Source organism: Pithys albifrons, chromosome 3 (assembly GCF_047495875.1).
Source record: "Pithys albifrons albifrons isolate INPA30051 chromosome 3, PitAlb_v1, whole genome shotgun sequence".
NCBI classification, from domain to species: Eukaryota; Metazoa; Chordata; class Aves; order Passeriformes; family Thamnophilidae; genus Pithys; species Pithys albifrons.
Window position 1 is genome coordinate 64,128,323 of NC_092460.1, and position 72,089 is coordinate 64,200,411.

The 72,089-nt window shown below is 39.1% G+C and overlaps 1 long non-coding RNA gene across 1 annotated transcript; it reads right to left on the reverse strand.

The window, feature by feature from the left end:
- Positions 1 to 26,025: 26,025 nt before the first annotated feature.
- Positions 26,026 to 43,844, reverse strand: LOC139669463 (uncharacterized). Its single transcript, XR_011697266.1, has 3 exons — positions 43,738 to 43,844; positions 34,001 to 34,135; positions 26,026 to 26,109 (listed from the first exon to the last, which is right to left on the reverse strand). It is a non-coding gene; the product is annotated as an uncharacterized lncRNA (long non-coding RNA).
- Positions 43,845 to 72,089: the final 28,245 nt, after the last annotated feature.

The window sequence follows — 72,089 nt, forward strand, 5'->3', positions numbered from 1 at the left end:
TGGTTGTGGTTTGTTAATTTTGCTAATTTTTGTAAGAATGCATTTTTTGTGAATATTTTTCCACAATATTCCCCCATCTTGGCTCCAGCCCTTCTACAGTAGTAATATAAATACAAACATCACATTTGAATAATGATCAAAGATGCACAAAGGCAGCTTTCAGCTCCAGTGGAAGGAATTTATTTCATCATTGTGCTACTATTTCAAGGGCTACACAACTGACAATGAAGACAGAGAGCCCTATAATCAGATTTTCATATTAGATTTTTCATCATGGAATAAATACATTGGTTAGAAAGTCACAAATCTGCATTTGTTTCAGTAGACTTGAAATCATTAGAGCTATCAAAATGATAGTTCTTTGTGCATTTCTTTAAGCCTGTTGAAGGTATCCAAGCAGAATACCATGTAATTGCTTATTCTCCTTAATGAAATTTGTAGTCCTTTCACATCTCATGTAAATAATAGTAAAAGTAAATAACTTAATTAATTTGCTATTGATGGTTTGTTCATTTTGTCTGAACAGAGAAGCTAGTCATGAGCACGGGAAAGGGAGCATATGGGTATGGAGAAACCTGGGGATATGTGAATAAAGTGGTGACTGTTATTTATAGAATTCAGGGCCATTCAGTTACAACTGGCTGTTTGCCAGTTACTGTGAAAGGTAGAATTAGCTGAAAAGCAGCACCAATTAGGGAAAGATGAGGAGGAGGATTACAAGGTACTCTGAAGTCTAATGTTGAATATACTGGTTTATCCTTTTCTGTGAATAAAATATGAGACAGATTTTGGTTCCTGCCCTCCAGATCTGTCTGTATACTATAGTAAATATCAGAAACAAAAGTTGAAGTTTCTATTTTGTCTGACTTTGAATGAAGATTTAATTTCAGAATCTCCTACAAGCCATATGATATACCTACAGGTATTCTTATTATATGGGCTAATTCTTTCACTCCTTGGTTCAATAACTAAATGAAATTGCTTTACTTCATGAAATTAACATTATTGTATTTTCATCAATTTGTTAATTGTCCAATAAATAACATCGATAATCCTAGAGAGCTGTTGCCATATCTTAGAACAACTGCATCCTTAGCCATTCCTCTCTATTTTAGCCACACCTTTTGCCCCCTAGAACACAAGAACAGTAAAAGAGACATGAAACTGCAAGAGGTAGTCACCTGGCAGACACTCTCATGCAAAAATGTGTCCTGTGCAAAATGCTAACAGAAATATACACTTTTCTGCTTCTCTGGATTCACATAAGGACTTCTGATTTATTGAAGATATTAAGGTGGTGAGTTAGGAGTTAGTTTTTTATACTTATCAGGATTTTATAAATTAATTACCTTCATAATTTAGCTGATTAGAGTTTTAAAATGAAACTGTTTCATCTCTTGCAGACACTGTACCAAAAATGTAAAAACTGACTTTTTTGAGAGTTAAATTAATTTCAGATTTTTTTTTTATAAGAACTTTCTTTCAGTTGTCTTTCCAAGTGCAAGACTGAAGTCTCTGACATTTTCTCATGCTTCAGAGATTCTCATTAAAACAAGTTATAGCAACTGAATATAAGGTAAAATATTTTGGATTTCGTCTATTTCAGCATGAGCAGTTTTCGCCAAAACTTTCTTTTTTTCTCAACAGCTGGGTCTACTGTGGGAACTATCAGGCATTACATTTGCTTCTATGCATGAAAAAGTGGCTCACTGCTTTTTCTCTGCTTTAATAGGCACCATTAAAATTCTTTAGCCAACACCCTACTACCTGCAATAACTACAACATCCTCCTGTATTTAGAACCTCAAGTGATGCTTTAAATGATGAATGCTGAGATCTTAATATCTCCAACTCTATTAACGTATGAAGAATATTATTCCCTCTGCATCAAGATGCTGTAGGAACTGTACTAATAAGGTGTTGATAAGATAGATTAGTTTTACTTCCCACTACTATGCCAAAATTCTGGCAACTCAGATAAAGTCTGTGAGAAAATATCCTCCTTCCTTCTCCAGTGGTGGTTAAGATCCATCTCTCCAAAAGTGCACCTGTGTTACTTTGGTGCACTTAGAACAGGAAGTAATTGTAGGTTACCCCTGCAGCACCTGTGATAAGGTGCACTAGTGGCATTAGCAGAGCCATGATTTACCATTTCTTCAGATGAAAGTGAAACTCAAGTGTTTGTCCCATAGATGGCAAGCTGTTTCTCCATGGAACCTGCAGTATGCATAAGAACAAAAGCCACACCCTTTCATCTCTTTCTACTGTTTTAAATCCTCCTTTACATGATGGGATTTCACTAGAAATTCTGAGACTGACAAGAAAAGCCTTTTAGTGAGACTATTCACCCCAGTATATGCCAGCAAATTGCTGACAAATGCACTGGGATGAGTCAGGACACTTACAGAGACAGAATTAAGAGAACAATGAAAATGTAGCATCTGGATCAGAAGCCAAATGGAAAAGAGATTCCGCATCTCCTGAGAATAAATGGAATTAAAATTTCCTGAATATGAAGGTGTATATGAATGAAAATTTGTCAGTGAAAGGAAAAGAACCTGAAGTGATGAAGAAAACACCAAGACTGATATTGAGGAAGTATACAACATAAAGAAATAAAGCATGGAATCTCCTTTATTAAGATAAGGAAACTGTTGATTTTTAAATCTAAAAGCCAAGCAGCAAATCAAAAGCCGTATGAACCATACACACTTGTGTATGGTTTTTGATGAAACATAGTCAGAGATCCTGGTGTAATGATCAGAGTGAGTGAATGGAAGGAAATTGGAGAGAAAATAAATTTATTCAGATGAGTTCAAATCCTTCAGTTTACAAGATGCCATCCTTATTGAACTGAAAGGAGTAAAAACTATAGGTTTTGATATGCTTTGAGGACACAAGACAGCTACATTCTAATCTGACAGCATAGCCCAACCTTCATCAGAAACACAGAGGTGGATTGAGAGGCATTAGCAGGATTTGTATGACGAGCAGGCACTAATGGAAGTTTTATACAGAAATTCCTTAACTTGTGAGTATGAAGTGCCTGACCTGAATGCCAAAATAGCATGGGCCTATGTTTAGGGGATGTAAGCCTTCACACCTCAATAATTGCTTTGAATTACACTGAAACTGTGCCTGACCCTCAGTGCTCAAACTGGTTTTAGCCACAAAACAGCTTATTTAAAATCTAAGGCCCTGAGTTCATAAGTTGACAAATCTTGGAATGAAAATAGCATCTTTGTATCAGAGCACAATTTCTCAAGCAAAACTATTGCTGTAAATACAGAGAGTAGGGAAATAGTGTTCTGGGATTCCTAAGCTGCAGTGTGCTCATTTTTCTATTCAGCTTAGACACCTGCATTGTGGCACAGTTGGCTTGATATGTTAATCACTTGTATAACTAAAGAAATAATTAAGCAATTGTAATACACCTCTTCCCCAATTACAAAATAAGATAGACCTTATTCTATACTCTTCATACAGGCAAAGTCTCTGTGGTTATTATCAGAGGTATGTATCACCTATGTAAGGTTGAAATGTTATTAGCCGTGCCAACTCCAAGATTTGTCAGAAGTTTTGGGTTATTTCATGTCTCAGAAAATACTGTGGTCTTCTACAACATGCATCTGTTTTTTCTCACCTTTTCTCCATGATTCTTAACAATGAACTGGAAGCTACACAGCTCTTTCTGTTCAAGATGAGAGCTCTAATAAAGCTCGCATGACATTGTATATTTATTGGCTCTCATTTCGGAGAAAGCAAAGGGGGTTTTACCCTATTATTCCCACAGCAGGAACCTTACTGCTTTGTTGGTTAGGTTTAAGTTCCCAGCCAATTTACAGATTCTTAGCCCTTCTCCTACCTTAATGTTTTCTCCAGTGATGCACTTATAAAAAGATACCATATCTCTTTTCAGCCTTCAGGCTAAAGAAGTCTAAGCCTTTCAGTTGCCCTGTATGGGACAGATTAATTATTCCTTTTTTATCTTATCACAGACCTTCTTGGCTCTTTGTTTTCTCAGAAACATCTTCATGTGATATGAGTGATTAGAAATCCATGCAGCATTTCAGCCATGTTTTCTACAGTGGAACAATTTTTTTCCTACCTTCTGCCCCTAACTGCCTTAGTCTTGACTACCCCCTTCCTCAAACTGAGCTCCTTTTCCTTGACTGACAGCACAAAAATATGGCTGGCTGAGAAAAAAATGCATTGGGCATACTTACATGCCTTGCATCTCCCAGCTTGGCATCCCATACCTATGTTTCACACCTGTGGTGGTGACTGCCAGGAGGAGGGTCTACCTCCACAGCTGTTTGAGGCTAGGGGAGGAGGAGGAGGAAGAGACATCTCACTGGGACTTGGCTGCATCTATGACATGGCCCTCAAAGCTACTGCTCTGCAGGGTGGTTCTTCTGCACTTGCTTGTTGTTTCAAGACATGAAAGAGCTCTTCTGCCAGAAGCCATTCAGTGTGAACCTCTAGCCCTGCTCTCAAGGCATCTCCTGGGAAATGAATATATAATAGCAAAGCTTCATTGTTTCCCACTGCCTCAGTCCAATGGGAGCAGTCGTCTCTGCATTATCTCCCCGCTGTGTGTTTGATGTGATTAACTCTGTCTCCAACTGAGTGCCAGGTACTCATACCGAGACCAGTGAGACAGCTTCTTAGCCTGCCCAGAGGCCTTTGTTCAAGCTGTCCTACTCAGTGCATGAGTGCCAGCTCTTCTCCAAGAGCCCCTGGAAGGAACATTGCATCTGGGGAGACCTCAGCTGTAGAGTGTCACACACTGCCACAGTAGCACAGCAACCAGTGTCCTCCCCCATGTCTTTGAACACCTGCAGGATTACATTTGACCTAAATGGTGAGAAAATATAGGTATCTCCTTGGGGCCAGGTCTTCCACAGGTGACTGCAGAGGAGCTGTGCAGCTGGCATTGGCAACGAATCTGGTCCTGAGACTGCATTTGCAGAGATTTTGATTTGGGCAGAACCCCAAAGGGCAGTCCTGCCACTGGCTTGCAGGATTTCTGCTTTACGGTTATGACACCAAGTCAGAAATCTTAATGTGCCAATTTAACTCAGAGGCCTGAATACATAATTACTTCTAGGAGATGAGCAACATATCAACTGCCAAGTAATAGAGTCCCCAGTGAAAATGTAAAATTTTACTGCTCTATTTCCTTCACAGCATTTTTTCCAATCTTTTAGAAACAAACAAACCTGCAACCAGCAGTCTGTATTTTTCATTTCAAATACCCACCCTCAGCTACTGTTTTGACAGCACAGATTTAATCAAATTTCTGCATTTAGAGTGACAATTTAGCTACAGCACAGAGCACAGAACACTGACATTGATACATAATTCCACTTTCACCACTGAAACCCTGCATTCGGTTCCCAGTTTAGGATGTAAGTGATTTGCTGTCTCATTTGAGTCTCCTCCACTTGCTTATCTGCATCACAGAATCTGCGGCATGTGACACCATCATTTCTGTTTTAAAGGTGCAGTGAACAGCTTTGTTCCCACTAGGTAAATCTCATGAGTCACTTCCCAACATATTTGTCATTTTGAATACTTGAGTTCAGGGGAAACCAAATGCAAAATCAATGTCCTTTCATGACATTCAATGAACTATTCTGATTTATGCAGATTTATGCATAAATCTGCAGATGAGGAGTTATGGACTCCAGGCCTCTCACATGTTAAGATCAAGATCTAGAAATAACAACTAGTTCACTATCCCTGATACTCAGGGCTCATTTACATAAAGTTGTGAGCTTACGTGTGGACACTCAGTGCAAGACAACATTGCATCTTCCAATTTATCACATATATCAGAGGAAATTATAAGTGTATTTAAACAGTTTGGGAGAAAACACACCTGATGAAGGATAAAACTGTATACAGCTACAGTTCATTTTGGATATATTTTGCTTCCAATTCAGACCTTGTTGAATCCCCACATATCTGTCCTGCCTGAGAAGTCTGAGTCCATTCAGAGCCACTGTCAATTTTTCTATGGCTACAAAGGTAGCAAGATTGGACTAGCTCTTCAAAAAATCAAATTTAAACATTCACCTCAGTCATTGTGCAAAAGCATGGACCTTTCCTAGGCTTATCTCAGAACTGAATTCCTGATTGATATAAAATTGATATTAGAGCAGAAGCAGAGTGTATATTTAAGAAGCCACTATGATGTCTTTTATCCATTTAGGAGCTCTAAACAGCTACTAGTAACTGGGATACTGAATTATTAAGTGAAATATTAATGTTATGTCTACATCAAAAAATGTTTTTCATCCAGAGGGTGGCTGAACACTGTGGAACAGGCTCCCCAGGAAAGTGGTCACAGCATCACGCCTGATAGAGTTCAAGAAGTGTTTGGAAGACTTTCTTGGACTCGATGATCCTTGTGGGTCCCTTCCAACCTGGCATATTCTGTGGTTCTGTGACCTGTATCATAGCTTGCATGAGTGGAGCTTACATGGAGTTCTAGGTTTTATGGGGATGAGCTGATACTGAACCACTGTAACAGTTCTTTGCAGGTTAACTACCATGGCTTGATGGAGGGAAGAAGTCTTGTTGTCTTGCTGGAGTTTACTCTGATGCTCACATTAGTAATGGCCTGCTGTCCAGCTCACATTAGAAACGGCCTGCTGTCCAGCTTTGTCTTCAGAAAGACACGTTTTATTATGCCATTGGTATATTAAATGGAAAATACTGCGAATGTTGCAGTAGTCATATATATATCAGTTTATATTTGCACATAAAATTTGGAGACTATCTTATAAAATTCTTCATTGTTTGTTACAGCTGAGTGCTGAGTCTTTTAATCTTTCCTTTTGTAGCAATCCCTCTATCTCTATCTCTATGATTATTATCCATTCCTCTTCTCAGAACTTCATCCAGTTAGTCTACATTTTTTCAAGAAAGAAGATGCCTAAAACTGTCAGTGCAATATTCTACCTTCATTGTCACCATACAGATAGGGTCTATTATCTTCCTGCTCCATGAGAGGCATAAATATCTCCGCTTTATGCAGCTCAAGGTTGAAATGGTCCTTTAGCTGCCATGCTACTTTGCAAATATATCTGATAAATAAGGTTAAAAAAGAGTTTAGGAAGAAAAAAAAGAACAATAAAAAGCACTAGGTGCTGACCCAACTGGCAAGTAATAATTACCACTCTGACATTAAAAGAAGGTTACCAGCCTTATCTCCCACCATAAAAATATTCTGGTATGAGCTTGTTTAACTAAATTACTTTTTCCTTTTGTTAGTGATCTGTGATTGAACTTGTTTCCAAATTATCTAAAAATCTTCATAAACCTTGGAGAACTGAAAATTCTTAAATAAGTTAACAATATATGTTAAAAATTATTAAAAATCCCTGGTTCCAGTAAAATAGTGTATGCGGAATATGTGCACATTCCCAAGAAAACTATACCAAATAGCCTAAATACAAGAACATTTCAGTGTGTGAACAAAATTTTCACAAAGTCTTATATCACAAAATTAAGGGATTAGAAGAATTTACTAAAAAAATTAAATGTATACTCTGAGATTGCTATTAATTGTGACAGGATAAAAACCTCTCATCTGGGACTTGCGACTCCTGTTTTGGCTACTATCCTGAATCTGTGTTCTGGAAAGAAAGTCCTGCTGCAGCCCACCAGTGGGCTCCATGGACCTACAGAGAATGGAAATTGTGATTTTCTTTGTGCAATTTTATGTTCATATTGCAGCCAAATGTTTCATAACTGCATATATTTTTTCCAGTTACTGAATTTAGATATCAAATCTTGGTGCAAATATGTCCAGCTTCATATTCCTCACCCTACAAGGGACAATGCAACCCCCTAAAGGTGGCACTTAATTTGCCCATAGGATCAACATATCAAAGTAAGAGTTACATCATTTACTCTCTCTAGAGGTAGAGCAGCCCATGTAATCTAACACTTTGTTCCTCTCTCATGTGGGTTCCTAAAGAATTCTAGATATTTTCACCCACATGAATTTATTGCTAAGGTCATGCCTCTTGGTTCAAAACCACACTGCATTTCCTTCCATTAGAGGTGTGTGGCAGGGTGAGGTGCTGCCCCCTCACCCACGAAATAGACAAACTGGCTTCTGGACTCACGGCAGCTTCAGGAATCTGCATCCATCTGCCCTTTCTCTGTCCTTATGCCAAAACACTGCCCCTCAAGGCATCCAGGAATGTGAATATGGTGGGGACTTGAAAGGAGCTGCTGGAAGTCAGATCTGGGTTCCAGTTTGGCAAGGGAAATGCATATGGGTATTTTCCATATTACCTCTGTTGGAATGAAAAATAAAAGCACTTCTGGAAAAGGAGGTTAAGATGTAGCAGAATTCTGTATCATTGGATGCATTCTTTATTGGAGAGAATGGAGCTGTTTTGTTCCACTGGAGCTTCAAAAGCAGTAATTACCCATGCTCTCCTCTATCTGCAATGCCTATGTGTAACAAGCAATGAAAACAATGGTGAAGGACCAAAAGGACTTCTTTCATGTTTAGCACAGGTATCCAGGCAGAAGGACACTTATTTCTGTGTTGTATTTCTGTTTTCCATCACATGTAATTTATGGGGAACCATAAAATGGAAACTAGAGTAATTAGGAAAGAAGTGATATAAGATCTGAGAAAGAGTTGTTGCTTCTGCTCCTTAGTATATCTGCATGCATGACTAGAACATATATTCTCAGAATCACATACAGCCAGCATTGTCCCATCCCATGTGCAGAATTCGGCACTTCCCCTTGTTGAATTTCATATGGTTAGGGATTTGCCACTCCTCTAATTTGTTGAGATCTCTCTGCAGGATCTCCTTGTCTTTGAGGGAATCAACAGCTCCTCTCAGGTTTGTGCCATCTGTAAACTTGCTTGGTATCCTGTCCAGTCCTATGTCCAAGTCACTTACGAAGATGTTGAAGAACACAGGGACCAAGAGGGAGCCTGTGGAACCCTACTAGTGACAGGTCACCAGTCTGATGTCACCCCATTCACTATTACCCTCTGTGCTGAACCCATGAGCCAATTGCTCACCCACTCCATGATGTGTTTTATCCAGCTGTGCTGGACACTTTGTCCAGAAGGATCCTGTGAGAGACAGTATCGAAAGCTTTACTGAAATCCAAAAAGATTACATCAGTTGGCTTCCCTTGATCAGCTGGGTGGGTTACCTTGTCATAGAAGAAAATCAGGTTTGATAAGCAGGACTTTCTTCTCATGAAGCCATGTTGCCTGTGACCAATGACTTTCAGATGTTTTTCAATACCACCCATAATAATCTCCATAACTTTACTAGACACTGAAATGAGACTGACAGGCCTGTAGTTTCCAGGGTTCTCCTTCTCCTTTTTAAAAACTGGGACAACGTTCACCAGCTTACAGTGAGGTGGGAGCTCTCCAAGTTGCCAAGACAGTTCAAAAATCATTGAAAGAGGCATTGTGATGACATTACCCAGCTCTTTGAGGATTCTTGGATGAATCCCATCATGCCTCATAGATTTGTAGGGATCCAGCCAGAGCAGCAGACCCTGCATGATTTCAGGATTAACTGGCAGTTGATCATTCTTGCAGACATGGTCCTCCAGCTCAGGGCATTGAGATCTCCTTGGTCTGTCATCCCTACTGAAGGCAGAGGCAAAGAATGTGTTTAACACTCCTGCCTTGTCTTTCTCCCTGTTTGTGAGGTGACCATCCTCATCCGTAGTGGGCCAATGGTATTTCTATACTGCCTATTGCCTTTTGTGACCAGACTTGCCAATCCCACATCAGCCTTTTGAGCCACTAGCATGCTTGCAGCAAGTGTGGGTAGAGCCCTTCCCAAATCTTCATTTGCAAAGCCTAGCCATGATGATGATTGCCACTAATGTGTTTGGAAAAAGTCTTTTTATTGTCCCCCACATTTCTGACCAGCTTGAACTTCAGTTGAGTTTTGGCTGCATAATTTTTTTCCCTACAGTGATAAGCAGCAAACCTGAATTCTTCCCATGTCACTTGACCTTACTTCCATGGGGCATACACCTTCTGTTTCTGCCTTATCTCCAAGAGAAGATTTCTGCTTCACCAAGCCAGCCTTCTACCTTGCCTGCTTGACTTCCATCATTTGGGAATTGCCTGCTCCTGTGCCCTGGGGCAGTGATGTTTCTAAAGTGACCAGCACTGACGGCACTAGAACATCTACTCATTACATGGGTAATTCTGTAGTTATTCAGAAAGAAGCATAATTTAAAAAAATAAATAAATAAAAGCGGAAGAAAAGACTTGTGAATTCCAGTTGGCAAAGACTGAAAGAAGAGAAATTTTTTTGCATGTTTTGGCATTTGGCGCAGATAGAATTCAATAAAGAGAATAAAATAAAATACTTTCCTGATAAATAAGCTAGGAAAAATTATTCCCTACTAGACCAGAAAAAGGAAAAGCAGACATAGGCTTTTCTGAATCACAGGTAATTCCTTGAGGTGCTCCGGGGCTATTGTGTCTCCATTTTGATCCTTATTCGTAGCAAAATTAGACAGTTACTATCTTTCATTAAAGGACTTTTTAGTCCAGCAATGCAGACAATATTGTAAACTATAGGTAAGCTTTGAAGTGCACTGAATTTTAGAAGGTGATTCAGGTGATCTCAAAGTCCAGATTACATGGTTGTGTTGGCACTCTCCTATTACAGAGAAGGGCAAAGGTGGAAAAGGGATTGTGAGAAGAGACTGCAGAATAGAAAACTTTCTGCTTGCTGTCAAGTTTTGTTTTAGCAAAGTTCCTGTTGCCTTGTCCTATCAACAATGAACTATCTTGTTTTTCAAGGGTTACTACTTAGTGTCTGGATTATGAAAGCAGATAAATTTATTACCACATTTTGCAGAAGATTGGCACTGGTAGAAAATCACTATTTAAAGTAAATCAGTAGGTAGAAATCAATATTTTAAGTAGAAATCAATATTTTAAGTACTTTATTTCTTCATTTATAGATTCTAAGTGTTATCTAAATGTTATCATGAACCAAATAGGAACTTTCTGCTTTTTATAAATGGAAAATAGCTTCTTTCCATTGAGAGCATCATATATTTTGTTAGAGAGTATGAAGCTATTCCAAGACAAAAAGCTTTTTGATTTGAAAATGTGATACTTTTGTAACTGTGGTTTGGGGTTTTTTTCTAAAAAAAAATCTATAAGGCATATTTTTCAAAATTGTTAATTTAATCTTTTGCCTGGTTGTTGTTTTTTCTTTTTTCAATCACTTCCCTCTCCAAAGACATCCAGCTAAATATTTTTCAAAGAGCTTTATCTTTCTTAATGCTTTATCCACTTTTAAAAGTGCTCTTTGGCAAACACCATTGTTAAAACTATGGGGAACAAAGTTTAATGTAGAATTTGCTTATGTAAATGTTTGCATAAAAACATCAAAGCACCTCACTCATCTCGCCCCCATTATCGTCGTTTAGTATAGTTACATTGGTAATGCAACTCTCCTGAAAGCAGCTGTGTCTTTTGTACAGGAGAGAAGAAGCCAGAAAAACAGTGGTGAGATTCACTAAAAGATAGAAAAGTAACTGATAATGAAATAGAAAGACCTGTCCATCAGATGAAGGTTGCACTTGATTGCATGCCAATCAAAAGTAAAACCTGAATACCTTTAATTTGGTGTCTTGGTTTGAGATAAGCAACTGCCAACCCCCCCTAAGCACAGAGAGAAAAGCCTCCCTCCTAACACCAGGGAAAGGGAGGAAAAGAGAGGGGAAAGAAAAAAACACTTCAAACTGCATTTATACTAAATCTACATACATTTTTCACAGAAAGAAAGAGACAATTAGAAGAGAGTACAAATATACACTCACACAAGTCTACAACAACAAGTTCCCCACCTCAACTTCTTAACGAACACACAAATTCTACTGTCCTAACTACACATTACTTAAGAAGAAGCTTATTCCCCAGGGAGACAAACCCAAGCAGAAAGGAGAGACCCAGAACAACACATTTTACTTTCCTGAGGTACCCTGTGAGCCAGTGGTGGGCCTGGTCCTCCCCATCCCCCCTGGGACAGCATCGTGAGTCCTCCCAAGAGGAGGGCTGAGAAGCGACTGCCTAACCACTCCCACACTGGTTCCTGCTTCCCTGGAGATGATGTCATAATGTGGTATGGAATACAAAAGTACTGGCTAGAAGAGGTCAGCAGTTAGCTCAGCCCAGCTCAAGTCAGCTGACAGCTTCGGCCTACTCCAGACTTCAGAGCCCAAATTTAGGCCCACCTAGGTGAACCCATAACGTTCTCCACCCCTTATTCCATACCATATTATGTCACTCATATCTTAGGTTCTCATGCTTAAACACTCTTTATTTTTCCAGGACTGTTTCCCACCCCTCCATAATGTGGCTAAGAGTCCATTAGGATGGGGTAGATATTTCAGATGGGAACACAGCAGTGCTACTCAGGTCATCTTATCTAATGGTTCATGTCTTTCAGTAGGGTTACCATCCTCTCTTCAGGAGTCTCTAGTTTCCCACTGGGGTTAAAATAGTGTTCACAGTCAGATCGACCCCTTGGCCTCATCCACCTACAGGTGGTCTGAGGCATCATAGGCCCCTTGAGCCAGGAACAACCCTCCCCCAGCCAGTCCAGGGTGTGATGTTCTTCATCGGCTCGGCTCTTGGGCACATCAGCACTCACACGACGAGTTTTCAAAGATTCAACTCAAACGGCAGTGTCCCACCACACATCAACAGCTTACGCAGGCTTCTCTTCATGTCTTTTTCCTCGGTCACACAGAAGCACTACAGTTCACCACGTGACCCATCCCCCTTAGCAGCAGTCCTAACAGCTTTGGCAGCCTCGGAAGCAGCCCCGACAGCAGCACAAGCAAGCAGCAGAGGCAGAAGCAGCCCCGGCGGTTCACCAGCCCTGGCTCGCTCGCAGCCCTGGCTCGGCTTGCAGCCTCTCATGGCTCGCAGCCTCTCACGGCTCGTGGCCTTTCACAGCTCACAGCCTCTCATGGCTTGCAGCCTCTCATGGCTCACAGCCTCTCACGGCTCGCAGCCTCTCATGGCTCGTGACCTCTCACGGCTCATAGCCTCTCACGGCTCGCAGCCTCCCCCGGCTCGCTCGCAGCCCTGGCGGCAGCCCCACCAGCGACAGCTCTGGCTCCTGCGGGTCGCTCAGCACTGCGGGCGCTGGTTCCGGGCACCGCATCTGTAGGGTTCTCTGCAGGGGCTCCGCAGCTCCTCTTTTCCCTGTTCACTGGGGTCTCACAATGGCAAGCACGCTTCACAACTGTGGATAACCTTAAGAATAGTGTTCACGGTTAAATCCACCCCTCGACTTTATCCACCTACAGGTGGCCTGAGGCACCATGGGCCCATTGAGCCAGAAACAACTCCTCCCCTTGCCAGTCCTGGTGAGATGCTCCTCATCAGCTCGGCTCCTGGGCACATCAGCATTCACATGATGAGTCCTCAGGGATTCAAATCAAACAGCCATGTCTTGCCACACACGAACAGCTTACATGGGCCTCTCTTTTCTGCAGTGGCTACACTCACAGCAGGCACCAGTCGAGCTGTTTGAACTCACAAAGACAGTGAAACAGTGAAAACGAGCATTCAACAGTAAGGGAGAGTTGTTTACATTTTCTGTTCTGGATGTACCTAAACAAGGCAGTTATCGATCTATGTTTCTACAACAATCCTCCCGGGAAGCCTGCCAAGATTCTGGGACACCCGCCAAGATCCTCCGTCGCTCCCGGGTTTCGGCACCAGTAACTGTCTTGGTTTGAGATAAGCAACTGCCAACCCCCCCAAACACAGAGGGAAAAGCCTCCCTCCTAACACCAGGGAAAGGGAGGAAAAGAGAGGGGAAAGAAAAAAACACTTCAAACTGCATTTATACTAAATCTACATATATTTTTCACAGAAAGAAAGAGACAATTAGAAGAGAGTACAAATATACACTCACACAAGTCTACAACAACAAGTTCCCCACCTCAACTTCTTAACGAACACACAAATTCTACTGTCCTAACTACACATTACTTAAGAAGAAGCTTATTCCCCAGGGAGACAAACCCAAGCAGAAAGGAGAGACCCAGAACAACACATTTTACTTTCCTGAGGTACCCTGTGAGCCAGTGGTGGGCCTGGTCCTCTCCATCCCCCCTGGGACAGCATCGTGAGTCCTCCCAAGAGGAGGGCTGAGAAGCGACTGCCTTAACCACTCCCACACTGGTTCCTGCTTCCCTGGAGGTGATGTCATAATGTGGTATGGAATACAAAAGTACTGGCTAGAAGAGGTCAGCTGTTAGCTCAGCCCAGCTCAAGTCAGCTGACAGCTTCGGCCTACTCCAGACTTCAGAGCCCAAATTTAGGCCCACCTAGGTGAACCCATAACATTCTGTCTGGGATTTTCTGGCATTTCTTTTCAAATAGTTAATTTTTCAAACCAGGCCCTACCGTGTAACAGGGATATGATATCATGTTATTCAAATGAACTGTTGAGGTAAATAACAGAAAATGTGGTTTTTTCAAAACATTTTCTTTATTTTTTTCATGTTTGAAAGAAGGTATTCCCATAATAAAACTTTATTTCTGTATGTGATATTGGCATTCTTTTTTTCCTGCCAATGTGTCAGTGTGATTATTTTAAGATATATCCAGCCCCACAATACCGCTCAGTGTTTGACCCTCTGAAGTACAGCAGCTTCAGCCCCACCTCTGATACGTTCACCTCTTCCAGGGTCATTCATGAAGCTATGTAATATGCAGGTCACTGGCTAAACTGCCCCAAGCAATTTTAAAGAAAGGGATGGGATATTTCATTGAACAAAAATTGTCCAAAGGTTTGCAGGGAACATGAGCTACTGTGTATCTCAAAGGGTGCTTCTGGTCATTCTGCTGTTCATTTTTTCAACTGCTTCCACTTCTGAGAAGTGTTTTGCTGTTCATGTTGCTTTTCTGAATGGTGAACTGTGCTCATATCAGCCAAACACCTACTGTAGGGCAAAACAGCACTTCAAATGTACAGCATATTTACTATATTACAAAAACTAACGTTTTTCCTCCCAATTTTCAAGTCTTAAAATGATGGCATTTAATGTTTTATGGTATGCTGTCTTCAATAATTTCCTCTTCTTCCTTCCCACGAAATGTAACAGATTATCAGGATAGAAGGAGATACACCAAGACAGAAAACAATACTTCTAATTCAGCATTTCAACTGGACTGCATTGATGGGCACATCAGAATTCTGCACATAGATTACAGATCCTGTTCCAGGAAAACATAACTCATGATAAACTCATTGGTTTAGAGCAGAGGGGGAAACTGGAGATTTTTCTCATATGACACCATTATGCTCATTTCTGCAGCATCTTAAAATTTGCTTGCTTTATGAGTCTCATAGATATATTATCTGCCTGACATTGCACACAAGTCAGGAAGAATAATGCAGTGATGGGCCTGGGAGACCTGTCAGGGGAAATCAGAAAAAACTTTTGCTTTTGCTGCCCCCTGATCTTCTTACTGGAGTTAGCATCATGTTCCTATTGATTTCTCACCTTCATGGCTGACTGCAATAAATTTGAAGACTAGATCAAACTTTCACAAAAACAAAAGCACTGATTTTCTGTTACATTTGAATCTCAATTATTGTAGTCACTCATTCATATGTGAGCATATATTTAATATTAATGATCAGATATGCTAATGTGTTACACATTATTTGTACTCTTTTTGCAAAGATGTAAAGAGGAACACAGTATATCGGGTAATGGAAAAAGAGAGATAAAGTAGAGCAGAAACAGAAAAAAAATAGGCATTGAGGGCACGTTCTGGCACAATGCTCATTTATCTTTACCATCTGTAATGAGATAAATGAGTGCATCTAGCTGGGGGCAAAAAATGCTGTAATTGCTAAAAATAATATGGCTTATATTTTCTAGACAGCCTCTATAATAAAAGAGATACTTGTGTTTCTGAACATGTCACTGATATTTCTATGTCCCATTTCATCATTTAGAGAGAAGAATGGGAAAGTAGGCTTTGGTAAGAAAATAAAGGATATGGTCACCTGACACCACTTCATCCTTTTCTCCTTCAACCTGAATATATATCATAAAAATGTAAGGGAAGCAGGTGTCATAATAATAAAGAATTTATTTTTATTGTAAACTTTAACCTTTTAATATGAAAGAAAGTATCTTCAGTATGCCTCAATAAATTCAGCCCAGAACTCAGTACCAGAGAAGGGGCAACATCTGGCCTGGCTCTAACTTAAAATACAAAAGCACAGTATTAATTCCAGTGAATTTATTAATCTTCCATTTTTGTTTAAGAAACAATATAATAATCTGTTTCTAGCAGGAATGTTAAAAGTTCAGATATGTATTTGTAATGTCCATTTAAAATGTTTTATTCTAATTATGTATTTAGGCAATAAGCAATTTTCCTGTTTTCTTTTCTGAAAGGGAAATAACTTTTTAGGTTGGGGGGGGGGATGGTTGTTGGGGATTTTTTGTTTGCTTGTTTTTCTGTCATTGATGTTCTCCATTTTTATCTTCTAATAAAAAGATTTTCTTTTTCTGTATGCCAAAAAGGTAAAGATAAGGAAAACACAGTGACTCGTACACATCTAGCCAGTTGTGTTTCAGAGATTATTTCAGTGACTGAGCAGCAGGATACAGATGGGCTGATGTGCTCACTTCCTAAAGGTATCACTGATTTATCTATGATTAGTGGGTATTTAAGTTCTAGATTGAGAGAATTATTTTTTCCTTTGAAACCACCCAAATAATACAAAACCATTACACCTCAAACCAAGACTGCTATAGGAAGATTAAAATGCTCAAGTTTTAGAAAATGTGTGCAACAAAACTAACCTTTCACTGCAATTCCTTATAGAAGGTAACAATTATCAGGACTGTAGTCTGTAGACAGTAAATTGAGTCATAATGAGCAATGGTGAAGTCCAACTCTGTTTCCACTGACGTTACCAAAGAACAAAACTTCTGTTCTTTCAAGGCTGTCAAAAGAGGAACCACTGAGATGAGACAAAAACCTCATATATTTCATATTAGAAAGAACAGATTTTCTTATTTTCTTTGCCTGTAATACATCAAAATTTTCAGTAGAAATTGTCAAAAAAGTCAACTGGTTCGTAAGTAGAATACCCTGCATAAACAAAGATGCTTAGACCAGGAAACTGCAGGAACAGTTGCAGTTTTCAAAACCAGATACATATAGAAATCTATTTAGAGACACTTAAAGTGCAGATTCTAGATCCAAACACTTCATTATTGCAGTGAATTTTCCAATGACACACAGATAAGCAAAAAAAACCACCCTTCTCTTGCTAATAACCTGCTTGCAATGTTTCTAAATTGACTTTAAAATGAGCTTTTGGGCTGCTGGCAGAAAAATTGGTTATCTATGCCAACACTATGGATTTAGTTATTGTTGTATCTCCAGAATCAATTCACAAGTGCAATAAATATGCCCTACATTTTTGTCTCAGAACTATGAAAATTCACATCTAGCTGAATTTATAATCCCCAACTTGTTTCCACATAACTGTTATACTATTGAAAATGTGTAAGAGTGCTTTATTTTGTGCTATGCAGTGTCATTTATATATTTATATATGTCATTTATGTATTTATATTTACAGGCACACCTGTATAGTAAAGAAGTAAAACTTCATGCACAGGAACTACACAAGGTTTTCACACAAGTGTAACATATATTTACTCTTGCTTTCTAAAATACCAGTTTCATTTGGACCAGGACTGGTGTTGATGAACAATGACCAGAGGATAGTGATATTCTTAGGGAAGATTAGTAGGTTTATGATGGCTCGGCTTCATGAATGAAGATTTTGGGAAGGGCTCTTCCCACGTGGGTGTGCCCTATGAGGCTGTGCAGTGGATTTTTTAGGTGAGGCGCAGCATGCACAGAACTGGCCCCACCCTTTAACTCCTAAGGTCCATCTGCCATGGCCGAGCGAGCTTGGACAGTGACAGTGAAGTCCTCAGGACTGGAACCTACAGCCCCCGGTATTCCCAGGATGTCTCCCATCCAAGTACTAACTGGGGCTGACCCTGCTTAGCTTCTGAGATCTGATGGGATTGGGTGTCAGGGAGGCATTTAACTGCCTAGATTAGTAAGAAATGCAAGCTAAATATTATAATTGGTTCCCACCAGCGATGATAAGAATTATTAAAACAAAATTATTCATGATTGTCATGAAGAACATCTGTGCTTCCCAAATGGCTCTCTAAATGACTACAATAGTCCAGAGTGTTTTCGAAGGAATTTCTTTCAGCCTACTATGGATATAAATGCATAATTTCAGATAATTTTAAAGATCTAGATATCAGTTTTTTTCAAAGGTTTAAGACATCTTAGTGTTCCAAGAAAACAGTGATTAATTTGGCTTCATCTTGCTGAATTAAAGTAAGATAATTTAATTTGAGAAGATATGTTATTTTTATCAAGCATTATTCTTATTTCTGTTTGGTGTGAATTACAGTCTGTAGATATCTGGTAACCAAGAATCAGCTATGTGGGATGTATCATTCATGCCAGAGATGCCTTCAGGCCAAAAATACATTGCCAAAGTTTTCATAAGGAGATTACTCATAGGAATTATGCTGGCTTTCAAAAGTCATCTTTTCACAAGAATAGTAAGCACAATAAAGAGATACTGAACTCTGAACACTTGGTGTTCCCCTCCTGTAAATCACACTGAATTCTTCTGGAAATGCTGACAGTTTTAGCTAGCCACAAATCCAAACATTTCTCACATTTATGAAAGATAATTATCCTCATGATACAAGTTAATGTCTGCTAAGCAATTTTTTTCTTTAGTGAAAATTGCTATTGCTATTGAAAACAACAATCATTTTTTTGAAGTTAAGAAGAAAGCAGGAACCCAGTAAAACAGAAATCCTCTTATCAATTCTCTCCTCTTCTCTGCTTTTGCAAGAAATAAAAGTGAGAAGAAGACACAGCAGACCTACTAGTTTCTGTCTACCAAACCTGCTTATTATTCAAAATGTAACAGGTTTTTGTCTAGCTGAAATTTTTCATGTAGAGAGGAAAATTGTGTTAGTAATTTCAAGATGATTAAAACCATAAAAGGTTTCTGGTCTAAGCATTTCAAGCTAAGATAAAAAAACAGGCTATAATTTGCAAAACTGAAACAATTTTGCATTATAGTATTTTCGGCACAAATACCATGTAACTTGTACATTTGGGTGCAATAGTACTTATCCAGGTGTCCAAAATTAGACTTGGACTCTCTAATTGGGCTCTCCCTGTTTGCTATTAGTTCACATGTAATGTCATTTTGACATCAGCAATTACCACTGTTTATGACTTTGTCTCAGACCAGGAGCAGTAACTGCTGACTTCTAGGCAGAATACAACCCTCTCTGAGAATGCAAGCCTACTTTTTTTCGCAAAACCAGTGGATGCAGGAAGAGAAGCCCCATGTGGAAAGGACAGGAGTATGCAGAACTCAGATGTACTTGCTTCTAAGAAGCACTGCCTCTCAACCACTTCATGCTAGTACATGCTGTGCTCTTCCAAGCAAACACGTGTTACCTGAAAGGGTTACATATGCAATATCCAAGCTCCTGTGTGTATTATACAGTAGTCACAATCAATTGGCTACTTAAAGCACTGAAAAAATAATATACAGTAATGGTTTGAAGATAGAATGTCTAAATACAAAACAAAATGTCTTTATCCTTAAAGAATACTCTAGACCAACTAGGGAGTAGTGCACTAGCTTGTCAAACTTCCCAAAGTTTTTTTCTTTTGATAGAATGGAAGACAAAGATAGTTCGTGGTAGGAACAAAAGAAAGGAAGGCTACAGAAATCAATAAGCTCTTGAGAACTGAGGAGAATAAACATTTGTATGTATGTGGGGATGTACTGTGTGGAGAATCTGTTGCTTCAATAAAATTCTTTACATAGTTTTTAAGGTAAAAGCAAACAAAAAAAATTTAATGTGCCTTTCAGGTAAAATGATTCCTTTGTGAATTCTTCTTCATCCAAATGGCAATAACAGAAGAAGCAGGAATTTTTCCCCTTAAGCAATGTTTTAGGGCAGTTGCCTCCAGAGTTTGTAACAGGGCCTGATTCTGCCCCCACTTCTCTGAAACTGCTGTCTTTCCTGTTATAATAGCAGTCAAAATTATTTCATCTATCCTGAGATGTTTGGTTAGATGAGGGGTTTTTGTTGCACATTTGTGTGTGTGTGCGAAGCTTTCAGCCAAGGGGACTCAAATATCTACAGTTTGTCGAGCTTTTCAAGGAGAAAAAGCAAAACATTAGACTAATATTTGACAAAAAGATGAGGAGCAACATAATTATAATAATATTGCCAGATAAAGACTCTTTTTCAATAATAACTAGGACCAAATTTTCATCTTTTTATCTCAAGTGAAAATGAAAGGGCCCAGCTGTGGGAATTTATGACAAAACAAGAGGAAAATGCTAGCCCATGAGTTTATAGCTTCTTATTCACCCCTTTTGGTAATTTTATGAACATATTTAAAATACTCCCAACTAAAGCTGCAGATGTCCTTCAAATTCCAGCCATAGACAACCCTAATTTTCTTTGAGTGGGACTACACACAGTATTCGCTCACCGTATTGAATGCGGAGCTTGGACAGATGACACATCCTTCAGCCCTTTACAAAACAGACTTTGCATAAGCCCCAAGAGTCTAATATAATGAAGACAGAACTTGACTGGAAAGACTGGGAATGCCAAGGGGACACCACTAAGAGCAGAAAAGTTTTACTATACGTACAGTCTTCTGTAATGCCATATCGTGAAAATAGTTCTGACTACCCAATATCACACATAAACATGGTGAGGGACAACTCAATATCTTATATGCTCTGTGATTCTGAACACAATGTTGCTATACCACATTAAACAGCAGAAGAGTGCTGAAATACATCATCAAAACTAATATCTAAATATTTAATCTTCTAAAACATGAAGCTTAATTTTAATAATCATTCTGTTTCCCTGTATTTGCCTCAAATATGAAGAACTTTCATGCAGTCTATTAACCTTAATTTGGTCAAACTGGGATTAATAAACCAATCTCTTTTAATATTTCTTCATAATTCAGTTATTTCAGATCATGTTACTAACCTCTTTTGGAATTTGTTCCAATTTACCTTGGTACTTCAGAACACAGCAAAGTTTTCCCAATGTCTTGTGGAATGATCATTCTCACCTCTGACCCTGGAAGTATTTCATCTACTTCATCCTTTAATTTCATGAGACTTTTTCAAAGCTATTTCATATTGGTGGTTCATGGCTGTTATATGATCAGTCAAAACAGATAGGTCTCCTTTCCCCTTCTTTATTTATAGCTATTTAATTACTACTTCAGAATAGAAGTCCTTGCACTATCAGAGTTTTGCACATTATGCCATTAACTTTCTAACTCTTCAGTTGGAAAGGACATTTCACACTTCTTGTACAATATTCTGGTCATCTTGGCATGGTCAAAGAGTCCCAAATAAAAAAAAAAATCACACACACTTGTGTTAGGTCATATTCTGAAGTTATAAATGAATTTATGAAATATGAACAATCTCAGAACAAACTTCTGAGGGACATTATTCCTGATAATATACCTGTACCATAACCTACAATAGCCTCCCTGGACAGTTTCTCATACAATTACTAATTATTTTATCAATTCCTGTGATTTTCACCTTAAATAATAATATCATATACAAAAATGCAGCAAAATATTTACTTAAATTTATACAGATGAAGCCCACTGAATTAATTCATTCTAAGAAATTAGTCATTTTAGCAGAAAAGATGTAAGATTAGTCAGATACCATTCACTTTTGATGGTGAACGTTGCAATTTATCCCACTTTACCACTTCAAATTTTCCTCCATCCTTGATAGTTCTTTGTTTCAAAATGTTATCAGACTTTACAAAGAATAACAGTCAACCAAAAGACACATTTTTGTTTATATCACTTTTTCTCCCTTTTCAGTACTATTTTTTTTTCTAGTTTCCAGTCATCAGGTACTATCTCTCAAAAATACAAATAAATCTAAAATTTTATATACTACGATGCTTTGTACATTGGAAAGACAGAAAGAAGAGTGCTAAGTACTTTTTAAGCTTGTATTTTGCTAATTTATAAAAGGCACATTTACAGAACAAGGGTTGCTCCTAAATTCTGCATCACTATGCAAGAAACTTTGCATAGGATCTATTTTGCATTTTGTTATTTGTTATTTGAAACATAACTCCTCAAGCTAGATTTAGTTATGATTAAATCAACATCATCACTGTAATAATACTGGAAGGATATAAGACTAAGATACCACTGGTGGAAGTCTTGCACTGAGCTTGAATCACTTCCTTTCAGGTCATATCACTTTGTGTTGAATTAAAAATATTTTTCTAAGAGCACTGTTCTTGCTGACCAGAATTATAAAAGATTTCCATAAAACCCCTTTGCATTTCCTAAAAAAAAAAAAACATTGCAAATTTTTTTTTCTACCAAGAAAAATTTGTACTTAAGAATGTTAGTGTTTGCATTTTTTTATAGAAAATATGATAGATACAATAAAAAACTAATTTGGTTAGGGTTTGGTTGTTTGGTTGGATTGGTTTGGCTTGAATTATAGACTGTTACTTGTTGATTAGCCAAGAAAATTTAAATGTTTGAGGAAAAATTATACCCCAGTAAAAGCAATTGAAGAAAACTTGTAACAAAAACCTTTTTTTACTTTTGACACAGAAAAACTCTGAAAAGATCAGTAAGTACTGTAGCAGGGTTTTGCTTCATTATAGAATAGATCCTCCCAATACAAAGAAATAATTTATTTAATTAGTCTTGCTATTGTGATACGTACATTAATCTTTTACTCCTCAAATCTGTTGTACCAAAACAGAATCTTGCAAGGAGACAGACACAGTACTTTATTTCTCTCGTTTCATGAAAAGACTGCAGAGAAAAACTCCAAGCCAACTTTAGGAGGAGGTAAGAGAGCAGAAGATGTAATGAGCACCCAGGCTCAACCAGGAATATAGATCATGCACATGTCCCAAACACTGGTTTCATGGGTTTTATAATGATGTCCATCCAATCCCTGTTCACCCATCCCTTGGTTCTGCTCCATTATACACCTGGCTCATCCCATCAGGAATTGAGTCTGTGGGGGTTCTGGGACCCCTCTTTCATCATCTTCATCTCCCTCATATTATGTACGGTTCTTGGAGGTTTTCCAGCCTTCTGGTCTTCTAGGTCACTCTGCTTATGTTTTCGTCTCTTGGTCCGGGCCTTGAGGTGTTTCTCAGCCATTCTACCTTGGAAAGAAGGCTAAACAGCTAACAAAATTTTGAGGGGTTGATATCGGTATGGGATTGGTATGTATAACCATTGAACTACTGAGGTTACTTTTACTGGTACATTAAAATTTACATTCACTTTAACTACTTCTAAAATCTATATAAAATTAAGAAACGAAAAACCTCTGAGACATCACCTTATTATTAGTTATCACCACAAATACTGGAAGACACGAAATGTGCTACATGCTGGCTAATTGTCACTTAGTGGGGACACATAGCTAACTATATTAACTAAAATATTAACTTCATATTAAATGACTACCTATATTACATTAAAAAATTTGTCAGTTCCCATGTCTAAGATCAGGCAATGAATATTGAGTTGAAAAGAAGACTGCAGTGTTTTGTTAAATGTGGTGCCAACCAATAGCATGTCATAAACAAAAAGCTCCGTATGCCTCTATTTCCATTTGGGAATAACAGCACCGCAAACCCCCATAATCTACATGACTAAATTATTTCTTTCCAGGCAGCTTGTTATATCACAGCTGTTTCCTGGTCTGGGGTCCTGTCTTACAGTGGACACAAGATGTGACTATTTAAAGACATTTCATAGTTATGGTAAAGCCTTGAATTTACATTTTTTTCACCCTATACAATAAAATCCCTAAATCTTGTAAGAAAAACACCATGTTTTCATTCTATTTTCCTCAAAAAAGCTTTGAATAGTTTTGTTGGTGGTTTTTTTGTTTGTTTGGTTGTTGTTTTTGTTTGTTTGTTTTGGGTTTTTGTTTTTAGTTTTTGTTTTTGTTTGTTTGTTTGTTTTGTTTTTGTTTTTTTTTAATCTGAAATCTGTTCCTGGCATATAATTGTAAAAGTCATTCTGTTTTATATTGCAGAGGTATCTAAAGCTTTTTCATTGCCATTAGGAATGAAATGCAATACAGACAAAAGTATTACATCACATACTGTAAATTCTAGTCTATCTGTGAATACATATGTTGTTCATAAATAAATAACCATCATCACATTGAATCCCAGATTTACTATGTGTCTACTATGAACTCTAGCTGTTTTAGGGATTTGAAATGAGCATTATTTTGAGATATCCAAATGTACATTTAATCAATACTATTTAACAACCTTCCTGATAAAGAGGGAGAAGACATTGGCTGCCTCTCAATATGAATCTTTCCCCTTCTCAGTCTTCAGTACAAGAGATGATTTCACAGGCTGCAGGTATCTCACTCAGGTGTCACAGGCAACTTCATCCATATGGTGCCCCTATCCACTCTCATCTGTGCTCACCTCTGAAGGCCCTAAGGGTTGTTGCCAAATGCCCATCATACCACAGGTGATACTAGCTGCATCTTGGTTTTTCACACAGTGAGATATCAACTCATGGGCCTCTGTTAATCATGGCTTAAAAACCCATAATGGATGAAGAACACTAACAGCAATCACTGTTCTCCCCTTTTAGAGCAGTTATCTCACAAGGACACGACATTGTCTTAACTGTACTCTCATGACAGTAAGTAATAATACAAAGGGTCGAAATTATAAGAATATAAAGAAGTTTTTTCCACCCGAGTTATAATACAGAATTCCACACTAATTTAATTTCAATACTTACTGTAATTTTACATTAATTCAAGAATTTGCTTGCTAACTTGAATAATCTCTTGCCATCAGAAATCTTTTACAATAGATATAATTTTAATGGTGTGCTTTATCTTGTTGTTGGAAGACATTGAAGAATTTTTTTTTAAGGCCACAAGATACGATGCTTTTCAATTTGTAATCATATCATTTGATATGGCACAACATAAAATCAATAAAGTAATATAAAATAAGATAAATGAGTTATCTTTCTTGGGAATCTTTCGGCTAAACGTATGACAAGCTTTGTGCAAAAAAGTGACTAGCTGATGAAAATCTCTCTTGAGCAAGAGCAAATTGGATTATCAATTAGCCATGTGTCTTCAAAGACATTTTTTCAAGTCCCCTTCAGTTACACTTCCATTTGTAAAGTGCCAGTGAAAACTGTTTACGATACCCAGCAAAACCTTGCTTGCAGACTGCCATTTTCTTTTTGAAACTAAAACTTGGTAGGCTTCACTAAACCTGTCTAATAAAATCCCTTACAGCAAAAACAAAGCATGAAGAATTTCTTAAAATTAATTATTTCAGTGATTTAAGATAATATTAAAGACAAGTTGAAAAACTGTCAGCCATTCTAAGGTCCCAGGGCAAATCCTCATGCTCAGACAGTTACAGTCTGGGACCACAGAACATAAGCAGACCTGGGGCCTACAGGTTTGGGGCTATTAAGGGTTTTGGGGTTTTTTTCTTAATTTCAGTTTCTATGAATACCCAGAAGCAACCTGTCCTCTCTTCATCTTGCAATAGGCTGAGACTGTTACTTCTTGTTTTCCTCAGTCCTTCTGTATGTATATTAGAAAAACTGGTATGTCTCAAGAGCAAAAAATATAGTAGCTTTCTGATGGGCAAAATTTAATTTTGTGTATCTGAGTTAATAGAACAGTTTTGACTTAATGATTCTCCTGAATCTGGGCATTACCATACTCCCTGGGAATTCCAACTGATTTGTTTTTTCCTCACTGAGATTTTTAAGGCATAAAAGCATTGAAAAATGTAGTTTTTGCAGCACATAAAGTTAATCTTCTTTCTTTAAATATTCTACTGACAACAAATGTTTCATCAAAATAAGACCATATCCATATCCTCCCTGAAAAGAAAGGAGAATTAGAAAATTAATAATATTATTATTGACCAAATCTTTTGACTCCCTCACAAAGAACAATTTTAATTTCCCATATATTTATTGACATGAAATTTCTCCTTTGCTTTTCATAGTGAATTTAAAGACATACTAAGGCTTGTAAAGCAAAGACAGCCAACTGGACAAATGGCCATAAAGCTGTTATAACTTCATCTCATTTCAATGGCATGCTATTTTTAATGTTAGACTTCATGGCTTCTTGTGGATATTATCTCCAAGACTACAGTAACCTCTTTATCTCGTAAACTGTTGGAATAACAGCTGATCTTGCTCTGTATATGCCGTTTCATTTTAAACATAATTTAGTGCCCATAAAATATGTCAGGATAATAGCACTACAAACAGAAGCATTTTGATTGTTCCAAAACAGCAATATCATAGAGGTGATGACAAAGTCTTAGTTATGAAGTCATAGAATCCTAAAATCATAGAATATGCTGAGTTGGAAGGGACCCACAAGGATCATGAAAGTCCAACTCCTGACCCTGCACAGGACAGCTGTAAGAATTACACCATGTATCTGAGAGCATTGTCCAAGTGTTTCTTGAACTCTGTCAGGCTTGGTGCTGTGACCACTTCCCTGAGGTGCCTGTTCCAGTGCTAAAACACCCTGTGGGCAAAGAACCTTTTCCTAACACCTAACCTAAATCTCCCTTGTCTCAGCTTCATGCCATTCACTCAGGTTATTTCACTGATCACCATAGAGATCAGTACCTGATCCTCCACTTCCCCCCAAAGGATGCTGAAGGCTGCAATGATTTCTTCCCTCTGTCTCCTCTTCTGCAGGCTGAACAGACCAAGTGCTTTCAGCTGCTCCTCATACAGCTTCCCCTCAAGGTCCTTCACCCTCTCTGTTGTCCTTCTCTGGACACTCTAATAGCATAGTGTCTTTTTTATATTGTGGCACCCAAAACTTCACAAGGTACTTGAGGTGAGGCTGTATTTGGGCAGAGTAGAACAGAGCAATCACCTTCTTTGACTAGCTTTCTTCTTTGCTGCTCTGCCTGGACCATAATTACAAGAAAGTTTGTAAATTCTTTTTCACCATGCTTTGTCATAGGGAAAAATTTTGTTCTATACTTCCTTTCATAAATAATGTAAGAACAAATGAAATTTTTTACTGCTTCTCCTTCTGAAACATTGTTCCACAACCTCAGTGCTATGTAAGCTAGAGCATTTCCAGCCTGAATTTATCTCGCTCCGGTAATCAGGGGCTCTTGTACCAGTACAAGAGCCCCACTTCAGCCATTTTTCCTCATTTTGTGGTTTAGCCCAGAAAGTTATTTAGAGATAGCAATTATATTCTTTCTCAGCTTTCCTTTTATTCTGAATAAACCAAACTCTTCAAACTAGCTGTTAAAAGAGAGGGTCTCCAGTTCTCTTAGACAGTTCCAGTTTTAAGTCAAAGACTCAGTACTGCTGTTTTTATTTTACTGTTAGAAAAGCACCATAAAGTCATGTTCAGCAGTGAGAGACATGCCTTGAATCAGCTGAGCCTCAAGTTTCTATGTTTCTATCTGCTTTTTCAAACACAAAAGCATCCTTATTGTCTGACATTAGTATGAGCAATGACTAATGTCTAATCCCACATCTGTTTAGGCTTTGGCACTTCTACTGCTTAAACTACTGTTTAAAAGTTTCTATTTCATGCTAATAGTGTCTTGCAAATAATGTTAGGCAGGAGTGGTCCTGAGATTGTCATCCTAATAGTCTGCAAGGCAATACACCTCTACTGACCTCCAGCCCTCCTAAAGACGTCCTTTTTTTGGCCAGTACTCTATTGGGCACAGCTTCTGGAGATGTATCTTAATGCTTTACTAAAGCCTCTGTATGCATGATAATCAGCACTTCAGCAATGCTAGAATTACCAAAGACACCAAAAAGTAGGTTGGTAGGGCTTACTCAGAAAACAAAAATGGGACCCTGTGAAGGTTCAAATCATGGATCATTTTCTAAAGATTAGAGAAACAATCTGAAATATAATTATTTTGCTACATCCATAAATACAACTAACTATAGATACATGGGTAAATCTCAGTATCTCAAAAACAGCCGGTAAATCTGAATTAGACATGAATTTTCTGACATGGTTGTAATTAGTATTGTTTTCTCACTGCTTCATTGCACAGTTCAGACATGAACATTAAAACAAACAGAGAAACAAGCAAAAAGCACCAAAACCCTCAAGCCAACCAAAAAACCCTGGAACCGCAGAACTCATGAAGACAGTTTTCCTCTAGCAATTATAGCATGAACAATAATTCAAGCTCAGGTAAGACCATATTTGGTCATGAGTGTATCTGAAAGTCTTTTCAACCATAATTATTATCAGTCACTGTGCAGTGACAAGACCAATGTGTCAGCACCATGGATGGGAGAGCAGAACATTTTTTTTCCCAGGAGACATATGTCAATGTCTGCAAGAGAGAAGTAAAGTGAGAGTGAAATATTTCTCAGACTGGTTTTATTTGATCTATTTTGGACGTTGATATACAGAAGGAATGAGTTGGTGTTTGGATTCATGGAACTATCACAAGAAAAACCTTTCACTCTTATCTCAGATAATGTTCAAATTGCAGCCAGACATCAGTGAAATGGAAAATCACCACAAATGAAAAAGAATGGTTTGGAAGTGAAGATATGAAGGGGAAAAGTGTTAAAAATGCAGAGCTTGATTATGCCTAGTCTCTCTCCGCATCAATTTATTGTCCATTAAAGTCAAACCTGCATAGAGATCACGGCTCAGGTTAGAAAAAATTTCACTGGAAGAATGAAACATCTTGAGCATAGGGGACTCTGGTTTGAGACGTATTTACAGATAGATTTCCAGGTGATGTGATCAGAATAGATTGACAAGTTTTTATATTCTCCAGAACTACTACATGTTTTCTGTAGAAAATCTGACTTTATGAGGAGTTATTTGTAAGTTACTACTATGCAACTATTAAATGAATAGTTATGAAACCAGAGTTTAAAAAATACTGAGAACAAGTCTACATTTCTGTGGTTAAAAGGCTATTTGTTTCTGTTAAGTATCCAAAACGCGCTCCTATATCCTGATGTAGCTATGCCTCCTTGGTAAGCTGAGAGTAAGAACATAACTTGATAGTCTGTAGGAAAATTATAGAAACTGTGTACAGGTGCATAGCTTGGAAGAACGGGAACAAAAAAAAGAGTGACTAAGCATGAGGAAACCCAGTGCCTTGGGAATAGTGAGGGTTTGTGAACATCCAGACCAGGATGCAAATGTAATATGATTTATTTGGCTAATGTATAAAAAGTGAATTAGAAACCATATTATTAGCAGGGTGAAGTGTGTTTATGCTGTCTTGACTTGGCATCCATGTATTAAAACTTTTCTGGAATCACCTAAATAGGAGATGATTTCTTTATGAGAGTTGGGGTTGTTCAGTCTGGAGAAGTCTCCAGAGACTCAAACATCATCCTTCCAAAACCTGAAGGAAGCCTACAAGAATGATGGAGAGAAACATTTTACAAGGGCGTGTAGTGACAGGACAAGGGAAATGGCTTCAACTGAACCAAAGTAGATTGAGATGAGATATGAGGAAGAAATTATTTACTGGGAGACTGATGAGGCACAGGAACAAGTTCCTCAGAGAAGAGGTGGATGCCCCATCCCTGGAAAAGTTTAATCTTAGGCTGGTTGGGGCTTTGAGAAACCTGGTCTTATGGAAGGCATCACTGACCCCAGTAGGGTGAGTTGTAACTAATGAACTTTAAAGTCCTTTCCAACCCAAACCATTCTATGATTCTGGTCTCTGAGATTACAAAACTGCCGACATGAGTGCACTGCTCTTTGTACACATGCGCAGGAAGCAGACAAGAATTGCACAGGTCATTCTGACATTTCACACTGTTAATAAAAGTGAATGGCCACTTCATTCTTCATCTCCTTGAGGGGAATGGGAATATTTTACAAAATCTGGCAGCAGAATACAGTTGCTTTCCAAAAATAAATAATTTCTTAATATTCTAGCTACATGGACTTAGCATTTCCATCACAGCCTAACTTCCAGTGTTCATTATAACTATGTCAGGATAGATGGTAAATAATAAGCAGACTTATTTTTTTCCCCATTAGTAAAGTAGCATCTAGGAAGTTGCAATTAGACTTCTATAGTATTTTTGGAGGTACGAATTATTTTTCAGTAGTGAAAAAATTACTCCTGGGTTCCAAATTATCACAGTCTCATCCCTTCTCAGAATTATGTTTTCATAGTCTTGCAATAAAAAATGTAAACTTTTTATGCATAATAAGCCATCTATCAGAAATCTGTACCAGGAACATACCTTCCCTGGGAAATTTCATGTTTCCATTCAAAAGATAAGTATTCTCCATTACATTTTTAATGATCTTCTAATAAAATTTATTTGAGCATACATGCTTTCCACTTCTCCTGGAAAAGCTATAATAATCATGTTTGTTTGCCTTTAAATCTCACTGATTTAATTCCTAATTAAATTCCATAAAAATGTATTGAAAAAATTAAAAATTTTAGGAAACAAAGAAATAAAATATTATGGAATACATGTTTTTTGCTATACATTTGGCAGCAGTTAATAAAAATATGTGGGTTCTGTATTATAAGTACTCTGGTATTATCTGAGTAAAGTATTTATTATTATATATTCCCTAAGGTATTAATTACATGACTATTTGTTTTATATAAAGCATTTAAATGTAAATTACAAATACTATCTTGCTCTGTTTTAATTTTTTACTGGTAAACTGCAACCTACACAGTGAATACAATTATATGGTGATCACTGGTACACTTCTTTTTTTACAAGGTACGCTCTTCCTTGTTTCATATTGCAAATAACTAATTTTTATGTCACTGTTCCTTATTTTTGTATATCAATGATACAGAGTTATCTATTTCACATTATATGAATCCTATTTGTATCTGCCACTTGTATGGAAAGGCTAAAAGTAATCATAAATATGTTAAAAAAAAAAGGAAACAAAACAGAAAGATTGATTTTCTTTTCCCAGGAAATCTGTCAGGTCTACATTAAACCTGAACATAGTTAAAGGAGTGCTGTCTCTCACTAGCATTTGATTTTCCTCAAAGTACTTTCAAAAACAGAACAAGTAAGAGTTCTTTTAGCTATGTGCAGACCATTTTATATTTAGCAAGCAGGAAGCACACTGTCATTTGTTTCTGTCATATTATTCCACTGGGTGACAAGAACAAGTGCCGATGAAGCACTAAAGAAAATGCACTTAAGATATGTACCTCAGCTTGCATCAAGGGGCACTGGATTGTTTTTGTGAGCTGCAATAAAGTGATGCCTATGTACAACAGAAACAAAAAAGGACTGAGGAAGCAATCTGCAAAACCGGAAAAAGGTGAAGTTTGTCAGTTTCTGTATTCCCAGAGAGCTGTGAGTAGTCACTATCAACTTGGCTTTGCTTTCTTAATATTTATCTCCTTCTGCCTCAGTGAACTTTAACCAAAAAATGGATTCAAAAGAAAAACTATAAAAATAATGGAAATATCAATATAAAATCAATGCACTAACTCAGAAGGTAAAAGAAAAATATATTTACAGACTCATCCTAAATTCCCAGGACCCACGATACTGTTACTTATTAGGTCTTTATCCTCATTAAAGGAATCAATCCTTAGTCAGTTGAAGAAGTTATCTATGATTTCCTTCTTTTGTAAGGGCTTTTCCTTTTACAGATAAGTAATGTTAAACTCTCTTCTGGTTTCTTCCTCATTCACTGTATAAAGGTGGCAAATACAATTTTTAAAAAGTCAAATTTACACATCTTACAGCCTGCAATTGTACAATTGATTTTTATGACCACCTCAAAGGACTGAAATAAAATCTTATACTGTCAAATATAGACCTGATATGCCTTCTTTTTCAAATTGCAATTCATGAAATCAATTAAAATATGAGTAAGTATGGCAAACTGAAATTGGTCTGCATTCTGAGCAGGAAAGCCTGTGGGAATACAGGAATGCTGGAATAGTTCTCTTGGGAAGTAAACTCTAGCTTTTAAAAAATGTGTAATTTCGTACATGATTAACAGAAGCCATGCTCCAAGAATATATAAATACCCTGTCACCCTGTCTTAGATTTAGAACTTGCGCTATACATGAATAAAAATACTTCCTCAAAATTTCTCTATCTAAGCATTATTTTTAGCAATACTGATCTTAGCAGACCTTCATGAACAGAATATACCTTAACGTTTCCCAGATGTTGCAGACAGTGAAGCTGGACAGAGATGCAATGATACTGGTGGCACCTTTCATAACTCATTTAGAAAATCACACACCTGAAGTCTGATCATGATTGTACTGGTAGCTCAGGTACAACTTTCTTAGAGGCAAGGGGAAGAGGCAGGAGAGTATGGGAGCTATTAGACACTGCCTTGTGCAGGGAGAGAAAGATGTGCAGAGCCTCTTTCAACTCACAAAAAATCTATAAAATGTCTTTCTGTGTCCCCCTGATGAAAGATGGAGACCTGCCCATCTTACACTTCTAAAACAGCCCAGTTTGCACATTCTATTCAATGCTACAGGGGGTACATTGTCAGAATGCGATAGATTTGTAAGCAATTTTAGCACTGTCATGGGATTTTATTTGCACCTCAGAACAGGAGGACACAATTAAACACATGTAAAACATACTTTAAACTATATTTAATTAAGACTTCATTTTGCAACGTTGGGGACGTGGTTGTGTAGACACAAAGGGTGTGCAAAAAAGTAGGTTATCAAACACCATTACATCAAGAAAGGAAAGATCCACTTCCCTCTGTTTGTCTGTCAGAACTTTCAAAAGTCTAATATCCAGATCTTATTTTCATGAGATGGCTATAAACCATGTTATTGTCCCAATATAAATAGGATTTTATTTTTATGTCAGAGATGGCCATTTTTTTTCTTTTCCTTTTGTTACAAAGAATTGCTAAGATACCTCAATAAATGAGTCTCTGTTGTCATGAATTTTAATATAATAGTGCCAGAGAACTGGGAGATACTGCAAGTCCATAATAGTTGGTGAAAAGTGGACATATATTGACCTCTCCAGGCTCAGGAACTTAGTGTTAAAATAAATCAGAGAGAAAGATGACACGGAAATTCAGGGATGTAAAGTGACTGTCTTCTCTCAGCAGCAGGCTGATGACAAAGGAAGGAATAATGCATAATGTATTAATTTGAACATGTCAACAGAAATTTTATATTTCTGGAATCAATCTCAGTATAAGAAAGCCATGCTCACTGATTTATCTGTTTGAAAAAAAAAAAAAGTCATGACTATTTTAACTCTTCTTCAGAGATTCAGCATTTACCATACATTTTTTTATTTGTTAGACATGTCAGCAAGTCATGTTTTTAGGAAAGTTCTTATTTTGCATTTTCTGTAGTTCTCAATACCAGAAAATATTTATTAGAGAATTATGAATCACTATTTTGCCTCATTGCAATGTCTGACATTAATGTATATGACAAATATCCTAAGGCTATGGGTTTGTGAAATCAAGCAGTTGAACTTCTAGCCTAACAAATGCAGATCAGGCCTATTTTTCCTCACCCTTATTCTATTTTTCATCATTTTGTCTTTTTTTTGCAAAAAATCTCTCTTCAAACCTTACATACAAAGGATGTGTAAGTGTGAATAATCCTTTCTTTTTGCAATTCCCCATTTCTTAGAGTGGAAATGACCTAATTCTAATTATGGTGCATAATAATCCTCTGTGCATCTAATGCCTCTGTCAAAAATCTTCCTTAGCGACATACTGAGGTTAAACGATCACATTTTATTTCATAAAAAGTACCATCACAGAACTTACATGTAGTGAGACAATTTCCTAATGCCTTTCCCTTTGAAGGAAGTGTTTTGCATGCCTTACATCCTGGAGCCTGGTTTCCTGGAATGGGAGGTTTTCTCATGAAGAATCACCCACAGCTGACAATTTGCAGAAAGCCTGTAAAAGGTCAAAAGGTCAAACTCAAATTTGACTAATAGGAAGTTTACATGGTTTTGATGCACTTTGAGTACATTAAACTAAAATGTCTAAGTAGAGAATTTTTCCTTCTCCTTTTCATCTCTCCAAGAAAGGATCCTGAAAGCAAAATTTTATGTTTTAAAAGGTTTTGTTCTTAAAAGAAAGTAATAAAAGCTATATTTCAAGCTCAGGATCAGAAATGTTATTCTGTGACAGAATCTGCTAAGTAACTTCAAATTTGGAAAGCACTAGATGTGTGTTACACTTCTCTCTTTAAAAAAAACCCAAACAAACAAAAATATTTTTGCCACTCAGGCGTTTAATTAGAATTTCAGAAATAGATTAATTGTAATTGAAATTGTAATAAACTATGGTTTGGGATTTTTTCCTAGGGAAATCTAAATTAGTATAGTTAATGAAATTACTTTACTTTTTTGCTTTGTCAGTAAACTAAATCCTTACCACAGCTTTCTATTTGGAAACAAAACAAAACAAAACAACACAACAAACAAATAATCTGCTAAAGCAAATGGTCTGCTTTTTCACACAGGGATTACAAAAGCTATTAAGGCAAATTCCTTTGAACTGCATCAACAGTACTTTAAAATGAACTTTTAACACCTTACAAATGTTGTTATTGGAAAAAAATTACTCCAATTTCTCCAAGTGCCAGAGGGATTTAAACTGTGGTAAGCTAAAGTCAGTGGTTTTATAAAGTGTATTATCTTCTGGATTCTGGTTTGTTGAAGATTTTTAAACCATTATCTCACTAAGCTCACAAGTAATGCTAAGAATGCCTATGAGCTCATTTGAAGCTGATCCGCAGTGTAATAAAAAACCCCAATATATTTTCTTCCAATTGTCAAACTAGCATGAATGAACTAAGCCACTTTGGACATGTTTGAGGAACATGGAAATAAAGCAGCTTGTAAAAATCAAACAGGAGTTTGCAAGTTCTGGGGAAATACATGTGAGCAGGTTTTGGTATGATTCTCTGTTCTACGCCAGCAAGTCAGCAAGAAAACCTCTCCCTTTACATAAGTTCTTCAACATGTCAAAAGCAAAGTTATACTTTACTGTGGCTGAACTGGAACAAAATGTTACAGTCCGTGGGTGTGTATGAGACAGTACACTGTGCTGGAGAGTCTTCTTGTTTGTCTTAATTACTCAAATGTTCAACAAAATATAACTTCAAAAAATAAGCCAGTATAGACAGCAAAAAAACACTTGAGTATTTGGAAAGACCCACAACGTTCAGCTAAATAAAATAAAATTCATTTATATATCTTAAAAATTTTATTTCATTTTCAAAAATCCATAAATCTGTATGTTTTAAAAAATGCATGCTATGACTGGTTTGGGATCAAAGCATTTTGTTTCAACAAAATCAAAGCACAACACAATGCTGAGCTTAAGAATAATTTCCAAACTAACATTAAAATGTTTCATTCCCCTAATGCCAAGAAAGAGTGAATATTTTGTGTCTATGTCTTTCTTCCTTCTAAGTGACTTCTTTGAAAAAAATTAACATGATTTCAGAAAGCATATGCATTTTCACATCAATGGGAAAATATCATCAAAGATTTTTGGACCAAATTAAGAGACATGATTGAAAATATATATTTTTTTTTAAAAAAGGGAAAATAACAATAATGTGGATGCCTTTTTTTTCTTTTTCTTTCCTTTACTATTTTTTTTTTATTTTATGCTGGTTTAGCAATCCTTTTTACTCAAATTTCTTTCTTTTTCTACTTTTAATAGAGCTTTTGTCTTTTTTGGTTGACCATGCTATTTATCCTCCTTATGACACTATAGCAATCATTGCACATTTTTTTCAGGGTAGTCTGAGTGCAGAGAAAAATCAACACATGTATACAAGATATTTTATGTACCTTTGATGTGTAGAAGAGAGGTAAACATATTCAACAATTCCTTCTCTTTTAAAAGTTTCATTCATTTAGGAGTTACTATAAGACACTTCTTGTTGCTTTTTTAAACTAAAATATACAGTCTTATTGGTTGATGTATTTGCATTTAAGTTATTTTCTAATGTAGACAATATATTACTGTGAAAATCTGTGATTTTAAATTAAGTCATCATTAAATCTCATATTTTTATGGCAGGTATGTCTATCAAATGACAAGTGGTTGACATGAAAAATGTGTGCTGCTCTTCAAATTATCATAATTTAATCCTGATCTTATTTTATAAAAAAATAAACAAAACCCCATTAGGTTAGATGTTGCAAATGGAGAATCAATTTTGACAATGTGGTCATTTCAGAAGTTAAAGTGTCTGAAGGCTTTAGTTTAAAGGTTGAGTTCTTGTTTTATTTTTCATTTCTTAATCACTTTTATTAAGATAAGTAACATTATTGTTATTTTCCATTAATATTGTAAAAAGGTGTAGAAGTGCCAAAAGTAAGATATATCTAGAGATCTGGCGTGTGTTTTTGGTTATGGGAGAACTGTTAACATGATTACAATGAAAACGTGGGGACTATATCTGTTTTCAGCAACATAAGGCTTATTTATAAATAGAAATTATGATTTGCAGTGAAAGAGACACCTTTATTATTGTCTCTTATTTATCTGCTTTTATGTCTTCCAGTACTGCAAAATCTGTTCACTTCCCAGTCATCGGGACTTTGATATCACCACAGAAACAGAAACGATAGGAAGGATTAATATTATAAAATTTAATATATTCAAATATAGGAGTTTGCAGCAAAGAACTTTAGTCTTTAATTTGTAAAAAATCATATCTAAATAATTTTGAAAATATGCTTATAAATACTAATTTAAATTACAGAGATAACATGTATAAAAAAATTAAAATAAACCTAGATATTTTCCATCTACTTAACTTAAAAAAGTCAATTCTCTTGTGCTTTCATACATTCTTAAAATAATGTCCTTTTTAAAAAAAATATGGGAATTTAATAAAGCTTCAAGAACCTATGGAAAAGAAATTAATAGAGAACCTGTGTGTATTCTATCTTGTGAAAAGAAACCTGTATCCTTTATCTGGTAGTAAGTCCATTATTTGTAGTCAAACTACAGCCTTAGCTGCTCAGTCAGTAAAGGCTCAAAAGTGTGGACAGGCAACTTTTCAACTGGTTGAAATGATTTTATGGAAAGCTGAATTCCTACAGTCTCCCTGAACATGCAGAGATGCATTTGTTCATCTCTGCCACCATATACATCTTTGTCATGCCAGGTGATGTACATGAAGAGGTGAATAACCTGCTTTTTTGATAGACTCTGCAAATTTAATTTAAGGTTAAGATAGTGCTTTTGAAAAAGTCACCAAAAGAGTGCTATTAAAATCAAACTTTAATTGAGGTACCCAGCTTATTCTCATTCTGATCTCATCAGTTTTCATTCACATGTGACACGTTGCCAACTTACAGTTCTTGTAATAAGAACTTGTAATAAAAGATGTCCCAATGGGAAGATAAAAGCCAAGATGGAAATAGCTTATTGCTTAAAATGAATTCAACATGAGACTGATGACTTTTAGCAAGATAAGTAGCTGAGGCTGCTCGATGACAGTAATCTCTTATTTATTTACAGTAAAATCCTATTTATCTGAAGTTCGTGGTGTACAACATAAATTTGCAGTTAACCAAAAGGGCTTATCACACAGATCCAATCATCAAGATTTCTCTGTGTATTTCAAAGCGTGACAGTTACATTCATCTTTCCTGCACAATTGGTAAAGTGGAGGACACGAACTCTCACAGAGCTCAGCCTGGTGGGTCCCAGAAGCTGCTTCTGCCCAAGGCTAGAGTCAGTACTCAATACAATCAATTCTAAAACAGTGAAGTGTGCAGATAAATCCTGGCATAGGCATGCCAACTAATAGCACTTTGTAATAAACTTAGAAAGGCAGAATAAAAGGATATTTAATTCAAATGAAATTACAAGGAATATCTTGTACAAAGAACATAAAAATTCATGCTTCACTACAATACATCAAGTGCTATTAAGACAGTGCCCTGTAAATCTTTCTGCTGCTTTATTTCCCCTCCAGGTGGCCACCTGCTGTAAGTCTCTCAGCCTGCACTTCCCTCTCATTTTTTGCATTTTTCCCTGTGATTCATGACAACTCTGCTACCATTTGGATATCTAAATACAGTGCTACAACTGAAATTGCATCTTTAACATTTCTATTCAAATATAGCATTCAAGATTTTCTGTTTCTCTGAAAACCTTTCAGTACTGAAAAATAGCTGTGACACGGGTATCCATTCATGTATCTCTGAATGTAAAACAAGCATTAGACAGTCCTGTAATGTCTAGATCTGACTTCAAGCTGATAAACTGAAGACATTGGTATTTATAATTAAAAGTCTGGGTGGAAAAGGTGTCTTCAGAAATATGGTTTTGCCATCTGTCAGGGTTAAGGAGCATTCTGGCTGTGGAAAATACTCTGCAAGGGGCTGTATAAACCTGCTTTGCATGTTTGGTGGAGTGATGTTTGGGGAGATGACTGCAGTGAGCTGACGCTTTCAGTGATCTTGTTGGAATGATCATGGTGAATGGTCTGAAAATGCCACTCTGCATGGAAGCAAGCTAAAGGTGATCTGAGACAAGCCACACTGCAGCAGACCTTTGGATCAAGACAAGATAACTATGCATACCAGCTGTATATTTTTTTAACATTATATGAACATAATATTCCTTATTATTTTAAAACCCATAAGAAATCATGCTGCCTCAGACTCTTTTCTCTCCTGTACTACTTCACTGTTCTTGTCTGTAATGAGTTTGTTATAGCTAGACATTCAAGCTACAAGAACATCACAATCCAAGATGGTGATTTTTCTGTGAACAATAACCAGAAAGACTAAATATATTGTTTAATGAAATATTGAAAGCATGCTATCCTTAATTTCCTGCAAGAATTGAGCATTATTGCAAATAAGTTAGAAACGGTTTATAATAAACTAATTAACAATGCTGGCCTTGTACAACTTCTGCAAACAATCTGGTACAAATTTCTGCAAAGAGTGAAATGCTTTTTGAAGGGAAGTCTAGGTAATGCTCTCGAGGTTCCTTCATTTCTTACTTTTGCATGACTTTTATAGTTTACTCTTATTCAGAGAACTAATAAACAAAATTGTAGCTACTGCCTCTTTGTTACATGCATACCTGCCATCTCCAGGATTGCCTTTGGGAAGAATTATATGGCTATTGTAGCTATGTCAATAATATTTATGTCGTCTGTGGGACAAGTTAGCATTTGTAAACAAACATATTGTCAGGCAAATTTAAATCAGTCCTTCCTTTGACTTCAAAAGGAGCTCAATTGCATTATATAAGATTCAGACAACTAAGTTGGCAGCTGGTCTCCCAGAGCTCCCTTTGTAGTCAGCATATAGTCATGCATTTTCAGGGAGCAACTGACAGCATGAGACTAATTTATGTCCTCTGAAGACTAGCCAAATAACTGAGCAGGTTAAATAAATTAAATTGGAAACCAGTAGTTAGACAATGTTAACACTCTCCTTCCATACCTTCATAATGCCTAAATTACAAAGCAAATAGCTCTCATAAATAACCAATATTTAAAGAGAAGATATGAAAATATATTTGGGGACAAAAATAGTATGAAATTAATCATGTTCACAGAGTGTAAAGAGTTTTATGCAATCTCTCCTCCCAATATCAGGACAAACTAATTGTTTTCCTTAGCAACTCAATATGAAAAAAAAATCCAAAATATGCTGGCTATGTAAATATTTAGTAAAGAGTAGAAGAAAGCAAACCTGCTTTATTTTGGCTCCCATACAGAGTGGTAGTAAAAATAAAATAGTGTTAACTAAATATATTTCAGGACTTCTTAGATGTGTTTTATAGTAAGAATTAAGTAAACACACCCAATATCATTTCTTTCAGGGCTTTTTGAGATATAGATTCCCACATTTAAGTTACAGAACAAAATTAAAGAACACAAAATAAGTTTTCTGTAGCCTTCAGCTTCCTTCTATGCATCAATTAAAATTAATGTAGGATCAAGAGTTCTCCTGTTTCAATGCATAAGGGTCAATATTCTTTTCTTATCTAACAACATCTAGCTGAGTAACTCCTCGACACTGAGAGAATATTGAGGAATGACAAAATAGCATTTTGTTCTTTCTATCTACTTAAATAATTGTTCAGAAGACTGTCAGGTAGCCTTCTGCACATGGAGGGATTGTGTAAAGAATAAGGATAAGGTTGTGACTAAACAGTGCAAGAAAGAACCCGGGACTGCCTTGTTTGTTCGCTTGCTTGTTTTTAGAGGATAAGTGTATCATCATTTGATCAAATTTTAAAACTGTTATTTATATTCCATCTCACTATTTCAACTGTATATCATATTTCATTGAAACATTTCTTCAACACAGCCTCACTAAGGCTCGAGGTAACCAGTCTCCCACTGAACAGTGAGAATTGACAATTTAATAGAAAAAGAAAATGTTTGCTATGTACAAATAATAGAAAAGTCCACACAATTTTCAGGCACTGCAGTTGGAAATGTGATGATAATTAGAACTCATAAGTACAGCCATGAGACAGTTTTGACCCATTTAATCAGAAGGGTACATGCCATATTAATACTGTCATTACTATGTAAGTTAATCTAAACATCTATATTTATCCTTTCTTAAATGCTCCATTAAATAAATAATTCATACTGAGGCAAACAAATTTAGCCTGCAGTATGAATGTGGTAACAAAATTAACCAGCTTTGATCGACCAGCTTGTGAATCTTTGCACAATAGCAGAAGTATCTGTGATGGGTCTTCCTCTCAGGACCTTCCTTGTGCTGAGGGGGCTCAGAGTCACTTCCACAGGCACCAGAATACCAAGGGCTGCATTTTGTGGTGTTTATTGCACTCCCCTATTGCAACAGAAATGACTGTTTCTCACCAACATCTCTCATAAATGTTATTGCTTCTGGACTGCTGGCAGGAATGTTTAACATCACCCATGTTAGTGCCCTGCTGAGTTATAGAGGTTAACAACTTCCAAAGCTCAGATAATGCTCCAAAAATGGGTGTGGAATAAATAATTCATGTATACTTTCTTATTACTGAAAAAAAAAACAAACAACCAAACAACCAAACACAACTTATGTTGCTTGACTCAGTTTCAAGGTACTGTTAAGTGTCAGCTTTTATCATAAATGTCATTTTTGCCTATTTATTTCTTTTGGTAGCAGGGACTTTTCCAGAGGTTTGATGACAACATAATGGAAAGTTAATAAATGGATCAGTACAGTATTTTCATTCTTTCCAGATGTTTCCTTCATTATGCCACACACATTATTTTGCAGCAGAAAGCTACAAAGTTCAAATTTTAGTATCTCTTACAAGACAAGATGTGCAGTTCAGAAAACAGTGAGTATCCTTTTTTGGCCAGAAGAAAATATTTTCCATGCTGTTTATTCTGGCTAGATTAGGATATGCATAAATAGACACACTTAATAAAGCAAAACAAAACAAAATCAACCAAACAAGGAAATCCAAAAACTATGAAGTATTTAGAAGAAACTAGATATAGAAAATCTTATTATATGCAGGTTTTTTTATAGATGGAACAGGTAGTATACCAACTTCTTCTTCCCATCATCCACAGCTATCCAATAGATGCATTTGGCTATCACTAGGTGTTTTAATCACAACAGGCTAGACAGAAGCAATGTTAATAACCACTCTGTAAAATCTCACTATCTCTAAATAGCGAGTGTGGTTGTTTTTTCAATAGGATCTAAAAGTAAAACTGTAAATTATGTTCACTACAAATTTATGCAAAAAAGGATTACAAAGGAACATTTCAACCTTAAGTAATTAATTGAAGAGCCTGGGACTCACTAATAAATATTAAAGCATGAAAAAATTCTATTTCCTTCTGTTATGTTATGTAACCCATTTTGTGTTTAGAAATTAGGCCATGAGAAGTTACTGCATTGCTAAGTAGTTCAGCTTGTATTTGCATATGAATATAGAAACACTGGCTATACTAACCTATTAGTATAGAGGTTACTTCCAAGTCCTGTCATTATCTTCTTGTATGGTTGTCATAATGTTTCTTCATATAAATACGTGGGATGAATAAAGTAATTTTAAGAAGATTTTGAAAGAGCATTTTTTTTCTTTTCAAAGAATGCTTATCCTGAAATGCCCAGCTTTTAGACAGATACCTGTTTTCTCACATGAAATCTTTCAATAGTCTGTTTGTCCCCTTTTTATTTTATTGAGACATTTCTGCACAGCTGTGCATTTTTGGTTTAAACATTTAGAATGAAACCTGCAGCCTCATAGTTTTGTTTCATTCAAAACTATAGAAGGCAACCTTCTACAGAGCTGGCAGCTTCTCTGCTTCAAAGGTCATATAATTTAGTTGACCTCTAATAGAGTTATATTCCATATATGCTGAAAACACACTTTATGCTTGTGTTACTCCTCAGAGAACTCACAGATGAAAATAAAGTAGCTTACTGCATAAGGAATAGTGACTATATTGGTCATTAACCTCAATAGCTTGCAAAGACAAGAGTGGGGCATATAAAACACTAATAGCAGTGATACCTGAACAAGTACATGAGATTTATTCAAGTCAAAGTGTTGCTCATAGAAAGGAGCCCACAGATATCTGTATTACCCTGTGCTGCCATCTTCTCCAGCCAATTTGTGTTCTGCTATGTACAGTATTTGAACCTCATGCCTCAGACACCTTATTTTCTTAGAAAAGAAAAAAAAAAGAAAGAAAAGAAAAGAAAAGAAAAGAAAAGAAAAGAAAAGAAAAGAAAAGAAAAGAAAAGAAAAGAAAAGAAAAGAAAAGAAAAGGAAAAGAAAAGAAAAGAAAAGAAAAGAAAAGAAAAGAAAAGAAAAGAAAAGAAAAGAAAAGAAAAGAAAAGAAAAGAAAAGAAAAGAAAAGAAAAGAAAAGAAAAGAAAAGAAGAGAATCCTTCCATCACTAACTTTCTCCAAGCCTTTGGTTGAATGGAAGTATCAGTTCGTCTGTTTCTAAAATTTCATGTAAATGCATGTAACTCAGAAACGTTTTGAGAAAGCAAATTATCTGCTGGAGCCTGGTGATACAAATCCTCTTTGCTGCTAGATGCTCTTCCAAACCTGGCAGAACTGAACTGTTTATAGATAATACTTTTTAAAAAAGTGCTGTGTGAAATTATCATTGTGTAGATTATAAATTCAAACATTCAGAAGTTAGAAATTGTCGCTTTGGGACAGTTAAATTCACTTTCTCTTGTTTTGTATACTTGAATGACAACACACGCATCTTTCTTGATAATACACAATTACTTTCTGCAGGAACCCTGATTCCTCTGGTGAGTCCATTCTATGGTACTCTTTGAGTGCGGAGATATACAGTTTTTACATATATTATTGAGTTTTCTTAGAAAATAGCTACTGGATGGAGTCTTGCCCAGAATGTTATAATGGACAAGGATAGCCATGAAATGGAAATCCTCTTTAATAGTGTATAGTGTCAGTAATAAAAGTCTCCTAATTAATTCTAAATTGTTTTGTGCAAAACAAAACAACCCCAGATAGGAAGGGACTCACCACAGAGGAGCGCTGGTGATTAATTTTGTCTCCCTCATTCTTGGTGACGTTTGTGACTGCTGTATGTGTGCTTGGATGAAAGTATTCTCCTTCCATTGCTCTGTTTTTCAGTTGTGTTTACTCAGCTTTGAAATCCCCAGCTGGTGATGAGAAGGGTTGATGAGCAGGGGGTTCAAGCCTGGACTGAATGGACATCTTTGGATTAGGGTTCCATCAGGATCTCCATCAGCTTCCTATCCCAAATGGCTCATCTCTCAACATTACCTAAACCTGGGCATCATTTTGAAGTACCTAACTTCAATCATATTTGATTGGGTTTGCAGTTGAGATTGAGCGTGGTCACAGAGGATACAGGCTTGAAGCAAACTCAAACTGGGCATTCCTGGTAAGCAAGAAATATTTGGCAAGTCAGCATATCACTACCTCTTACTTGCTGGATGTTGCTTTTCAAATGATTGCTAGTGGACTTCTTAGTGGACCTACTGGTTAAACAGTCAGACAAGAGGTGACTACTCCACCTTAAGTTAACAATAAGTTGTTGTTGAATGCAGTTCTCAGCAACTAATTAAATGTTGATTATTTTTATTTTGTACTACATGTTCACTCTTCAGATCAAATTTCTGGCTGCATACAGCCTGAATTCCCAAGAAAAACAGGGACTCATTAAGAGGGAGCTTGCTGGTCATTTCACAACTTGCAAAGTGACAGGCAAGTAAAGTTAAAGCTAAGAACAGGGTGCCATAAAGGGTAGGTGAGAAATGTCACTCAATATAAGAAGCAGTACAGCAAGCAAAATTCATTACAAATCCCTTTGTGCAGAGAATGAGCCTTAGGCTAGAGTGTTCTACGGATGGAAAGAAAAGGATATAAAGCTTGTTCCTGAGGCTCACATGATCCAGATACTGGGAACCAAGGATTTTGAAAGCCATGGCCACAACTGAGCACTGAAGGAGTTTGAACACAGGTTGGATTATGGTGTGTTCCTTAAATCCTGATCCGGGCACAGCATACAGTGGGAAGTCCTCATAGATATACTTAACCCACCTTCAAGAGCGGTGATTTGTCTCAGTGACATTTGGCAGCTTCATAGGTAAAATAACAGGCTTTTTGTCAATTTTGTTGGTCTGATAGCTTTTCTCATTTTCAGTTTTATGTCAGAGCTCCATGACATAAAGTTTTTTTGTATTTAGATGTCAAAATGTGAACAGAATCAATTGGAATTCTCTGATGAAACTGGTTTTCATGGGAATATAAAAAAGCGCTAAATTATAGAAACTAATTTTTCAGAGAAATATGTTAGTTTCTTTTGCTGAAACACCACAGAAGACAGATTTCTGAGAAAAACCTGCTGATTGCTTGACTGCTATTGTGGAGCTCATTCTCCCCATCTGTCACTCTGACATAACCCCATCCCACCAAAGCTCTGAATCACACAATATGAACACTTTGCCACAGAGACAGGTCAGACCATCAGCTTTGAAGGAGTGGAAAGACATTTTGGAGGCGAGGAAACAAATTTCAAAACTTACCATTTCAGTGGAAGAAACTGTGCAAACATGGAGATACGTCACATAATATGTGAATGTTTGAAACACAATGTGCAGCTCTAAGAACTTAAATACATTTTGATACTCTTTAAGAGACTACATATGGACCCTTCTCTCTTGCAGCTTTCCTGCCATGAAGCACAGCACTTCAGAGCTTCAGGTCCCCATCCCAAGCCATCTGGTTCTCAGATTCCAAGCACTGGCTGTCGCTTCCTGAATGGTCTCCCATAAACAAAACAACTGGACTTCAGGCTATCATTCTCAGAATCCCAAGATCCAGTGTATTTTGGAGACTTTCTGTGAATGCCATTTGCTATAACCAAACCAAAACATTTTTTGTTTCTTTTTATACTTTTATTTTCTATAAGAATGAAAAATGTGGCTTGTTTGGAATTATAAATATTTCCCCTCATCAGAGAAATCAGTTTTTCCATGAAGTGGATGTTTGAATACATTTTGTGTATTTGTGGGAGAGAAGTGGATAATTGACCCTGTTTGTTTATTTCTCTTTATATGTAATACATTCTTCTTTGTCACATGTATCTAAGGAGGAAAAAGATTATGCTATTCAGCTGATTTTATGAATTAAAAACTAAAATAGGGGGGGCAAAATTGTAGACTTAATAATAAATTTGAATACTTTATATAACAAAGGGTATATTGACCTGATTTGCAATCTATAACCTAAATTCTTCTGAGCATCAAACATCACTATTGAATAGCCAGAAACAAAGGAATAAGTAGTGAAAAATTCAGTTAATGTGAGCTTCTCATTGCTTCTAAAGGCAGAAGTGAAATCTGATTTTACAAAAGTAGTAGTGAATCTTCACAGAAACTATTTTTTAGCTCAATTTTCTAAGATATGTTTTTGCTCCTGCCTGTGTGCACACAGTCACATCTGTCCATTTTTGAACTTGTTGATCAATTCAAACAAAGAACTGACATGAAAGTAGAGATTTCAGAAATGACTGAGTGTGAGACACTGGATTATTATATTAATGATTGGCTCAGACTGCTTCAGGGATTTGTGTGTGGGGGGAAAGGTACAGGTGGAATTTCATGAAGGTGAGGTGGTCCCCTGCCCCTATCCAGCCCCTTGGAGCCTTCTTGGGCAGCCTCGGAGCAGCCTTAGTCACTGGACACCAGGAGCACTACTCACACCATAGTCCCTGGAGCTCCAGTCCAGCTCCAGATCAGATGACACACAGGAAGTCCCACCTGAGGGTGTGTGGTCACAGGGGCTAGAGCAGATAATACCAGCATGATGTGGCCATTTTGTGCGTGTGGCTCTGCCATCTCATGGGTATCCTGGTGGCTGGATCTAGGCTGGGTCTGAGGTGGTAGCTATGATTCTCTCTTTCTCTACTTCTCCTAAACTGCTTTCTCAACATTTTGGGTAACTTAAAGCCAGATAGGTTGAATTTCGCTAAATTGTATTGGTTAGCATGTGCTAAGTTGTTCCTTTTTTGAAGTGTTTTATTCTGGTTGAATGTTTCCCTTCAAACTTTTGACAGCTTCCCTAATTTTCTAAAGTTTGCCAATAATAGTGTGTTATTTGACTTCCTGAGAAACATATGCAGTGTCTTCTCCTATGCATTCTCTCAGGGTATAAAAGAACTGAGGGCCCTTTTAGTAAAGTTGGTGAGTGAATTTTTGCAGCCTGGTATATTGTTAAAGTAAAACCCTTTGATGAGCCTGAGGTCTTACACTGAGGTAGTTATGAATTTACAGTTACAGTTTATAGTTAACTGCAAGAGTACAAAAATCACAGTGCTAGACAATGGTGCATGATCTTATGAAGGAAGAAGGGAAACTCTGTGGTTCTGTCTGATAAACCACCTAGCTCACAAGTTTTGTAGCAGAAGAGACAGAGGTCCCACAAAAGCCTCTTGCAGTGCATGACCTGATTTATTAACAGTTCATTCTGCACTGTGAACTGAATGAGGCCTAGGCTATGGAGGAAAAAAAAAAGTGATGTGCTTATGTATTAAAAATGTGGGTAATGAAAATGCACACATTAATGGGTTCTGCTGGTAACTTTTCTTGGTTACCACATCTCTCCAAGTGCATATGTTTTGTGTGTGTGCGTTTGTGTGTGCATATGTATGTATGTTTTTCCCTAGAGCAAGCACAGTCACTGGCAACTATGACACTTACCTAGTGATAATGAAGCATCTCCCCAGGAGAAGCTTACAGTCCACACTAAAATCTCAGTCTCCTTTTGATCCTGCCTTACATGCAAAGCACACCAATGTCAGCACCAAGTCAACACTGCAGCACACTGGAAGTACACACTGCCTATGCTGTGGTCCTCAGTGAAGATCCTCATAGCTAAAGGGCATTATAGCTTTCACTATCAATTGGAAAAATATTGATTTCATGCTTTGATGCTGCAGTCTCCTCCTCCAGGCAGTACCAGTCATGGTGAAATATTGATATTATCCCTACTGTCACTGAAAAAGTCAGTAGAAACTGCTGGCACTGCTGTGCTGTGGTCTCACACCTCTTTGTTAGTCAAAGTAGATCTCAGAGACTCAGGAATGATGGTCTTAGTTCCCTGCTGTACAAGGGACCATGTCTCATTAGTTGGATAGTATGACCTCTTCTTTAAGTGGAAGCTTCAAATAATGCCTTGTTCTTCCTCTGCAGCCCTTAGATGGAGCATGTTCATTTGTTCCTGGAGATACAATCTTCCTGTCAGTGCAGGCTACAAAGAAAAGGACCATGTTCCCTATCAAAGAAAACTGCAGAAAATTGACTGCAGACTAACAAGTCCCCACTGTAGTTATGAAAAGATCATTTTAAGGGCTTATAATTTAACCAAATGAGAACAACTGTATTCTGTTCCACATGAATGTATGTATGTATGTATCTATGTATGTATGTATGTATGTATGTATGTATCTAATCTATCTATCTATCTATCTATCTATCTATCTATCTATCTATCTATCTATCTATCTATCATCTATCTATGATTTATAAGAAAATAAGTTGCCATTTAACATTTGAAATATCATAGTTTGAATTTCTAAAAAACATAGAAATCTAATTCAGTGAACTCAGCCTTCTGAAATCAGATGAGGCCTAGTTTTAAAGTATTTCTCATGAAACAAGGGAGAGAAGTTGCAGCAACTTTGCTTTGAAATGACTTTCCTCAAACAAAGAGGTCACTGTAAGACCCCAGATTCTGAGCTACAAGCTCATCAGAGGGCGTTTACTTTAGCAACATACAAGGCTCCAAAAATTCACACGCTGAACTTATCAAAAGGGCTTTCAGTTCTTCTATACTTCGAGGGAGCACAGAGGAGAAGCTGCACACCTTTTCTCAGGAGATCAAATAACACACTTTTTCTGGTAAACTTTAGAAAATTAGGGAACTTGGCAAAAGTCTAAATGGAAACATTCAGCCAGAACAAGGCATTCCACAAAGCAATGACTTAGCACATGCTAACCCATACAGCTTGGCAAAATCCAACCCATCCAGCTTTAAGTTACCCAAAATTTCAAGAAAGGAGATTAAGAGACAAAGAAGAACTACAGAAAGAGAGAGAAAAGGGGGTAATTATGGCTACCACCCCATGTCCAGCTTAGATCCAGCTACCAAGTGTCAGAGGAGACCAGACTGATGAGGAATTCACCAAGTGGCAGATATATTACAAACGCTGGGTGGACGAAGATGCGGAGGTCCAGGACCCCGGGGAGCGCATGCAGCGGCTGGATCGGGACCGTGGGGGCTTTTGGATGGACACTTCCCCAGTTTAAATGTTATACCCTTAATGTGGCTACCCTGGTTATTTTTCCCTTAGTCGTTCCTTATCCAAGTTTCCTCTTCCCACAAAACCCTCCGGGTCGCAGCCCCCTGTCCAGGCCCGACCCAGCCATGGGGGCGGTTGCCAGCGGGGCCGCCCACGAGGCGCCGCTGGAGCCCGGGTGGGGGCTGTCCCTGCCTCGGAGTGCCAGAAGGCCTACGATAGACTTTCCCTGCCCATCTCATTCTCCCATTGGTCCTTTTGCCGCTCCTCCCCTCCCTCCTTCCTTTTGTTTGCATGTACCCAATGAAGTGCGTTACTCCGCCCCGTCTCCGCCCCTCTTCCCCGCCTACATCCGGGGAATTCCCATGCTCTCCTCAAAAGCTAGCGCGCGCGGCATTAAACTGGGCTTTTCCTCGTGGACTCCTGGCAAATGCAGACTTGTTTCGTTCAGGGCGGTCGCCGGGTCGGGGGTGGGAGGAGCCGACCTAGATTCTAAAGGGCCTGATCCTAGGGGAGCCCTGCTTGCTGCTTTCCTAGCCTTGCTCCTGGAAGCAGAAACCTCTCCACCGTATTGGTGGCTATTTAAAATCCGCTGATAACCAAGAGCCCAGGAGATGGCAGAGCTGTGACCACGAGGTGGCCATGTGGCCCTGGTTTTATCTCCTTTGGCCCCTGTGGCCCGACTCCTCCAGGAGGGAACTTCCTGTGTGCCAGACAATCTGGGGCTGGATTGAGGTTCCAGGGGCTGCGGTGTGGGTAATGTTCCCGATGTCCAGTGATTGAGGCTGCTCCAAGGCTGCCTAAGGAGGCTCCAAGAAGCTGGATTGATCCAGGGTACCACCTCATCTTTGTGAAATTCCACCTACTCCCTCACTCCCGTCACCCCCACACACACTTGATCTGGTCTGAGCCAATAACTAATATAACAATCCAGTGTCTCATAGCCTCCATTCTGGAGTACATGCAAGATGAGTTCAGTTCTTTCCAATCTAGGCAATATCTCTCTCTTCAACTGCAGAGTATCTGAGGAATTATCTGAGTTCTTCTTTAAACTTATATCTTAACCAATACTTCACTGATGAGATTGGTGTAAGATCTTCAGTGTTCAGAGAAGCTGGCATGTCTCTTGTGCTATGAGGTCACAGCATATGAGAAATTACTTAGCAGCCTGACATTGTGCAAACTGAAATATTCAGTTTGAGGTATTCAAGTAATAACATTTTTGGAGGTGGTCCTTATCTTTATGAACTTCCTCCTGCTTGTGGACCTTTTAATTTTTGTGGAATCCCTCAAAAGAGTAAGTAGTCTCCAGTATAAAGTCTCTATCACCTGACCTTAAAATATGGCCATTCATCATTTAGATATTTGTATTAGGTCTGCTCGCAAAAAGAACTGTGAAACTTCTAGGATTAAACTTACATTTATGCAACTGTTTACAAATAATATGATTTCATACTATACCTTATTACAATACTTTAATGGCATCCAATTCGCTGCAACTATATTACTTTACGAATTCTGTTCTTTTCTAAAATAACTTTTATAAAATAGTTAGGTTGTACAGAACCAGGAGACATTTGCTATGTTATGGATATCAAAATCACAATATTAAACAAAAATGTCTCCAAAAGCATAATACATGATTGGTTTAATCCATTTATCAGGGAATTAGTCTGTGCAAATGAGACTTCTTTATATACTTATATACATAGCAAATTGTCTTAAAGTGTTAGCATAGTCTTTAGGAACTCTCAAGTGTGTGTTTAACATTCAAGATTCATTGTATTTGGCATTTGCACAACTATTGTCTCTAAAAACAAGTAATATGAATCATCACAACAATGATTCGTTAGAGAATATTTCTTTCTACCATGATAGACTCTGTTTTTCTGTGAAATCTTAGAAATTGAACTGTTTCTCATAATGGTGTTTAAACTCCTCCAGACTTAACACTTGTTTACATATGTGCAGTTGGAGCAAATCTACACCCAGTTAACTGCTTTGTTAACAAAATCACCTGTTTTTAATAATTATATGTGTGACAATAGAATACATGAGCTTCTGAATCACATTCTCCTTTTACAAACGTTACATCTGCATGTAAACTTACACTGGTTTTTTTTAATCAGTGTAGTAGATCAAATTTCCCATATTCATGGTTTCTTAAATTAGCTTTCACAGAATTTCTACACTTTTTACAGAGATATGTAGCATATGTCATATTGATCCCAACAGATTTTAGGAGCAGGCATGTGGTACTAAATCCATAAAAGGCCAATGCAAATGCACACCAACTCAGGATGTGCTTCTGCAAGCCCAGTACTTCATAATAAATACTTTAAAAAGGGACACATAGTACATGTGAAAATGTACTTAACTTACCTCTCCAAAAGTGGCCAGTTTTGCCATCTACACGTAAAAGGAAAATTAACTAGGAAAGGTCCCATGCTCTTCGCCCTTATGTTTTTAATCCTTTTCCAAAGAGAAAAATTTCATGAGAATGAAATAGAATCTACCTAAAGATATTGTTAGAAAACCAGGCAAATTTTTAGGCTTAGGGTTCTGTAACTAGGTCATAAATAAATATATAAAAAGACAGAAAGATAAACAAATAAATATTCTAATTATTGTCACTGTTTAGTCTAGCTTCTTTTGATTTCATGTTGCATGGCCACTAATCCAAATACCTTCCCATCATGCATAAACTGTAGACCATCTTCGCTATAACAACAGTACAATACAACCCCCCCAAATATGTAATTTTTCTGGTTCTGAATGGCTTATACAAATCCAAAAAATATTCTGGACCAATAAAGCCATAAGTATCTGGCCAGTGAAGCTTCATTAAGCTGTAGGAATTGAATTTAAAGTAAAATCTTACACGTTTTAAATATACTAATTTGTTTTTTTAAAATATTGAAATAAACCAAATTCAGTAGAGGATAAAACATCATGGTTTATAAAGTAGAAAACAATTAGTCTATTCCAATGGAATCCTTGATTTCAGAGGAACAAAATTACCACATTTATTTCTCTGGATTTACAAAAAAAAAGAGATAATAAATGTATCAAAATAATAAGGATAAATGTGACGCTACACTTATATTTGAAGAGTTTGAGTTTTCTGTTGTAAACAATGTATCAAGAATAGTAATGGAATAGCATCAAAACACACATTTTTTTAACCAGCTTCACAAAGATACAGCTAAAGGTAATTATTTTTATTTTGAAGACTTTTGTTCCATCAACTCTTAACTTTAATGTATTGTTCTCCAAAACAATAGAGGTTTTAGAATTTGTATTTGAATAAAGTACTGCACAAAAAAAGGATTGTCTACAGAATGTGAAAAGAATCCCCACTGCATTTCATATTTGATGAATGAGGAGCTGCCTACTTACCACAAAGGCTCCTCTCTAAGACACTTCCAAGTATGATGCACCACACTTGTTCCATGGCAAGTTAGAGGATTTCTGGATGACTAGACTTGAAGATCAGAAAGGACTGATGTCTTGTCTGAACTTCTATGACCCAAGTGGAAAGCATCCTCAGAAACAGTATTAGTGGCAGAACTTAAAACACATTTTGAAAACAGAATTGTAATCTCTCTTGAGAAGTCCATTTCAACGTGTAATTGCATTTCCTGCTTGGAATTGGTTTCTTATTTATTCAAGTCTTTGAATCTATTTGTACCTTTGCCTGTCATACTGAAAAAACTCCCATCACCTGTCTTCTCCATGTGTAAGGACCAGAGTGGCAAGCAAGCTTTTGACCTCCTTTATGGTAAGATGGTAAGAGGAGTTGATATCAGAAGAGCAGGCTGATGTGCTGTGATTTAAGATCAAAAAATAAATTACATAATTACATAAAAGACTAATTTCTATGCTATGTAGAAATATTGCTGAACAACTAGAATAGGCACCAGTGATATGATGCCAGGAAAACATCCACAGATACATGAGGATTTTGGGGAATAGAGAAGGAACAAAGAAATTACTTGGAGATTCTCAGAAATTTCTCTCCAAATAATGTGAAAGAAAATCATATTGAAGTTGAATCTTTGTTTAACTAAACAGTGTTCCAAGGACTTTTTTTTTCATAGAGTTTTAGAAAAGAAAACAAGTACAACACAAAAATTTTAGATAATCCTCTTTCAAATACAGAGGTTAATATAAAAAATCCAAAAGTACAGAGGCAAAATTTTAAAGTTTCTTTGCCCTAAAAAGTGCTTGCCTGTTTTGAAGAGTTTTTAATCTCAAATGCTTTCATCCTCTTTTCACCCTTAAAAAAAGAGAGGGCTTAAATTCAGCCTGTAGTGAAAAATATTTCCGGGAACATGAAGAGTCAATTGCGTAACCAGTGGCATCAGAGTTAGTCTGAGTCTTTAACATGGAGACACCATGTCAGCCTCATAATCTAATTTTGAATCCTTCTGGATGAAAGTAATTATCATTATTATTGAAATTTATCCTTTTAGAGTGTGTCCTCTAGGGTGTTGCACTAATTTACTTTTCTTTAACTGCAACAGTATTTTTATGCATTATAAGTCATATTAATAAATAAGCATTATAATTATAATAGTTCCAGCTGGGACTACTTTAGCTAAAGGTCAATTTTTTCAATAGGTATGTAGTTTAAATATTGTCAAGTTTAGAATTAGAAAGATAAAATGCAATTAAACTTCCTTTTATTTTAAATGTTCTCCCTGAAGTTATTCCAGGATGACTGTAGTCAAAAACATAAGTAAACTCACCTTCTGAAGGTAAGTTTCATGTGTTGCATGTTAAAGTTTTATGAAGGACTATTCTTTACACACTGAACATGACATTTTAGACAGAAAGAGAAAATAAATTGAAATTTATTTAAACCTTTTATTATAAATATATATATATATTTAAATAATTATTTGAATTATTTAAACTTTTCCTAATTAACAGACAAAAATTCAGGAGTGATATTCAATGCAAGTTCCACAAGTACAACTGATTCACAAGGTTTTTGTTGTTTCCCATCTTTACTAAATTTGAATTACATAATTACCACAAACTAACTTTTAGCTTTTCAGAGAATGAATTCTGTTTTCAAGGCATTGACACATCAGCAGTAGCAATTATATTTGAAACCTGAGCACTGAAATCTACACTACCAAAGGACTGTTTCAAACCAGTATGTTTGTCCAGTATGACATTACCTTCATATTCTAGTGGCAGTTTAGAAGGTGAAGTCACCAGATAAATCACTAAACTTGTAAAGGAAAGTTGAAACAGTTTTCACACTAAATTTAAATTCGCACAATATTATGAAATATGCAGTAAATTGAGTTGGTTTATAGTAAAAATTTAGAACAAAACAAAATAAAACAAAAATACCAGGAGCAAGAGGAGTCCATCACTGTTTTTAAGGCATTGACAGGGTTGTATAAAGGGTTTGTTCTACCTTTTTCCATGACTTTCTCCATCGCTTGGGGAAAATGCCCTAAGGTGGAGGTGACACAGCAAAAATTCTGAAAACATTATAGCCTGGATATGTACAGTTGGAGAATTGTCAGAGAGGACACAGCCACATCAGAGTAAAGCAGAGCCATGCAACAGTTTTCTGAATATGAATCAAGTTGAGGAAAGGAGTTCTAGATAGGAGTTCCACCCCTAAGGAAGCCCAGCAGGAGGTGGTGAAGCCCAGCCCCTCCTGCCATCAGGCAGACGGAACAAACCATAGGGTTGGGGATGAATGGAAACAGGTGCCTGGTCAGAGAGGCAAAAACACCCCCTCTCGACCCCTTTCACCTGCCAGGGTGCCCTTAAAAAACAGGTATATGGCCCTGGACTCGGGCAGTCTGTTGGAGGACAGTCAGGAGGAGGATCTATCTACAAGATCTTCTGGTTACCCCCAGCCTACCGGACGGGTTACGACTACAGGTAAGAGGAAAAAGAGAAGGGTTGTTGTAATCGGTGACTCCCTTCTGAGAGGAACTGAGGGCCCTATATGTCGGCCAGACCCGTCCCACAGGGAAGTTTGCTGCCTTCCTGGGGCCAGGGTGAGGGATATTACCAAAAAACTTCCTAAACTTATCCAACCCTCAGACTATTACCCACTGTTGGTTGTCCAGGTTGGAAGTGATGACATTAATAAAAGGAGTACCAGAGTAATTAAAAAAGATTTCAAGGCACTGGCCCGATCTCTTCAGGGGACAGGAGCACAGGTAGTAATTGCCTCAGTTCCTGTGCTAGCTGGGATGAATGAGGAGAGGTTTAGGAAAGCCCAGCTTACCAACAGGTGGCTTAGGGGATGGTGCTATCGTCAAAATTTTGGGTTTTTTGATCATGGCGCGAACTCCGTGTTGCCCAGTCTCGTCAAAGCAGATGGGCTTCATTTATCTAGGGAGGGCAAAAGAACTGTAGCCCATAAGTTGGCAGGGTTAGTTAGGAGGGCTTTAAACTAGGTTTGAAGGGGGAAGGGACGGCAACTGGGCTCTCCAGAGACAGGCCTAAGAGCATAGAGCCTGAGTTGAAAATGAAATCAATGGCCCAGCTGAAGTGCATGTACACCAATGCGCGCAGTATGGGAAACAAACAAGAGGAGCTGGAAGCCATAGTGCAGCAGGAAAACTATGACATAGTTGCTGTCACAGAAACGTGGTGGGATGAATCACATGACTGGAGTGCTGCTATGGGGGGCTACAAGCTCTTCAGAAAAGACAGGCAGGGAAGGAGAGGTGGAGGGGTGGCTTTATATGTTAGAGAGTCTCTTGACTCTGTTGAAGTTGAGGTCAGCAGTGACAAGGTTGAGTGCCTGTGGGCCAGAATCAGGGGCAAGGCCAACAAGGCTGACACCCTTGTGGGTGTCTGTTACAGACCACCCAACCAGGATGATGAAGGGGATGAATTATTCTACAAGCAGCTGGCAGATGTCTCAAAATCTCCAGCCCTTGTTCTTGTGGGTGACTTTAACCTGCCAGATATCTGCTGGGAGCTTCATACTGCAGAGAAGAGGCAGTCAAGGAGGTTCCTGGAGTGTATAGAGGACAATTTCCTTCATCAACTGGTAAATGAGCCTACCAGGGGGAAGGCCCTGCTAGACCTACTGTTTACAAACAGAGAGGGGCTGGTAGATGATGTAGTGGTTGGAGGCCGCCTGGGGCATAGTGACCATGAAATAATAGAATTTTCAGTCCTCAGGGATGTAAGGAGAGTCACCATTAAAACCTCTACCTTGGACTTTCGGAGAGCAGATTTTGGCCTATTCAAAGAACTGATTCAGAGCATACCCTGGGAAACAACCCTTAAAGGTAAGGGGGTCCAGGAGGGATGGACATGTTTTAAGAGGGAGATTTTGAATGCACAGCAACAGGCTGTCCCAGTGTGCCGAAAGGCCAGCCGGAGGGGAAGACAGCCAGCTTGGTTAAATAGGGAGATTCTGCAAGAAATCAGGGATAAAAAGAAAGTTTACAGACTATGGAAAAAAGGGCTGGCTACTTATGAAGAATTTACAGATAGAGCTAGGTCATGCAGGAAAAAAATTAGGGAAAGAAAAGTGGAATTTGAAGTAAATTTGGCTATTTCAGTTAGGGATAACAAAAAGTCCTTTTATAAATACATTAATAACAAAAAGAGGGGCAAGGAAAACCTCCATTCTCTGTTGGACTTGGAGGGAAATATAGTTAAGGAAGATGAGGAGAAGGCTGAGGTACTTAACACCTACTTTGCCTCAGTTTTCACCAGTAAGACGGGTGGCCCTCAAGACAACTGGCCTCTGGAGCTGGTAGACAGGGAGAGGGAGCTGAATACCCCTCCTGTGTTCCAGGAGGAAATAGTGACCGACTTACTGAGCCAGCTGGATCCTAACAAGTCTATGGGACCAGATGGGATCCATCCCAGGGTGATGAAGGAGCTGGCAGAAGAGCTTGCCAAACCGCTCTCCATCATCTTCCAACAGTCCTGGCTCTCTGGGGAGGTCCCAGATGATTGGAGGTTGGCCAATGTCACCCCAATCCACAAAAAGGGCTGCAAGCAGGACCCTGGCAACTACAGGCCTGTCAGCCTGACCTCTGTGCCTGGCAGGGTTATGGAGCAGTTCATCCTGAGTGCAATCACACAGCACCTTCAGGGTGGACAAGGGATTAGACCCAGCCAGCATGGGTTTAGGAGGGGCAGGTCCTGTCTGACCAACCTGATCTCTTTCTACGATCAGGTGACCCACCTGGTGGATGAGGGGAAGGCTGTGGATGTGGTCTATCTGGACTTCAGCAAGGCCTTTGATACTGTCTCCCATAATATACTCCTGAAAAAGCTGGTAGCCCATGGCTTAGACAAGTGTAGCCTCTCCTGGATTAAGAGCTGGCTGGAGGGTCGGGCCCAGAGAGTGCTGGTGAACGGAGCTGCATCCAGCTGGCGGCCAGTCACCAGTGGTGTTCCCCAGGGGTCTGTGTTGGGTCCAGTCCTGTTTAACATCTTTATTGATGATTTAGATGAGGGGATTGAGTCCATCATCAGCAAATTTGCTGATGACACCAAGTTGGGAGGGAGTGTCGACCTGCTGGAAGGCAGGAGGGCTCTGCAGAGGGATCTGGATAGACTTGAGAGATGGGCTGATTCCAATGGGATGAAGTTCAACAAGGCCAAGTGCCGGGTCCTGCACTTTGGCCACAACAACCCCCTGCAGCGCTACAGGCTGGGCACAGAGTGGCTGGAGAGCAGCCAGGCAGAAAAGGACCTTGGAGTACTAATTGACAGGAAGCTCAACATGAGTCAACAGTGTGCCCAGGTGACCAAGAAGGCCAATGGGATCCTGTCCTGTATCAAAAATAGCGTGACCAGCAGGACCAGGGAAGTGATCCTTCCCCTGTACTCTGCATTGGTGAGGCCACACCTTGAGTACTGTGTTCAGTTCTGGGCCCCTCAGTTCAGAAAGGATATTGAGATGCTGGAGCGGGTCCAGAGAAGAGCAACAAGGCTGGTGAAGGGACTGGAGCACAAGTCCTATGGGGAGAGGCTGAGGGAGCTGGGGTTGTTTAGCCTGGAGAAGAGGAGGCTCAGAGGTGACCTCATCACTGTCTATAACTACCTGAAGGGAAGTTATAGCCAGGTGGGGGCTGGTCTCTTCTCCCAGGCACTCAGCAATAGAACAAGGGGGCATGGGCTTAAGCTCTGCCAGGGGAAATTTAAGTTGGATATCAGAAAAAAATTTTTTACAGAGAGAGTAATCAGGCATTGGAATGGGCTGCCCGGAGAGGTGGTGGATTCACCATCCCTAGAGATCTTTAAATGCAGATTGGACGTGGCGCTGGGTGCCATGATCTAGTAAATGAGCTAGAGTTGGACCAAGGGTTGGACTCGATGATCTTGGAGGTCTTTTCCAACCCAATCGATTCTATGATTCTATGATTCTATATTCTGACCAAAACTTGTGGAAAATACTGTATTTCTGTTTAAAACATATACTTCTGAAAAATCTTCAGTCTGAGAATGAAACACGCCAAGCTGGATATGCTGCCTTAACACAGAATCTGTTAAAGTGTATGGTAAATGGATTTTCTTTTTGGATTTTCCTTTTGTAATTGATGTGTTGAATTTAATTGCACTGTGCATTTGGCTAATCATAGAGCAATCTGCTTCACATTGGTTTGCCTGACACCATCATGGCTATGACTTCTACATATTTTGTAATAAAATTGCCAATTTTAACAGATTTGAAAGCCTCTTGGTGTTAGTGTATTTTAAATTTACTGTGATTACTACTCCTATAAATAGGCATTACTCTGTATAAGCATCTAAAATATGAGACAATGGGATCTAATAATTGACTGCTACCTGTTTAGACACTAAACTCTATCCTTTATTAACACAAATATTTGCTTTGCTCATGACATCTATTACCTGGCCAGTAAAGGATACTCTTCCTTCTCTTAAATCCCCTGAAAATTCATGCAAAAGAGAGGAAAAGCTTAACAATTCTAGAGTATTTTCCTCCATGAAAAGGGGATTTTTACATAGGCTTGAAAAAAGGGGGTGGAGGAGGTCAGAAATCCTTGTACAAAAATAGTGAGGAATAGCATACACTATACAATAAGTTACACCACAGGTACTAGAAATAAAATATTTTCATATTTGTTAGAAAATTCTGAAGAACCTGTTCTGGAGACTGCTTTTACCAATCAGCCTCTCCATGAAAGTCACAGCAGAAAAACACAAACCATTAAAGCAGTCCACAATGTACTTTTGAGAATGCTTCAACAAGCATCTGGTGAGCCTTTTATGTATTCAACCAGGAGCATCACTACATCAAAATAAAAGGGTTACTTTTACTGTGATCCACTCAATTGCAACCTCTTCCAGCAATGCTGTGTTGGAAACAAGGGAGATGGCCTAATCAGCTCATCTTCCCTTTGGGAGAGTGCATGTAATTCATTTGGCTATAAATGAAGCTGCATTCTATTAACTAGAGGAAATACAAGTGCTTGGAGACATTGGGTTGTGTAGAAAAAAAATAACTTCAAAACACATCATCAATTTAAGAGTATTTCTTTTGCTGTAAATTTTCCTTATTTTGAAGATCAAAATGTAGCATCAGTGCCCTCCAGGGTTATCTCATTTGAGTTCCATAAAGGGTCCTCTCTTTTCCTGATTTTGTAAGGAGAAAGTATTTCTAGGATGCCAAAATGAAAAGTGACTCTACCGACAGGCTCATGGCATCCTGGTTGCATTCTGTTAGTGGTTTTCACTTCTCAGAAGTAAACCTGCAAGGCTAAGCAGTTTGGGTCACAGTACATAACTGAAAAAAAATTATTTGATAGATAGTTATGCTTGAGCACTAGCAAAAGGTAAGAGTGATGTTAAATGTAATAAGTTTGAAACACCAGGAACATACAATTGTTCTCAAATCCCATTATGGAGATGTATTATTATTAGGTTTTGCTGTTGCCTCAGTAAGGGAAAGCATATAAAATACAAATCAGTGGGCACAAAGGTTGGGATGAAATCTTAAGACATCAATTTTCTAAATAAAATCACAAATCACTTTCTTCTCTTGGAAAGGCAGATGCAACATTTTGAAGAGCCCCAAGAAAAAGGATGTGGAACACATGTCTTGCTGTTTCAGACTACACAATCTAACTGGAGAAACTTACTTTATGCCAATAGGCATTGCAAACAACTCACTCAACTTCTCTGCCAATATGGCAATTTGCATAGCATTACCCATAATGCTTCAAATTGTGCCTTTGTTTTGAAAACCGTTTTAATTGAGCCTTGCTGAGCTGCATTAATGTGTCTGTTTAAATTGAGCAAATCTAATTAGCTCACATGAAAGTTATGCCACCTCTGGTGCAGCAAAGCTAATGCAATTAAATTTAGCCAGATGTATTGAGTATTGTAAACATGCATTCTGACTGGTGGAGAATAGCTCAGTATTCGTTAGAGACTGGACAGTTTTGTAAGACATTAACAACAGCTGCACTTTCTACAGTGTACAAGTATATGCTGTATGTATGACTGCTTTAAATTGCCAAGGTTTATGCATTCTTCAACAAGTCCACGGTGTAAGACCAGAACAATCTCATCTACATATGTGCAAACCCAAATCCACTATTTTTTTTTCAGAGACCACTACTTTGTATATAGTATTGCTACAAAATCAATATTTACTAAACATTTCACAGAAAAAGACTATCATAGTGGAAATAATTTCTAAACTCCTTGCCTTAGCATGCCTTTATGAACTGGATTTCTAAAGAAAGAGCTGAAAGGGGACAGAACTTAAATGAATAACTGGGAATTCACAGAATCACAGAACATGCCAAGTTGGAAGAGACTGATAAGGATCATCCAGTCTGACTCTTAGTCCTGCACACGACCATCCCCAAAAGTTATACCATGTGCCTGAGAGTAACATCCAAATGCTTCTTGAACTCTGTCAGTCTTGGTGCTGTGACCACTTCCCTGGGTAGCCTGTTCCAGTGCCCAACCACCCTCTGGGTGAAGAACCTTTTCCAAACATCCAACCTAAACCTCCCCTAACACAACTTTAGTTCATTTCCTCTTGTCCTTTCACTGGTCACCACAGAGAAGAAATCTGTGCCCGTCTCTCCTCTTGCCCTCATAAGGAACTTGTAACTGCAATGAAGTCTTCTCTCAGTCTCCTCTTCTCCAGGATGAACAGACAAAGTGACCTCAACAACTTCTCATACAGCTTTCATTTGAGGCCCTTCATCATATTCATTCCTCTCCTTTCAACACTCTCTAATGTCCTTCTTACAACGTGGCTTCCAAAACTGCACACAATATTCAGGCTGAGGCTGCCCCAGTGCAGAGCAGAGGAGGACAATCCCCTCCCTGGACTGGCTGGTGATGTTTTACCTGACGCCCCCCAGGACATAGTTGGCCCTCCTGGCTGTCAGGGCACTGCTGACTCATATTCAACTTGCCATTGACCAGGATTCCCAGATCACTTTCTCTGGCACCAGTCTGATGTCACCCCAATCACTATTACCCTCTGTGCTCAATCTGTGAGACAATTGCTCATCCACCACATGATGTGTTTATCCAGCTGTCCTGGACATTTTGTCCAGAAGGATCCTGTGAGAGACAGTATCGAAATCTTAACTGAAATCCAAAAAGATGATATCAACTGGCTTCCCTTCATCAACTAGGTGGGTTACCTTGGGATAAAACAAAATTAGGTTTAATAGGAAATGCCAAGATGCTCTTTAAAAATAACCAGAAAATGCTTAATAGGGATTTTTTTGAAAATTATCAATTATTTTCACTACACACTCCCTGGATCAGATACCATCTCCTAGTTAACTCCTCTCTATTAATGGGGTAGCACTTGAGATGCTCAGATGATGTCTTATACTGATTTTTTTAATACTGATCTCAGTATGTGATTTAGATGTCATGCAAAAACCAAAGTGAAATTCTTGAAGGAATTACTTCAAATTGTGTTTTTTCTTTGAAAGTCTCATTTAGGAGAGGTGCAGAATTGGCTGTGTGTCTTCTCTGCAGTGGTTCCTTGTTTCTTCTTTTCTATCCCTTCTCAGAAAGCCAAGAAGGCTGAAAAAAATTTGGCTTCTTCCCTGCTAATCGATATCTTCTTCCTCATTTATTCAATTAAGCTATAATTGCTGCCAATGTTAATGTAGTCCAGGGTTTTCTACTGTGGGGAAGACTCAGTGGGGAAAAAAAGTAGGTTGTGGTATCTTTATTCTTAAATCTTGAACATACCATTTTCTGACTTTTCAACTTTTCTGTCTGTGAAGTGGACATAGCATTACCTAAAGAAATTATGATTTTTCCCCCCGTTATTCCTCTCCCAAGACAGTCTGAGAGTATAGAATGAAAGTAACATGTATAATTGAGTTATTTGATGTAGTAGGTTAATCACAGATTAATAAAATATGTAACAGCAAAACATCTTGGGTATATATTCTAAAATCATCAATTTTTGAGACCAGGAATAAAACTTCCAAAAATAGGGCAACTTAATGAGTAATTCAATTTTGAAACACTAACAACCTTTACATTTAAGGAAGAAAATCATCTGAAGCATGTTCAAGAGAAGATTTCCTATATTTTGTTTCACTGGGTGTCTCAAGTTCTAGACTTTTTTATATTTAATGATGTTTTCTAAAGGTAATAATGTAACAAAAAGCCATTTAAATGTTTCTTTACCAGCTATTTCAGTTTTTGTATGGAGTCATCAATATAGAGAAGATTTTATGAACGGATAGCTTAACACATCATTTCTTTCCATGCTGTTTTTCCTGTCTGATGTACTGAGAACCTGAAATAAGTGGCAACAGTTTAGAAGCTGCTCTAAATGCTTTCTCCAATGACCTGTAATTTTGTTACCCATGCTGATATGCTCACCCCTCAACATACAGCCACCATAAGGAAAGGCTGGGATATCTGTACAGTCTTTGCACCTTTCCTGTACTGTACAGTTATTTCCCTCCTACCTCTCTTCTCACAGGCCAGGTCATTGCAGAGGGCTTGCAGAGTGTCTCAGGTTTGGCCTAGCTTCTTACCAAACCTGGACTGCTCTCTCCCTCCCCCCTGAGTCCCCGTAGCAAAGGAAAAAAAAAACTGAAAAAAACTGAAAAGAGAAGAACTCAAAAGAAACTGAACTGAATTAAAAAGAAATTATATTTTCCTGACATTTGCAAACACATATATACAATGTGTACACACCACGTAGGACCCCACCCCCAGGGAAAAGGGAAAAGGGAAAAAGGGGAAAAAACAAACCAAACAACTTGTTAACCAGAAAAGAGGAAGAAACAAAATCAAACCTAAATAAATGAAACAGACAAATGCAATTAAAGGAGAACAAGCATGGAATGATCTCACCCACGTCCCAGGCCAGGAACACCACAAGAACAGAAAAGACCATCCAGCCTTCTCCCACACCCAGCTCCCCAGAAGAAGGAAAACTAAACTCCTCCTCTGTTACGTGGAAAACACGTGTGGAATACTTGTGATGTCTGCTTCCTTAGTTACACCTAGTTACTGAGGAAGCCATGGATCAAAACCATTACATTCTCCAGCCCTTATTCTACACTGGTTTTTCCACGCAACCTTTGTATTCTCGCATTTGCTTATATCTCGCGCATATATATATATATATATATATTCCATATGCGGTCTTTTGAGGCAGATATCTTGTCATCAAGGATCAACACCAGCATCAATTTAGCTTGGGTCTTCCGACTTTTGGTTAAAGTTACAGTTCTTAGTTCAGGATTGGTTCACAGATTAGGGTTGTCTTATCATTGGACATCATGGGATACCAGCATCAGCTTTGTCCTAGCCTTTCTCATCCGGTGTCTGGTTTCTTGCAAGGCACAACTCAAAGCACATAATTAGTTTTTCCCCAAGGCTAAATTGCCTTGGGGCACACACTGGATTTCGCTATCCTTTCTCATTACCTACCAGGTGTTTCCGAACCCTTGGGCAAAAACAATCCCATGAATGGGTTTGTCTTGGCCCGAGGGAGGAGTAATCTGAACAGATTTCTTTAGCATGCTTCTTAGATGAACTGCTGGAACTTAGTCTCTATCTACCGTGTGGAGGGATTCTGCTTGGGCAGGGCCAGCTCGATTGATGGAGCCTCTAGTATTAACCAACTAGGTGGCCTTGGCTAAATGCTTATCCCAGTTTTTGAAAGTTCCTCCACCCAGTGCCTTCAGGGTTGTTTTTAATAGTCCATTGCACCTTTCAACTTTTTCAGCAGCAGGTGCATGATATGGAATGTGATATACCCATTTGATACCATGGTCCCGTGCCCAGGTGGCCACTAGATTGTTCTTGAAATGAGTACCATTATCTGACTCGATGCGATCTGGAGTGCCATGCTTCCACAGGACCTGTTTCTCAAGGCCCAAGATAGTATTGTGGGCCGTTGCATGTGGTACTGAATATGTCTTTAACCACCCAGTGGTCACTTCAACTATGGTAAGCACATAGCGCTTACCTTGGCTAGTCTGTGGCAGTGTGATATAGTCAACCTGCCAGGCCTCTCTGTATTTATATTTGTCCTAATGTCCACCATACCAGAGGGGCTTTAAATTTTTTGCTTGCTTAATGGCAGCACAGGTTTCACAATCGCGGATAATCTGGAAAATAATGTTCATGGTTACATCCACCCCTTGGTCTCATGCCCATTTATAGGTTGCATTTCGGCCTTGATGGCCTGAAGCATCATGGGCCCATTGAGCTAGGAACAATTCTCCTTTTTGCTGCCAATCGAGGTCTACTTGTGACATCTTGATCTGTGCAGCTCGGTCTGCTTGTCTGTTATTATCCTGTTCTTCATTAGCTTGACCTTTGGGCACATGGGCATCTACATGGCGGACTCTCACATTCAATTTCTTTACTCTGGCAGCAATGTCTTGCCACAGATTTGCCGCCCAGATGGGTTTCCCTCTATGCCTCCAATTCATTTTCTTCCACCGGTCTAGCCATCCCCATAGACCATTCGCTATCATCCATGAGTCGGTGTACAAGTAGAGCTTTGGCCATCTTTCTCTTTCTGCAATGTCTAGGGCCAATTGGACAGCTTTGAGTTTTGCAAATTGGCTCGATTCGCCTTTCCCCTCGGTGGCTTCTGCCACCCGTCGGGTGCGACTTCACATAGCTGCTTTCCACTTACGGCTCCTCCCTACGATACGGCAAGAACCATCAGTGAAAAGGGCATAGCGCGTCTCTTCATCTGGCAACTGATTATATGGTGGAGCTTCTTTAGCTCAATTCACTGACTCTTTCTCCTCTTCATCTGCCAGGCTGAAGTTCCCACCTTCGGGCCAATTGGTTATGATTTCTAATATCCCAGGGCGATTTAAGCTCCCAAGTCGAACACGTTGCGTAATCAAAGCAATCCACTTGCTCTACGTGGCATCGGTGGCATGATGTGTAGAGGGCACTTTTCCTTTAAACATCCAGCTTAACACTGGTAGTCGAGGTGCCAGGAAAAGCTGTGCTTCAGTACCAATTACCTCTGAGGCTGCTCGTATGCCTTCATATGCCGCTAGGATTTTCTTCTCCATAGGGGTGTAATTGGCCTCAGAGCCCTTGTAGCTTCGGCTCTAGAAACCAAGTGGTCGCTCTCGTGTTTCGCCAGGCACTTTTTGCCAGAGGCTCCAGGAGGGACCTTTATCCTCAGCTGTAGAGTAAAGTACATTCTTTACATCTGGTCCTGTTCTGACAGGTCCCAGAGCCACGGCATGTGCTATTTCCTGCTTGATCTCCTTGAAAGCCTGTTGTTGTTCAGGACCCCACTGGAAACTTCTTTTTAAGGGTCACAAAATAGAGAGGGCTCACAATCTGGCTGTACTTGGGAATGTGCATTCACCAGAAGCCTATGGCTCCCAGAAAAGCTTGAGTCTCTTTCTTGTTAGTCGGTGGAGCCATTGCTACAATCTTATTGATGACGTCGGTTGGAATCTGGTGACGTCCATCTTGCCATTTTACCTCTAGGAACTGAATCTCTCTGGCAGGTCCTTTCACCTTGCTCTTTTTGATGGCAAAACCAGCTTTGAGGAGAATCTGAATAATCTTTTGTCCTTTTTCAAAGACTTCTTCTGCTGTATTTCCCCATACAATGACATCATCGATATACTGGATGTGTTCTGGGGCCTCACCCTTCTCCAATGTGGCCTGGATCAGCCCATGACAGATGGTAGGACTGTGTTTCCACCCCTGGGGCAGTTGGTTCCAGGTGTACTGCACGCCCCTCCAGGTGAAAGCAAACTGCGGCCTGCACTCTGCTGCCAAGGGAATGGAGAAGAACGCATTAGCAATGTCAATAGTGGCATACCACTTTGCTGCCTTGGACTCCAGCTCATACTGGAGCTCCAGCATGTCCGGCACAGTGGCACTCAGCGGTGGGGTAACTTCATTTAAGCCTCGATAGTCCACAGTCAGTTTCCATTCTCCATCTGATTTACATACAGGCCAGATAGGGCTATCGAAGGGTGAGTGTGTTCTGCTGACCACCCCTTGGCTCTCTAGCTTCTTGATCATCTTGTGGATGGGGATCACAGCATCTCGGTTCATACGATACTGTCGCCTATGTACAGTTGCAGTGGCCATCGGTACTTCTTGATTTTTGACTCGGAGTAATCCCACAGCAGAAGGGTCTTCTGAGAGGCCAGGAAGAGCAGACAACTGTTTGGACTTCTCTCCAATCACTGTGGCTACACCAAAAGCTTATCGGTACCCCTTTGGGTCTTTGAAGTATCCCCTTTCTAAATAGTCCATGCCAAGAATGCAAGGGGCTTCTGGTCCTGTCACAACGGAATGCTTTTCCCATTGGTCTCTTGTCAAGCTCATGTCAGTCTTTACCACTGATAAGTCTTGAAACCCTCCGGTTACTCTAGAAATAGAAACAGTCTTTGTACTCTCGTGTTCCGATGGCATTAATATACATTGGGCACCAGTATCTACCAAAGCTTGGTATTTCTGAGAATCTGATGTGCCAGGCCATCGAAGCCACACAGCCCAATAAGCCCGATTGTCATCTTGGTCCCTCTCCTCCTCCTGGCAGGAGGCAGGGCCCCTCTATTGTTGCTCCTGATCGGAGTATTCTCCACCTGACTTGAGCGATGTTCTGTCAGAGGCTCCTCCATCAGAGTTGAGGGAGTTGCTTCTTTTTCGTGTCGGAGATCAATGTTTCTTTTCCGGGGTCTTTGCCTCAACTATGTGAACAGCTTTCTTACTAGCTAATTTCTGTTTTAATTCTTGCAATCGGCTTCAAGTTTAGAGGTGGGTTCACCGTGCCATTTCTTCATGTTTTCCCCTAGTTTACGTAGAACAGTCCACAAGACACTACGCTCATTCTGTGTCTTACTCTTGGGGCTTTCAGTTTTCCCACGTGCCGCATGAGGTGACCGAGACCGAGAACGGGAATGAGAACGAGAACTAGAACGAGACCCTTCTTTGCGACCCTTATTATCATTGCTTTTAGGGTCTTCTTTGTACTCACAGCGTTCAGTACTTCTCTCTACCCCTTCCTCACTGTAGATGGGATGACGCCAGAGTTTGGAGAGGTCTCTCATGGTTTCTGATATTCTCCGTAATCATTGACACATTTTATCCACTTTTACCTCATTCGCACTCGGAGTATATCCGGATATCATACCAAAAATGTAGGCTGTAGGGGCACCTTTCATCACTTTATAGAATCATAGAATCATAGAATCGATTGGGTTGGAAAAGACCTCCAAGATCATCGAGTCCAACCCTTGGTCCAACTCTAGGCCATTTACTAGATCATGGCACCCAGCGCCACATCCAGTCTGTGTTTAAAAATCTCTAGGGATGGTGAATCCACCACCTCTCCGGGCAGCCCATTCCAATGCCTGATTACTCTCTCTGTAAAGAATTTTTTTCTGATATCCAACTTAAATTTCCCCTGGCAGAGCTTTTAAGCCCGTGCCCCCTTGTCCTATTGCTGAGTGCCTGGGAGAAGAGACCAGCCCCCACCTGGCTATAACTTCCCTTCAGGTAGTTCTAGACAGTGATGAGGTCACCTCTGAGCCTCCTCTTCTCCAGGCTAAACAACCCCAGCTCCCTCAGCCTCTCCCCATAGGACTTGTGCTCCAGTCCCTTCACCAGCCTTGTTGCTCTTCTCTGGACCCACTCCAGCACCTCAATATCCTTTCTGAACTGAGGGGCCCAGAACTGAACACAGTACTCAAGGTGTGGCCTCACCAATGCAGAGTACAGGGGAGGATCACTTCCCTGGTCCTGCTGGTCACGCTATTTTTGATACAGGACAGGATCCCATTGGCCTTCTTGGTCACCTGGGCACACTGTTGACTCATGTTGAGCTTCCTGTCAATTAGTACTCCAAGGTCCCTTTCTGCCTGGCTGCTCTCCAGCCACTCTGTGCCCAGCCTGTAGCGCTGCAGGGGGTTGTTGTGGCCAAAGTGCAGGACCCGGCACTTGGCCTTGTTGAACTTCATCCCACTGGAATCAGCCCATCTCTCAAGTCTATCCAGATCCCTCTGCAGAGCCCTCCTGCCTTCCAGCAGGTCGACACTCCCTCCCAACTTGGTGTCATCAGCAAATTTGCTGATGATGGACTCAATCCCCTCATCTAAATCATCAATAAAGATGTTGAACAGGACTGGACCCAATACAGACCCCTGGGGAACACCACTGGTGACTGGCCGCCAGCTGGATGCAGCTCCGTTCACCAGCACTCTCTGGGCCCGACCCTCCAGCCAGCTCTTAATCCAGGAGAGGGTACACTTGTCCAGGCCATGGGCTACCAGCTTTTTCAGGAGTATATTATGGGAGACAGTATCAAAGGCCTTGCTGAAGTCCAGATAGATCACATCCACAGCCTTCCCCTCATCCACCAGGTGGGTCACCTGATCGTAGAAAGAGAACAGGTTGGTCAGACAGGACCTGCCCCTTCTAAACCCATGCTGGCTGGGTCTAATCCCTTGTCCACCCTGAAGGTGCTGTGTGATTGCACTCAGGATGAACTGCTCCATAACCCTGCCAGGCACGGAGGTCAGGCTGACAGGCCTGCAGTTGCCAGGGTCCTGCTTGCAGCCCTTTTTGTGGATTGGGGTGACATTGGCCAACCTCCAATCATCTGGGACCTCCCCAGAGAGCCAGGACTGTTGGAAGATGATGGAAAGCGGTTTGGCAAGCTCTTCTGCCAGCTCCTTCATCACCCTGGGATGGATCCCATCTGGTCCCACATTGATCGTGTGCATATAACCTGCTCTGGGATGAAGATGTCATAATAATCTGGATCAGAATATATGATCTCCAGCATGGCCAATTCCCGCAGATACTGGATGCCTTCTTCTGGGGTGTTCCACTTTCTTGGAGCACCCATCAGATGCTCCTTCAGTGGGTATCTTTCCTTCACAGCACGGAGGATTTGGATCCAGAGACTGCATGCCGTCTCTTCCTTTCCCATTTCCTGTTTTATTTCATGATCTTGGGCCAGAGATTCCAATTGTTGTGCTTCGTGTCCCTCCAGGATATGACTTCTAGCTCCACTGTCCTAACATCGCACCAGCCAGGTGAGGATTTGTTCATCCGGCATCTGACTGTAATCCCTTCGTATATCTCGAATTTCCTTTGGGGTCAGTGATCGTGTAATTTCACTTTCCCTCATTATTTCCTGTCCATCTCTCCCACGTATAAGTCTCTCCACCTGTGTTTTCATTTTTCCGCTCTTCCGTGGAACATCTCTCACTTCCTTTCTGGCCCTCTCATGTGACGGTGGGGACTGTTCACGCCCTGAGAACGAGCTTCGATGCTGTTCACTCTTGGGAAGTGGGCTTCTAAGTCATCCACGCCGCGGAGAGGGACTTCTACCTTGTTTAAGCCGTGGGGAGAGACTCCTGGCTCGTTCACGCTGTGGAGGGAGTGTATAATCTTTAAGATGCTGGGACAAGGGCCTTCCCCAATCATCTATTCCCACAAATGTGGGCCTGGTGTGGAGAGATGGACTCACACCTCCAAGGGAGGGTTGCGTCTGGAGAGGTAGAGATGGTTCTTCCTCAGGCTGACGGATACGTGTTGACCTCCTCGTTTCCTCTTCTGGGAACTTGCGTCTGTATCCCAAGTACGACTCCTCGAGTGCCGCTTCTCTGCTCTCTTTTAGGCGCTCCGCCAGTCCCGTTGGGTGTGCCCCATCTCCTGTGACCACTCCTTCCTCTCTAGCAGTTGCTCCTTCATCTGCTTCTTTTTCTTCTTCCTCTTCTTCTTCTTCACGTTCCACTTGCAGGGGTGGCTCTGTAAGTTTAATGGTCTCCTTCGTCCACGCCTTTTTCTTCTTTACTGGGGCAACAGTGATCCTCGGTGTTGTGGCTTGAGTTTGAGTTTCTACAGAGCGAACAAGAGCTGTGTCGGTTTCAGGTTGTGTCTGAGTCTCAGTAACAACAGTGGTCTCATGCTGCGTTTGGACTCTGTCTCCAGTGGATAGGACGGGAACATCATTAGTTGTAGTAAGGACAGCATTGTCTTCCTGGTTTGTAGTTTGAGTCCCAGTTTCAGAGGCAACATTATCTTCCTGCTGTGTTTGGGCTTCGCCTCCAGTGGATGGGACAGGGGCATCATGGCTTCTGGACGGTATATTTTCACTTCCAGTTTTGGCCTCAACCCTTTGGGATAAGCATTAGCCAGGCCCCCACACAAAACGGTGACTCGCGTATACGGGTCCTCATAGGCAAAACACCTTTCTAATAAATGGTGGGCCAGCTCACCAGGCTCACACACTTGTTCTGGCGTGAGCTTCCAATTAATGGGGAGTGCCAAACGCCTTAGCGCTATACCGAAATCCAGCCAGGCCCCATCTCACCCAGGGACTGACCTGTCCAAAGCCCCTTCCAAAGTTCCAGCAAGTCCCCTCAAGGCATGGCCTTTCTTAGATCTCAAACAGGAAAAGCAACAAGACACCACTATTCCTCCAGTTGTAAACAACAGTTTTATTATTTTCATAAATACTAATGCTGTCACAACACAATTAAAATAATAACTGGAACTGATTGTCACAATAGGAATCCCCTTTAACAGGCTGTTAATGTTACATTTTAACAGGCCTTTAAGGTCACATTGTAAAAGGCCTTTAATGTCACCATTTAGTAGAGATTCACATGCGTGACATTCAACATCTGGACCTGGATGCTTCTTTATTGGCATTTCCAAAATAGGAACCAGTGTTGCCAGCATTAGTATGTCAAAGGGCAGAATGACTCTTAAGAGGAGGCCTTTCACCATAAGGGGCCATGGTGCTATGCCACCTTTGAGGTCATGGTTAGAGCGACCTCTTCTGGTACCTTTTAGGTAATTGGTCAAATACGTGGACACCACTCTATTCATTATTTACTTTGTCCTGACTACTCTGTTCCCAAACAGAGACCTTGTTTATATTAACAAGGTACTCTTGGCTGCCTTCCCGGTGTTTGTTTTGTAAACACGACTTCAGTTGGCTGTTCTTCTGGACACTGTTCTATATACAATAGATTATTTACACAACAAACCAAGGTCGTATATCCCAGCGTGCCTCCAATTAATGTCTCAGGTTTGGCCTAGCTTCTTACCAAACCTGGACTGCCCTCTCCCTCCCCCCTGAGTCCCCGTAGCAAAAGAAAAAAAACCTGAAAAAAACTGAAAAGAGAAGAACTCAAAAGAAACTGAACTGAATTAAAAAGAAATTATATTTTCCTGACATTTGCAAACACATATATACAATGTGTACACACCACGTAGGACCCCACCCCCAGGGAAAAGGGAAAAGGGAAAAAGGGGAAAAAACAAACCAAACAACTTGTTAACCAGAAAAGAGGAAGAAACAAAACCAAACCTAAATAAATGAAACAGACAAATGCAATTAAAGGAGAACAAGCATGGAATGATCTCACCCACGTCCCAGGCCAGGAACACCACAAGAACAGAACAGACCATCCAGCCTTCTCCCACACCCAGCTCCCCCGAAGAAGGAAAACTAAACTCCTCCTCTGTTACGTGGAAAACACGTGTGGAATACTTGTGATGTCTGCTTCCTTAGTTACACCTAGTTACTGAGGAAGCC